Here is a 72,089-nt window from a genome sequence, read left to right on the forward strand (position 1 = left end):
GGGGGGGGGGGTTGTTGCTTGGTCCCAGAGGTGGTTTCAGAGCTCTGTGTCAGTCCGGAATCAGTGACCAATAGAGATGGCAGAGGAACGCCTTCATTTAAGCCCCTCCCACACGTGAAATGTGTTCCAAAAGTCAGAAGCAAAAAACGAAGCAAAGAGAGAAGAAGCAAAAGACCTTACTGGGAAAATCCAAAAAAACTAAAACAATGGAACCAAAAACTCTCAAAATGCAAACGAAAATAAGTTTCAAGTAACCAATTATATTTTTTAAATACACTTTTGATAATTTTTTTTCTGTTTTGCATTCACAACAGACTTTCTGCTCTTGATGCTAAGAATTTTGCCTGTAGATTGCTTCTGTGGAACTTTAGACACAAAAATTACACCATAAGCATGGAGCAACAGAAGCGGCAGAAAGGGGGTGCGGAGAAGTTACGTGCGAAGAAATTCAAGAGTCTCAATGTAGATGCTACAAAATGTGTAAAAATCACAGACATGTTCGCTGCTGTAGCCTCTGCGTCCTCTGTAGGTGAAGACAGCAGCAGCAGACAGGGAGAGCAGCAGCCAGAGATGCAGGCTTGTGAAAGAGAAACCGAGGGACAGACTGAGAGGGAAAGTGTAGTACGTAAGCAGGTAGTAACGTTAGGATAACACAGGGACTTTTATTACATGAGAATGATGAGCAATGGCAATTGATTAGTATCAATATTAATTGGTATTTGCATACTTCCCAAAATCCTGCAGCCACGCGCTCTTATTCTGATAAAATTGCAAATGGTCAAGACTGAGAAGTGTTGGATGAGCAGCAAGTGTCCATTTTAGGCTAACATAGCATTTTAGATATTTAGGTTAAAGGTGTGTTGAAAGGCTGCATAGAAGTTTGAATTTGTAGCCTCTATGCTGTGGCTCAACATGTTTTAAAAAGTGAAATTACAGATTTTAAAACTTATCAATGATAAATAACAGCTTTGCAATTTAAGCATGACTACAGTAAGTATAAAAATGTATAAAAGTAATATTAGCAAAGGATAAGCCCACACTGAATAAGAGTAAAACGGTGTCAAATGCTTTTAAGACATGTTTGCGTTGCATGAATTCATAAAGCAGATTTGTTTGTAGCCAGATACAAATACGTTATAGCTGAGCACATTTAACCTGAAGAATTAGAATTTAGCTGCTATATCAGAGATATTCAGAAAATACATATTAGAGATGATTTCAATAAAATCATAAAAGTGATTGTGATATAATAATGCTATGATTGAATCCAATGACTTTAACCAGTATTTTTATTTATTTATTTATTTTCCACGTCGTACCACATGACGTAAATTACAAGTTGGTTGTGCTCCGCTAATTATGAGGGGCCGGTCTAAACCAAAAATGCCAGGGCCGATTTTTTGTCCCAGTCCAGTCCTGCTCTTACCTACCACAAAACAACTATGTGGTGAAACCATGTATGGGCGCACCTGTCTAAGCCCTCCCCAGATCATGATATCAACCATCAATCATTGCACAAAGACACAAGTCACAGAGCCTTCATGCCAAACACTTCTCTCAATCTACAAGGTCTCTCTCTCTCCCTCAATCCCCCAAAGAGGCTCTCCTTCTGACCGTCTGCTTCCTCCTTATGGCCGCCTTTAGGCTCCACCTCCTTCCAAGCGTCCTGGCAGAATAAAAGTCACAACAAAAAGAAAGAGAAAACAAATACAGGCAGCACAACAACATGTACAACAAGAGCGTTAACAAGCTCAGGCGTGCTACGTCTCGTGGCTCGTAACACTCATGTAATAATATCTCTAGGACAGCCTTCTTCCACCTTAGGAACATTGCAAATATTATGAACATACTGCCTTCCCAGGATGCAGAAAAGCTAGTTCTGTCACAGTACAGCCCTTGACCCCTCCTCTTGAGCATATGTAGGTGTGGGCTGCATCTGTTTATGTCCAAATACGGGTGTGGTATTATGTGCGTGTGTTCACCCATCTCACCTGTCGCTTTAATGCATTTATCATTTCCAGATTGGACTTTTGTAATGCTTTACTATCTGGCTGTACTACTTGAACAACCTTCAGCTAGGTCAATGCAGTAGTCAGATGTCTTACCAGGACTAGAAAGTGTGATCACATTACTCTTATATTAGCTACATTACATTGGCTCCCAGACAAATTTCATATTTATTCTAAAATACTTCTAATCACCTGCACACAAGTATTCTAAAATACTTCTAATGACCCACTGGTTAGATCAAAAGGTACAGGCTATTTATTAGTACCCAGAATAAGGAAAAGTATCATAGGGGCAGAGCCATTTCCTATCAATCAATCAAAATGTATTTATATAACACTTTTTATAGTATCTAGGAAAGATACCTGAAGGTAAATATTGAAATTTGCTTTGAGTAATGACAAACTGTTCTACATATATTGTTAGTTAAACTATGAATGCTGAGAGTGACTAGCACTTAGTTTGGGTTGGTATGCTAGCGGTCATTTATACATGCAGGTAATAACTTAATGTTACTCGATGGCTAAACGTGTTTGGACTGTATGCTTATGGACTCGGTATGAGATCATTGTAACCCGTAGAGTCTATAGTTGCAAATGGTCAAGGAATGTGTATGTGTGTTGACAGATAGGATCAAAACACACTCATTGGACCCTTGGAGTTCCCCGGCCATCGCTGCATGTATGTCGGTTATAACATGTGGTAACAAACTTTGCAGTTGAAACAGAATGATGAAAATGACAGTAAAGTTTACTTTGCAAACTAGTTTGCAAAAATCAATGCACCAGTGTTTCCACTGGCTGTTTGCCACTACTATTCTTACATTATCTGCTGGATTCAGCATTGTTAGCTAGCTAGATTTAGCCAGTAATTATCCAGTCTAGTTGTGTTGTAGGTCCTTACAATAAACGATGTGATTGTCTTATACAGCACTTCATTAGTACTCACTTTTTTTTTTTTTTACTAAAAACAAAAAACCATAATGCATGAATTCAGCATGTATTGTATGGCGTATTTTCTCTGTCCACTAACTGTTCTCTGTCCACTGGTATTTATGCACAGATCAGACTTTATGTGGAAATGTGAACATGTGGAAATTTGAACATGTCTAATCGATATGACACGTGACACAATGTTAATAGTCCTGTGAATGAAATCATGTAGTCAAATTCACAAAGTAATTTACTCTGATGATAGCTAATATGCTTGTTAAAATGTCCTCCACAAGGTTAATTCTGTATTCTTATGTGAACACTTGTCAGAATGTTAATCATTTTAGTAATGCATCAGCAAATCATTTTAGTCATTGTCCTTATTACAAATGTGTTTTATGTACAATACACATCTCCTTTTGTAATTTACATTTTTTGTGAGGTCACACTCTTTCCATTTGTTATCCATATAGGTTTACACATATACAGATGCTTCCTTGTTGCAGAAAACTGCATGGTCGTATTTTAAAACTCACATCATTTCGCTAGCTGCAAGTAGCTGGAATAAGTTTATGATATCGATTTATAATATTTGGAACCTATGAGATGTCTCCAAGGGAGTATGTTTCTGTATTTACTGCATCTAAATAAGGCAAGCACAAGTATATGAGTGAATTTGTTGGTATATTGTTTTACATAACTGAGAAACAGTATGCTACAGTATTATATTCTGTGTATTGCTGGTTAAATAGGACTATCTTTATGTATTATTACTTAGATGGAGATCAGATCACATTTTGGGAGCCATTAAAGCAGAAATCCGGATAGCACAATTTACATTTAAATGTAAATATAATACAAAATAATTCATCATTTTTGCATGTCAAAGAAGCCCATATACATGTACAAGAAGCCTAACACCCCCAGCTGATTTTTTTTTTAAACTTAAACTGTAAGTAGTGAGTGCTTGAGTTATGGTGCATAGTTATTATTGTTATAAAAGAAAAGGACATAATATGGATTCACATGGGTTTACATAGAAATGGGTTTACAAATGGAATTCAGCCCTCAAAATGAATTACAACACATGTCTCTCTTCTTGAGATGGTTGCCACCAAGCTCGGTTTCAAGTATTAGAATGAGAATAAATAACAGTGGTGAACAGAGGGAACAGAAGTACAGGATATGGTACAGTGTGCAGGTTTTTGCAAAGTGTTGGTAGAAGTCCACAGTTTTTGACATAATGACAAACCAAATGTCCTTCTTGTTTATAAAAGTGAAGCTATTTGTGTTTCTGTAAAGAAAACTAGTTTCATTTAGAGTCAGATTAGCTTTCTAAACCATTTCTACTACAAGACACAAGCTAATCTGTTTTCTGTACATAATGTGTATATGGATATTTGGTAGTTAATTAGCACCAACCACCAAATCCTATTAAGCATTTTGCATAATTTTCTGCAATGTGATAAATTCAGTGACTATACTGGGATGATAGCAACCAAAGTTTTATTTTCTTTCCCCACCACCTGCTGAGCATCCTTAAATGTCCACTGATTTATTAAATCCAACCATTCCAGAACATTAACTCTGGTATGAGCATATATTGTATATTAACGCTGTCAGATTGTATTACTAGCTACATCTTTTTTCACAGTGGTTATAGTCTCCTATGTCCCAGACATCAAAACATCACGTTGTCACATCTGTTGTTACTGTGAATAGATCACCTCCACTCCCTTAGAGACCCTCTCTCTGTCCAATCTAATTCTCACCTGTGGAGGCTGGAGTTGTGGTTAAGGGTTCCTGCATTCGTACGACGGAGAATTCCCGCTGGCTGGCTAAAGTGACCTTGACCAGCTGTACTTCCACTGTGTCTGACTGGTCTGAAGACATTTCATCAACCTGTTTAGCGTCTGGAAATGATTTTATTTTATGCACCTCCACTTCATCTAATATGTTCTGGGAACTTGCATTTAGGGACTTTTTGTCCCAAATCACCTCTGCGTCAGTTCCAGGAACATTACCTGAACCAAAGGTCTTCTGCAAATTAACAGGGAGCTGACTGGGGATGTGAGGCTCATTGTTGTTATCAAATGCTACTTCGCTTTCTATTGGATCTGCTACATCACAGCTTTTGTTGAAGCCTAACAGAGTGATACTTTTCTGATTTGCTGTATTTGGTCCAGTGCCATTGGTTGCTTCAACATCTTTGAACATATTACGAATATTGTAACTCTCCTGAATTCTCTTATGGGTGTATGTGTGGTCAGACTGGTCTTCTGTTTCAGGTATAGTGGGATGTATTGGTTCTTGAAGACCATTCTTCTCCATGTGGGTGACACGAAACCTGTAATTTCATGGCAAAATGTTTGAGAGAATTGGGCTTTATCCAAAATTAACATTTTGGGGAAAAATATGTAGAATGTAGTTCATTAATTATGTTAACATTGTTCAGTTACAATATTGCTGACCCACCCCCAATAACTTATACAAGTTATTTGGTCCCCATGAAACACAAGGATGTTAGATTGCATGTGGCATACCTGCCTACAGAGAATACAGTCTGCTCTATGGGTCTGCCCTTGCTTCGAACTATGCGGTTTCTGTGTTGAGTTTTCTTGGAATGACTTTTCATACAGTGGTGGCACGAGTTGTGATCACTCCCTGAGTGAACTGTATGTAGATGAGGGGGAACACCACCCAAGCTCTCCTTACGTAGTATTCTATTAAAAAACAAAGAGCACACACCAACATTTGTCTTACAGCTCTTACTCAATCACCTTTTATAGCAAAACTATAATCGATAGCAAGGTGTCTTACTGTACAGAAAGGTACATCACCACAAAGTTAAAGCTTGCTAGCTAACTAAACATGTGCATTCATCCCGGATGCCCCCATTTGATTTCAAAGATTAACTTAATGTTAGCTATTCGTGATCAGGAAGTCGCAGCTAACTATATGGCTCTGTACTGTTTATGCACACTTCAAAGCTTACAGAGTATGGAGTCATATTAGTTAGCTGTGGCTTCCTGATCTCGAATAGCTAACATTATGTTAATCTTTGAAATCATTTATTAATTTATTGATTTATATACAATACTGGGCAAATAACATAAATAAATATTTTTATCACATGTGCCTAAAATTATACCTTGGACCATGCTGCTCACAAGTGTTCTGTTTTCCCAGCATTTCATTGAAAGCCTCCTTATTGGCTGAAATCAAAATAAGAAGTAGCGCTGAATTTTTTTCTTTGTAAAATAAAAACATGCTGTAGAATGGACATCAACTACAAACTGTGGCATCACTACAAAAGGCATCCTAAATAAATAACATATATGCAGTTAGTATACACAAACAGGAGGCAAAGGAACACATGCAATGAATGGATGAATAAATAAATATATTTAAAATACAAGGAAAGAAAGAGAAAAAAAGACAAGCTCGATAATACAAAGGAAAAAATTGACAAGAAAAAGAATCATACCTTCATTTTCAATAATGCATTTAAGTATTTGTTCTACTGTATCTTGATTGCTGTCGGATTCATCTGAAAATAAAAACCAAATCAGATGTGGTTAGTGGTGATTAAGCATACGAAAAAAGAACACTGAGAAGTGGAAACTTTATGCCTTTGTAGTCTCTTGTACAATTCAATTGTACAAATCTCTTGTACAATTACTAACCTGGATTTGGCCAAAGTGAAGTGTGTAAACCAAGGAGCATTACATTGTTATAACTGGGTATAATGTGATGGAATTTTGCGGTGTGCCACCCACCATCACTGTCGGGCTCAAATGTTTCTTTACACTCTTCATCCTCGGGCTCGCCTGTGCGACAGCGGTACCCCTTCTCTTTAAGTATATGGCAAATGATAAAACCCAAAAGACCAGTGATGAAGAAGAAAAAGACCAGGAGGAAGATTATATATGGTGGATGTTGTTCTTCCACAGTGGATGTCTCCTGGTCAGTCATGCTCTCTCTTTCTGCTCACGCTCCCTCACTGGACAGAAGACAAATAGAAACAAATGGCTTTATGCCAAAGAGATTGTATTTGGTGTCTGACGTTACCCAAGATGGGGCCTTTAAGCTGACGTCAAGTACTCAGCTTTTCAGCAGAACTCATGGAGAACGGAGATCTTGTCGCAGCGTAGGACTGTCTTGGCTCTGAGAGATAACCTCCTTCTCAGCTTGTGCCGCACACTTTCATGAGCACCCCGGGTTATCTTACCATGCAGATGATTACAGAGGAGAGTCCACACCCTCTTCTGTTCTTCAGTGGGATGCATTAAAACTGTTAGGGAAATATATACTCCATCAATCAGCATCTCCAGTAAGTAGGGATTATTATTATTATTATTAGTATTAGTAGTAGTAGAAGTAGTTGTAGTTCATTTTAGTTCAAATATTTACTGTAAAACCTAAGTGTATTACATAAGATAGCATAAAAAGTACTATGATTATTAAACACTTGATACGTTAATAACACAATATTAGCATAAAATAAAAGTACCATGGTTTTTAACAAATAAGCAGAATGTAGTTGCTCTGATAGGGTTACACAGGATCTTATATGTGAAAAAAGACTTTCAAAGCTACATGATTTGGGGAATGTGGTAAGTGAGTAGCTACTGAGCTGCCTTTCAACACACCGATTCTCACATTTATAGGTGCAGCTATAACAAATAGATTTTCATACAGTCAATTGTAAATTGTGATCCACCAGTGCTAGAACCACTACTCTGAACTAAGGAGTGAAGGACACAAGGAACTGTACATGAGTCTGAACACTGTGCATTGTGAGCCTCTACTAAGTGTCTGGGTCTCTTTCGTGTTCTTGAAAGGGCAGGAGTATATAATATATACTTAGAATATATTTAGACCATAAAAGTAATACTAAATAATTGGCTGTAGCAAAACCTTGTATGCACCGATATATACATACATACTTAAAACATAATGCAACAAAAATACAGATATCTGCATTATTATAATTCACTTAAACAAAATTTTTTGAGATTCATCCCATAAAATGTGGGGTGAGGCTTTGGAACTCTGGTAGGGTTATTGAATTAAAGTGAAATTCTTGGACAAGGTCAACTATATAAGTCAGTTATTTTGATATTTTTTTACTCTTTTTTTAATCAATTTCCTGTTTCAAAAACTTCTGAACAAATAATGCTTTGAAATGACAGTGTGAATGAAAATTTGTACGCAAATAAACTTGCATTGTCATACCTAGACTGAGCTTGGACTAAAGACATCTGATTTTCTTCTTTAAAGATCACAGTCTTTAAACATACAGAACATTTATAATTGTCTGGTTCCTGTGATAGCCTCTTGTTATTAACGGGGTGGAATATTAAAGAGAAACTCTATCTAAACTTAACTTTGTAGCATCGGGTAGTCTGAACGGTCATGAGGCAGTTTTTCCCCCCATTTCCTGTAGACCTACAAATTGAGCACCATCATATTTTGTATTGCGTACTAACAAAAATTCATTATATTACTATGAATTCACAAAAAAGTAAGATTGGGGCTTAACACAAATTGTTTTTCTCGTACCTTACTGCAGGCCCACATGCAGTCAAAGTACCACTGACAGCAGTAACCATGTGGGAGCATTTATATTTACATATTCAGTCATACCTACACAAAGTTCACTTTCCACCAATGGCAAACATTTTGTCTTTCCATGTAATTGTGCGAGGTTTTGTAGCACAACAACTGTAAGGATATCAGAAACATCTCATATAGTTTAGAAAAGTAGTGCATCTTCTGCACCTCATCTATCTGGGACTGGAACTGATCTGGTGTTGTGGCCAACAGTCTGGCATATGTGTGCTAATTCTAATACTGGAGATAGGAAATTCATAGAATGAGTGTGCCTCAAGACAAAATCATATAGGCCTATGCACCAAAAAAGGGGGGATGAATGCTGTTTAAAAAACAGTCAAAATGACTTCAAGAAAGATATGAAACCAGGTTTCTCTCTATTTTCCACAAACAAAAATGTTCAGTGTTTCCATGCGACACAATAGGGGTGAGGTTTTACATCAGGCCTAAATGCAGTGCAAGTGGATACATTTGCTGATGCACGACTTACAATAAAGGTTACATTTCACAAGAGTAGGAAAAAAGATGATAACTTTGCAGTGTATGAAATTCTTCAGCATGACTCAGCCTTACAGTGGCCTCTCTGAGGACTTAACGGATAACCTATGCCATGTATTATTAGCATCAGAAAGTCATGTTTACTGAGGAATAACTTGCCTTTTAAGTTATATCTGCTTATTTAATACATGATCCCTGCTTTGTCAAAGCCACTGTATGAAACGCCATCGTTTTAGCGATAGCACACCTTAGTCCTGTTTTGCATAAAAATGTTTGAAGGTATTTCTTTAACATTTCTGCTCAAAAACAAACAGCAACAACAAACCAATTGAGCTCGTGCTGCATCCATGCGGATGTGAACTTATATTTGTGCAGTCTACGGAATAGTTATAACTCTTACCTCGAATGATTTTACGCCAATGTCACGCTCGTTGTGCAACGCCAAAGTCACGACTCAAATCCCTTGTCTGTCATTGCAGGATAATTAGCTGAGCACTAACTGCTCTCATATACAAGATGTAATTACGCGTATAATATTTAGAAGATCTAGCGTGGTCAATTTGTTATTGGAGTATCGGACGCCGGTTTACAACACCCTGCATGGTTGGGCTGCGCGGCAGGTGCAGCGTGGGCTATGACGGGTGAGATCTTCTCATCTTCTCGTGATCACCGCTGACGACAGCTACGGTGCCCGAATCTTGGAACATCTACGGAAAAACGAACTTCATCCTAATACGATAAAACGAAAACGGAATGCGACAATGAAGCGCAAATTAACACGTAAGCATCCGTTTTGCGACACAGAATGCGGAAAGTCAGTTAGGAAACTGTTATTCAACTTTACAATGTCGATGTGCGTCCATCTAGCAGCAAGCGCAGGTTCGTGAGGCACGTAGGCACAGAAGCCCGGTGAGGTCCCACTGCAGCGCTGTAAACACATGGGCCTAGACCTCACGACTCACTTAGAAAGACTAGTTCATACGAGTGCGTTCTGCACGCTTATCTTCTACTGAAGCTAATTTAAACCGAAATTGTTCATCTTTCAGTAAAGCACATGATGTCCAGAATGGTACTGCTGAGGTCAGCTTATACCATCTTTGCGCAGTGTATTCTGCGCGCTGTTGGACGAGTGTATAGACATACATTTATATATTACCCTACAACATGCAGGGTGATTATTACCCCGCACCCTTTGCAGTGCTATCTGAGCCTTCCATCTTAATTCAGATGTTATAATTTGTAGTGTTTCATGTTTTCTCTACTCTCATATATAACACATCAAGTTCATCCGATAATTCGCTAGTTTCTTCATAATATTAATTACCGTGTGTTAGGGAAGGGAAAATGTGAAACTTAGCAGAAAAGTCTTTGATCCTTTCCATTTTTTCTCTACACGAGAATGCCTATTAATATGATCATTTACAACGCCTCACTCTTGTTAGCATGCAAGGTGCAGCAACAACAAAATGTGTGTTGTTAATCTCCAACGCAGTGGTTAATTCGCTGTGAAAATGCTGTCATTATGTTTTAGACATACATTCCCTGGCCCCTGGGACTATGGCAGGTTCTGAAGGTTCCTCTTCTTGCTTTTATTTGTTTCAGGTGAAATATTAAACAATGTTAGATTTAATTTTGCTGCAAGTACTGTATTATAGATGGAAAAGCTGTAATATGGTATCAGAGCCGGAGTGGCTAATCGGGAAATTCGGGAGGATTTCCGATGGGCCGGCTCATGTCAGTCACTAGTTTGGGCCGATTGGGAGGCAAAAATAATTTTGGGCCGGATTTGGGCATGAAACTCCCGGGCTGAAAAAGTGTCCCACTCCGGCCCTGTATGGTATCATGAACAAATTAATCCTCCTGCACTGATTTAGAGCAACATTCTAAAACAGGTGGACAACCTGCTTGCTATAATATAGTGAATTATTGCTTGAGATTAGAGAAACACTTGTCTGAACCCTCAACTGAAATCATATTTCCTCCCACATTTCTCTTAATTTTCCTAAACAAGTTGATGACGTTGCCTTGGATACTGTATTGCAGTCTCATGTTAGCAATGCAAAAGCATTTGAACTGGTGTATGCACCGTTTACTTGCAGTTTCTAAAAATATCTGAAAAACAATGTAAAAAACCCCCAAACAAACCAACCAACCAAACAAACAAAAACCCAAAAGCTACACTTCATTGATTTGGTTTGCTTAATAAAAACATGCCTCCAGTCCACAAGTCACTGAAAACTGCATTACTTAAGTTGTAAACATAAGATCAAACTGTAATGGTGTAACCTTCATTGTGATTCTGGCTCTTGCTTTGGAAATAAGGGGGCATATAAAGAACTATCTATGGAGCAATAGCAATCATTACAAATGCTGGAACAAAAAAAAAAAAAAGACAGATCTATAAAACACAGTATATATCATTCTAGCCATTACGTATACATGCTAAATTAGACTAATGAGTAGCTGAATATGTGAACAAGGAAAATAAATTATTATCAAAATGTTTCACAGTTTTACACATTTATAAACTGCAAATCACAAAAGAAAGTAACTATTTAGGAAAGCTCAATCTTGAAACAAAGGAGTAAATCAGAAAAATGTTACAGGGGCGAGGTGTCCCATGTTAAAATTTACAGTACAGTAACCAAATAAAGAAATGGTATTTAAAGATGGATTTTGCCCAATTACTACAGGGTAGTCCAGCTTATAGAAAACGGAGTCCTATTTTAACATGAAATGAACAGGGTGCACATGGGACCAAGATCAGATTTCCACATCACTCTCTTTGTCATTGTCATGGTCACCATCATAGAATTCATTTGCTGCCTCAGGCCTGTTGATAAAGAGAAGAAAAAGATAAAATCATTTAGTAATCACTCTTCATAAAATTTGACAACATGTTGGTATACAGAAATACTGACTTTCTTATTACAAATCAACTAACTTTGCCAAACCCTGACAGAACTTCAAAAGTGTCCCCCGTATGCAACTGCAGTATGCATTAAACATGTTTAAATGTGCCATCATATAGCAATCTAACATTTTTATACACATTATTATTTCTTAACCATAGTCTGATTAGCACATGTTTAATTGTTTTTTAGCATAGTTTATTTGTTTGCTGTTTTCATAATGCTAATCCTGGGCCAAGACCAATTGTATCCTCTCCTGTAGATCCAATTCAGTTAAATACAAAGTGTGTGGTGTTACTGTATTAGTGCAATTCCTCCCAGTCCACCCACACCATCTCAACCCAACAGACTGAGGAAAGTTAACTGACTCAGAGGGACATATAGAAAGAGAAAGAGGGAGAGAGACAGCAATAGATACACGGAGGGGAAAAACAGACAAACACTGATCAACACCCACCTCATACCTACTTAAAAAAAATCTAAAGAATGGAAAGATTAATTCAAAGATAATCAATATTGTTTGAGTTCATAATGTGTGGTTTTCCATTGAATGCTACAAAGACTTTCATTTTGAATTAATGGAATATTTTTTGATGACTGAAAACTCATCTAATTACTTACAACTGATTTTGAACTGTTTGTGTTGTTTTGATATCTATAATACATTGTGAGTGGTTCCACAAAGATGGTGAATGACAGTAGTAAAAGTGCAAAGTCATGTGTGTTGTGAAGCTCTGTGATGTTATGCAATTGGTGGTGACTGTGGCGCATGGCTAGTGCAAGGGTTTTATCTGGTGAACGAAGGACTAGCCAAGGCCCAATTTTTCTAAAAGTTTCAAACAGAAAGCTTAGATTTACCATCAAATGCCTTTTCCTAATCTAGTGACTACGGATGTAATTGGGGGGGGGCAGGGGGGACATGTCCCCTGCACTTTTTCAAAAGCTGGTTTTGGTAAACCCCGCGCCCCAGTTCTCAAGCCATTTGTGTGCCCCCCCACCTATGAAATCAAAATTTCCATGCTAGTGACAATCGTCTTCTGATTATTTTTGCTTCACTATGTTTTATTGAACTGAACAATCGACATGTTATGTGATGATTGACCTTTAATTAACCTTTTGGTTTGACTGCATCATGTATGGGACAATGCTCTTTCTGATGGTTTTCTGAAGTAATATTCTGTTTCCATACCATTCAGGTTCCTTTCACTTTAGGTTTAAGATAGCTAGGTTCTTTCTATTGCTAAAATGCAAGGAGAGATCATTTATCTCTGCAGCCCACAGAAGCAGTTTTTAATACCACATGCACATTTCCTGTATTTTTTCTAGATGTATACCAATGTAGATGTATGCCCTTTCTTTAATATTTACATGTAAAGAACATTTTCTTGAGTCTGCCTTAGAGGTCTGCGCGGGACTGCTTTTTTAATCCTGCTCCCGCCCGCTCCCGCTTGTTTTAGTCCTGCTCCCGCCAAAAAATCGCTTGTTTTAATCCCGCTCCCGCCTGCTCCCGCTTGTTTTAGTCCCGCTCCCGCCAAAAAAATCGCTTGTTTTAATCCCGCTCCCACCAAAAAATCGCTTGTTTTAATCCCGCACCCGCCCGCCACATACACATTTCTGTCACCCCCGCCCGCAATCCTAATATGAATTGAATTAATTAAATTTAGTACTTGAAATTTTCTTATGTATTTATTAAAACAGCAATATAGCAATGGATCGCACTGTCCCATTTCTTACCACAGTCCAAACACATGCCGTCAGGTGACGTACACCAACACTTTGACATCTATCACAACAAGCAAATGGTAGACGAATTCTATCTCCATTAATTACAATGGAATATGACTTCCATACATCAGACTTTCCTGTAGTTGTCTTAATTGTGGTGTATTCGCCTGTTTTAATTGAATTTTCCACAGCTGAAACTGGTTGACCATCTACAGTCTCTGCCATTTCTGTATCAAAATGACGCACACTTCATGTTCATGTGATCAGTTGCTTAGCCAATATTTTGAATGAGTTTATTGCTTACTTACTGAATGATTAGTTGTTTTCGTCCTGTTCCTTATGCATGGAAATCATTGCGTTGTTATTATAATTTTCTGGACTATTTATTAATTTGCGGGATTTTTCTACATGTATATGCGGTCCCGCTCCCACATGGCCTGGACTAATTAAACTCCCGCTCCCGCCAATAACAATTAAATTCTGTCCCGTGCCGCAAGATATTCCGACAGGTCCCGCGGGACTACTGCGGGAGTGCAGACCTCTAGTCTGCCTCATTAATTAAAACCACAAGCATGCCAACTGAAAATTGCTAGACTCACAAGCAGCTTACTGTCCTGGTAAGGAACACTAACTGGGGCTCTATGCATGCATAGAATCTTGGATCTGATTAATTGTGTGCATGTAAATCTGATTTTCATCAGATTGTTGAGCATTGTTGACATTGTTGATTGAAATTAACAGTTCAATTTTAATCTATAACTGAAATGAATTCAATCAGATTGGTGAACAGCCCAGGCTGTAACTTAGATTGTCAAATTGCTACCAACATCCACAAAGGAAGCAAGCCAAAACTTTCCCAGAGGCATCAGGTACTCTCCAAGGTGCTGAAGCTGAGCTGTGATTTCCACCTGATTTCAGCATCATTGCTTGGGTTCTACCTGCTAAATCCTAAATTGGAAAATGGGGCTTTCCAATTATCCACAGCTATCAACTACTACTGGATTTCCTTACCCCTCTGAACTTCTGGCTGCAGTCCTGTATATTAAAGTAAATGAGACACACCATTTTTCCAAGACTTTCTCATGTGGTTTGGCTTTTACACTCTCTCCCCACATAAACACCAGCCAGTCATTTAGGAACCCTCTGCCTTTACCCCTATGCTCAAAGCCAAGAACACCGAACAGTTGTGCAAACATCCCAAATTACATTTGCAATCACAATTTATGCCTTGCCTATAGCTTCACAGTAACAGAAGACAAAAGCATGTCAGTAACCATACAGATATCAGAAAATCAAAACTGTCTGGGCAGCAAACGTACCAAATGGAACCATAAGATGAATGACTTCAGGAAAGACATTGAATAGTTAGCTTGTCAACTTAAGTGAATAATACAGAAATTACATTAGTCTGCACCCAGCTCAAGGGAACCAGAGGGACATGTATGATATATTATATTTCTACAATTTATTCATACATCTGTATCTGATGTTTTTATGACTAGTTCACCCTTATCAAAAGTTTGTTTTTGATATATTAAACCCAAACCCAAAATGTCACTTCTGGTTCAAAGTTCTCACACAGATTGATCCCAAGGGTATTAGAACTTCTAGTGTAAACAAACTGATTATGATAAATAGCCAGAATTTTACAATCATGGAAGAGACATACATATTACATGTTTCTGCAGAATGTGTCAGTTCACACATTGTGTTTTCCTTTCAGTAATATCCAACCTTAAAAAACTCCCATTTGTAAATCATTTTTTCTTTTGTTTCTTGACTGGATGCTACATACGCACTTTGAATTGAACACACCTGGAATAATTCTCTTCTGAATTGAACTCACCTGGACTAATTATCTTTGAATTGAACTCACCTGGAATAATTCTCTTCTGAACTGAACTCACCTGGAATAATTCTCTTTGAATTTAACTCACCTGGAATAATTCTCTTCTGAACTGAACTCACCTGGAATAATTCTCTTTGAATTGAACTCACCTGGAATAATTCTCTTTGAATTTAACTCACCTGGAATAATTCTCTTCTGAACTGAACTCACCTGGAATAATTCTCTTTGAATTTAACTCACCTGGAATAATTCTCTTCTGAACCTCTCTCATCTGGATCTGCATCATCTGTGCGCTCATAGCTCAGCAGGTCTGAGGGAACGTCATGGATCTGAACACTTGGTGCGTGGTTTAGCATCTTCAAGTTCTCAAAGACAGTCTGACGAATCTGCTCCAAGTACTGTGGAAAATCAAGAGAAAAGGCACAAACTTTTCATACAAGTTCTTGTTACAGTTTATTACAGTTTTGAATGCCTCCACAAAGAATTAATGAAAGCATTTACAACTTTATAAAACAACAGACACATGCAATATGTGCCCAAGTAACACATTTATGAACGCTATGGTGCTGTACCTGTCTAGAATTCTGGTTCTCAATCCTCGTGCTGACATCTGGATGAAGTGTGAAATCAGGAGCGAAATATTCAAAGTACTCTGTAAGGACATTGTGCAAAGAGTCAAATAATAAAAAACACATCCCCCTGTTTAGTAAATCTAAAATGAAACCTCAAAAATGAAATCAAGGGAAGATTGATAGAAGAAGAACTGAATCACAAGGAAAAGTAACAACTGGGTGTCAGGCTTAAGGAAAACAAATATTTGTTAACAAATCAAAAAAAATTTAGATCAATTATAGGTACAAAGATGAATTATTCAATTATAAGTGAAGACAAAGACACTGAACACAAAAAGATTATAACATGCGATTAGCTAATAGCTTAAAGGAAGCCCTGACTTTAAATAAAAAGCTAACATTTACTTATCAGACATTATGGTTTTGTAGTTGTTGTTATTTAAATAAAGTAGAATGGAGCCAAAGATGGTGAAATTCTACTGGCAAAACCCAAGCTTTAAGAAATATATCCCAACATACCACTATATGGTAGCTCGTCACTAATGGACTCTTCAACTAGTAAAGACGTCTCGTATGTCCTAAATCAAACATTACAGAGATGATTGAAGGATTATTAACAATTATTCATTGTAAAAAATGTTTTACTGCCAAATACATCATCTTGATTTTTTTTAGCCATTTCAAACAGTTCAACCAGGAGCTTAGGCTTAACCCACCAACATCTGGCAACGTTGCGTACGGTATACCCTCCTCCACCCAGCACAAGCAGAGGGATTTTGAAACTCTTCACAAACTCCACACACTCCCTGAAGGAAAAGACCAGAGGGTCATTAGAATCATAAGCAGGTAACTGTTAAGTGTTGCCACATTTGGTGTTTGGTTGCCACATTGGTCCTCTCCTAATTACATTCTGCAGAAAAACAAATCTGTCCTTTATTAGGTCAGGATTTAAAAATAGAATTTCAAAAGGTGACCAAATATGAACCAACCCTACTGAATGTGCTTGTGCACAGTAAAGCAACGTTTTCTCAGACTCGTGAGTTGAAATCAAAACCTGAATATTCGTTTACAAAAGCAAGTTACATGGGAGGTGTTTTAATGATCTTGACCTGAAATGCTTTTTAACCAACAGCCTAAAACTCTAATGGAGATAAATAAATATAACCTCTGAAGGATTCGCAAGTGAGTAATGGGTACAGGCTGAAAGGTGAAGAGATCTAGAATGCAGAAGGAAATTACTGTTGTAGAGTATTAGCACTGGGTGCATTCTAGTCATATCAAAGACAGATATATTACCTCAGATTTTTCTGAGGTAATATTGTTAGGACCACACATCATATGCAATTACTGGACAGCAGTCCAGGGTAAAAATTTGCTGAGGATTTTCAAGACATGACTGGACATACTCATCATTCAAACCTCTTGGCAACTGTTGGAAGATTATAATCACGCATGTGCGTGCCTACAGGCATTCTGTTTACTAGTTGCTGCAAGGTCTGTCCCAGTGATAAAATAAAACCAAGATACAGTACAATCCAAGTCATTTAGAAAACATACAGATTCATAACACTGTTTTGACTGTGCTATTAACTGTTATAACCAGCAGGTGGTAGCCATGAGCTACAACAAGCTTTAGATCTCCCTTTATTGTGCCGTTTCATTTGAGATTTTGGTGGACTGAAAGGCATTTAGAATGTTATAAGGATTCACCATCTTACTGGTAGTGGAAGCTCTTCATAAAATCTGGCAACACCATTTGTTTCATGAGAACAGGTGACCCATAATGCAATGCACCAAGAACTTACCCATGACCACGTATACTGAGATTGAAGCATCCTAGTCTGTCACAGCCCAGCGAGTCTGCTCCACACTAAAGACACCACGGATCAGATATATGAGTGCATGCAACTCAGAATATAAATAAATAGAAACTTAACATCTTCATAACTCATGTTTACTTGAAGCACAATGCAGGTTGGCTGATAGAAGTCCACCACTTGCTTGATCACTGGTTGAAACAATTGTCTGTAGCCTAAAAATATTAAGAGAAAACTTATCATTATCGATAGTCATATACGTGTCAGTCTTATACTGGTGTCAGTGCTTGTTACGTTTTTGCACTATGAATTTTCCTTTTTTGGTAATCTTCCCCACAGCTGAGTCAAGGCTCCGTGAATGTATGGGGCAATAACCAGAAATGGCTATAAATTAACACTTTTACACACTGCATATAATAAGAGAAACAGGTCTCAAGGTATTTGCTGACAAGGTTTTCTTTTGAAAGGGGTTTTTGCAAGAAAAAGCAAACAAACACAAAAACAAACAAAAAGAAAACTTCAGAACACCGAATTGAGATGTGATGGTTTTTGCTTTTAAGAGCCTTCGCAGAAAATTTAAAGTCACCAAGATCACATGTTTTTTTCTCTGAAATGAACACTGACTGAAACCAGCATTGTTATTCTGCATGATTCCCACTGCATGCCACTGCTGAGGAAATTGCAAATGGCCATTTAAGAACGCAACTGGTTAACTACATTAGGGAACTTCTATTAGCCACAAGGACAAATCTATACATTTTAATTCAATTATATTACTTGCATATGTCCATAAAACAGGAGCAACCTCTTTAGCAAACTAGACCAACTTGCATTCTCAAAACAACTACTACAATGTTGTTGTAATCATTATCTTGCCAAAGGACAGATATTAGAACCTACGACCAACAGGCGTCAAGTATAAAGAAAGTGCTTAAGTTAAGCAGTAAGTTTCATCTGTACAGCCACTCACTCTGATCATCGATCCCGTCACGCAGAGGCACGTTCAGGCAGTAGTACCGTCCGCTCTCAGCTCCAACCTCATACATGTCACCTAGAAAACACACCGTGGTGTTTAAGGACTGAAGAACTGCATTACGAGACTTGGAGGACCCTGGTCTTCCATGATGGCACGCCATGTGTCTTGTGCACAGATATACAAAGTGCAAAAGTAAACAAACGTTGACACCAATCCTCCAAATGGTGAAAAGCTGCTAATGATTCTTTCAATGCAATGTGCACTAGTTCAAATGTTAGCTGACCTTACAAAGAGAAACTACTTTTTTATGCCAAGTCAGACTATCCATTTTGATGCATCATTGTAGCTGCAAACTACTGTGAATGGAAGAGGAGGACCTCCGTTATTATCAAGTTAGGACCCATCAACTTACCCGTTCCTGGAAAGAAATAGTTTCCGTACTTATGGAAGGACACGGTCATGACCCGATCTGTGAGATAAAACGCTTCCTGCACACCATCACCATGATGAATGTCGATGTCAATGTACAGCACACGTGGGTGGTACCTGGAAGTTCGTTTACACGGTGATCAGGACAAAAATTGTCAAATAATTTAAAAAATGAATTACTTAACTATACTGATGATAATCTGATACATTTGTTTCTAATAACCTGAATAATAGTACAAATTCTAAGTCATAAAAATAATCATTTGGTATAGCTGTTTTCAAAATGTGTCTAAATTTAAGGTGAAACAACCAACATAGAACTAGAAATATATTTAAGGCTGAAACTCACAGTTGTCTATGTGTTAGGTCTGTTACTAGAGAGATGAGTGTGTGATGCATATAATGATCAGAATTTGTACTTACTTAAGCAGTTCTAGTATACTGATTACAATGTCATTCACATAACAAAATCCAGAAGCCTGCCAGAAGAGAAAAGAAGAAGTTACACAACTTGAAAAACAGTGACTTAAATTCGTCATTATTGTCAAAATCCCTTAAATAGCACATTTACTGTTGGGATTTCCAATCAGAACACAGGAGACCCCTAACCTTTCAGTGGGGTAGTACTGTTTAAAAGGGAAAGGGGGAAAAATCAGTCAGAAAACAAAATGTGTCACTTATCAGGATCCCCAGATCTTTTCATTAAAACAATATAGTGGAAAGATTCTCGATTTAAGTTTTAACGATCCTTATGTGACCTTATGTATGGCATCTTCTGGGAAGAAATATGAGGTATTGCACAAACTAAACTGGCTTCTTCCTCTAAACACGTAGAAGGTCAGATATCACAAAACAGTTCGGGTCTGTTGTCCGTCAGAAGGACATACACTGCATTGACTACATAGTCAAGAGGATTATAGCTCTTCAGTAGTTTAGCTAACATTGGTAATGTAGTTGAAAAATAGCAGCAGAACTTAAATGGGCTTTCTTTTGCAGTTGAATTGTTTTAAACAACTTGTGGGGAATGTGTTTTTTAGATCATTTTCTGATCACTGGTTTGGCCAGTTTTTTTTACTCTAATGGACAGTGGGTTTTTAAAGGATAGAAACTTACCTCAAATTTTTTTGCATGATGTAAACCTCCTGCCCAGTTGATAGCAATGTCGCATATCTAGAGATAAATTACACTATTAATGTTTATTCTTTAATTGTGACTAAATGAAGTATAAAGCCAACAAACCCCTTATAAGGGAATACTTTTTCTTTTAAGACACTGGGAATATTTAAATCATTTTTATTACATAACTAGTGTAGTTATATTCAGTATTTCATCATGTCTTATCAAAAGAACACAAATATTGTGTATAATATACACAAATATATGACACTGCTCAAAAACCAACTAAATTGTCTCCTCGGTCATAGCTGAGAATGGTCTGGGTGTGAACCTATTCCACAGAGCCAATGACTGACAGCCCACAATTTGCAAATAATTCTGGTTGGCTGGTAGCAACAAAGCCGGATTGAATGGTAGGTTTTTATGTTCTCTGTCAGGATGAAATGGAAACTAAAAACACAAACGACTAGCAAACTTTCTCTGCTAAATAAAGTCTTAGGCAGTGGAGCCTATGTTTATGACCACCTATTTTACATCTGAATGGGATAAATTCTGACAAAATGAATCGGTGGTTATAGAACTTTTTTATATTATTTATATATTGTCAAACATGTCCATGTGTTTATTTTATTTATGTCTAAATTGTTTGCAATCTATTCTCAGTCTAGCCCATGTTATGTTTCTGTTTGTTTAGTCTATGTTCCAGGTCAATCAGTTAGTATTAGCATTGTCATCTTGTTTTGTTATAGCCCTGTTAGCCCTTAGTCTTGTCTGTCTGTCTGTCTGTCTAGCTCCACGTTGCGTTTTGTGTTACACTTGGGTCCCATTTACTTTCTTATTTGGCTTACACTTTTGTCTTTCTTTTTCTGCTTATCATGCTATGTTGTTATCGTCATTCTTGTTATGTGATGAATGTTAGTAAATTGACCCTAGCCTGATGATATCGAGACTAAATTTTCCATAAATAAATCTCGCTTCTCTCAGCAAATGTGTCTGCCTTCTGTGTGCTCCAAGTCACAGCCATTACAAAGAGCAAAATGAAATGAATTAACCTAAAGACGACATATATTTACATTGCATGGGGCTTTACCAGCAGATTCATATTGTTGTGAATCTGCACATTGAGACTGAAGTGAATCTAACCTTATGGTTTAACTGAGTTGCTCCTTGTAATGAAGCACCAGTGTATCTGGAACAAAATTCAAAAAGGCCTGGAAAGACAGGACTAAGGAAGACAACAAAAGAATGTGTGTGCAGACAAATACACAGACAGACAGACAGACAGACACACACACACACACACCAGTATAAATATAAACAAAATTAGAACTCAAATCCATTAAAGTAGAATGCATTAAATATCTGTGGCATATAAACACAAGCAAACAAAAAAGCTGATCAGGACTTACCAGTCATCTCCAACATTGAAGGCGTTAAGGCTCTTTGTGAAACCCTGCATGTTATTTGGGCTCACTTTCTGCAGAAAATCTATGTAGTCTTCTGAATGGAAACGACACATGTCATGTTGGGATGCCTTGTATGGTTTGAAAACCTGTTGAGAAAGTAATAACTGAAGTCTTGCTCTGTTTGTGTGAATAGTATTTAACTGGTTGTATTAGCTGTAATAGCAATATCACAGAATAATAATTTTAAAAAATACATTACCATCATCTTCTTATATAGGCCATAATGCAACACAAGACTGTGTGTTAGGGACAACCTATGTGGTTTCATTGGGTGTCCAGCACCTATAATGATAAAGAAGGGAAGATAAGGGAAAAAAATGACATAATTTCATATCAATTAATGGACCAACAAGAGGATATAAATTCAAATAATAGATAAGCAATTAAACAGCAAACAGTGTTAAACAGATTCAATATTATCAATCAATATTATAAGCTTTAAGAATCAATAACGAATCACAACCAGAATAGTTGTTTTACATAGTTTCTCTTGTAAAAACGCGTTGTTTCGCGAACAAATCCCAACATAGAGTGTAATTCGTAGTGCAGAGAAGTCCTTAACAACCAAATCAAATAAATCTAGCTTATTTTATTTATCGCCAGTATATCTGATGCAGAAACGGGCACTCTTACTAGTTTAAATGGCTTTTCCAGAATCTTTTTTATCATTACTAAATATGTGCAAGTATCGTGTAACTAGTCTGTTGTTTATGTTTCAGCTTTGCTAGCTGCATAGCTACGTTACCTAGCCAGCTGGCTAGTGGTTTTGCCTGTACAGTCACAGAAGCTTGACCTTACCATAGTGGAAGTTTCCAACATCTGGGTCATAAAAGTATGCCGTCCGGTTAGTCATTTTACTACTAAACCGGACTGATTGTGGAACTTAAACACGAACTTTCGACAAACTGTCGGCAAATTCTTTCGGGTTGGCACAGCTTCATTTACCACATCGTCGCCATTATAAATACGTCATCAAACGTGGACCGACCGTACCAACTTAGATTGGGGGGTAAGAACATAGACATTGGCTGTGTTCGAAATAGTCTACTACAGGGGTAATCAATTAAATCTTTCCGCTAGGGGGGCAGGAAGTGACGCAATAGTAAGGTTTTCAAGCAAGAGTACCTCGCTGCGCATTTTGAATCAAGTTGAGTATCTTAAGGTTAAAGTAGTTTATTTAAATAGCATATATTTTATTGAACTCTACAGCTTGAGTGAATAAAAGCTAAATAGAAATAAAGCCTATTGAGACCTGTTTGTTAGCTAGGTAGGCTAACGTTGGCTAAAGGTTGGCGAACGTTACCGGGGCGGTGTAAAATGGACACAAATTAAGTATTATATCGCAATCGATCGATCGCCGGTGGTTTGCGCTAGAGCGAACTAGTAACTCATTGAATCATGTGGAGATCAGAGGTAAATAAACTAGATTTTTTTCCGTGGTGAGAAATCGCAAGTGTGTCGTGAGAGCGTGTGAAAACGGTCAAATGCGTGTGTCTCACGCTCGGTGCGTGAGAGTTGGCAATCCTGTGACTTGGATGGAGAATCATGTCAGTATATTCATTTTATTGGCACAACATATGTGTATTCTAATAGGTTTATTTGTGTGCATGAATAATTCTAGGTCACTAGTTATTCTAGGTCTAGGTCCTAGTTATCCCATGCTTTAAAAAATATAAATAATATGGCATTACAAATGGAAATGTTTAAGGATCTTCAGATTATATTAAGTCAGTGAATTTGACATTTATGGGAATGCATATCCATTTGGGATTTTGATGGACACAGTTGTATGATACCTCATGCACTACCCTCTGTATGCTGCAGTACTGTAGTTTTTTTGTTAGGTGTCAATATAAAATGTTTCATATATTGTATATATTGCTGACATTAGAATAATAATGTTATAACATTTCAATAAAATAAATGTCCAATTAATCTTATTAATCACTCTGTTTTAGATGCACCCTTCTATCTGTGATGCTGGTGTACAACCGGACATCGAAGAATGCAACACATGTTGCAGAAAACTGTTTCACTGTCCTCTTTGCCCAACCTTCAAACCAACAACAAAGGGGAAGATCAACAGACATGTGGATGCCCATATGAAGAATGGGATAAAATACAAAGGCACACAAAGATTATCTTTATTTTCAATCATCATCCATGTTCTTTTAAATGTGCATACAGAGCCTATAGAAAGAATTCATATCCTACTGAAATCCTTGCCTTTTGCCACATTATACCAAAATGTAAATAAATGTCTAACTTCCCATGGTTTTACACATTATAATCTGAAAAATGATATAATTAGTAAAATACCTATTTTATATAAGTAATCAGCCCCTTAGAGTAAACATAAACTTTCTCAGGTTCAACCAATCACCTTCCAAATCACACACCAGGCTAATTGACTCCACTACTAGTAGCACCAGGTTGGAAAGATGCTTTCAGGAGTTCTGTGATAGAGTTGTGGAAAGTTAGACGAAGGATACAAAAATATTGAATATGGTTATAATATGTAAGTACAGCTCGAAAAGTAAGACATCTTTTATTTTTTATTTTCAGGGTATAGTGTGTCTAAATATCTATATGGTGTGAATACTTTCTATAGACATTGTATTTAGATAATGCCATAACCGAATGGAATGTGTACTGGAAAATCTACCGTGGAGGGGATTGTATACTATTTGATAACACTTTCTGCCACTTAGCTTATGTACACTATTCAAGATTAAGACTTCATAAATAATTTGATAAATTATTTTATGTTCATGTATCACAACCCTAAAATCTCTGCTTTTTTTACATAGCAATTGTCTGAATTACATTTCACAAAACACATTTACCGTAATTATTTCAGGTTTTCAAAGATGTTTAATTTTACTCCCATCATGCTTTAAAATGTTTCTTTTTTATTTTACAGACAAACATCTGTTAAAATGCAGATTATCATGCCGGACAGAGGGTCATTTTCACTGTCCTTTCTGCCAGAACACAGTAATACGCCGGATTGATATGGACAAACACTTGTGTTTGTGTGAGGTGTCTTTGAACACACTACCTTCAGTGACCTCAGTTTCATGTATGCAAACACCTCTTCTAGCGACGCAACCAGCAGGTACCTCAGGTCTCTCCATGCATGCTGCTCTTTCAGAGGAATCGCTTCTGTCCATGCCTGCATCTCCTCCAGAAAGGGACCAGTTTCCACCTTTATCTTCTCCAGCAAGAATCTCTTCTCTGTCTTCACACCAGTCTTTGAATGTACCTTCCCCATCAAATACCAAGCTTGCATCTGTGGTGCCTCCAGTGACCCCCCCTCCCTCTGCTCCTCTTTTAGTACATGTGGAACATTCATATGCAAGTCCACCTATAGCTCCTGTAACTGTTTCACATCTATACACAGTACAATGTCCTCCCTGCAGTCTTGTTCTTCTGAAGAAGAACTTGAACACACACATATCTAGAAAACACACAGATGTAACAAAAGACATTACACAAGCTTCACATTTGAAGTGTTTTTGTGTGGATGAAAAAAATAGATTATTTGCTGTTCAGAGAACTGGTCATGGGTTTTCTGTGCCAGTACACGTGCAAAGAAAAACTTGGGGAATAGATCATCAGATCAGATGCGAGATGGAGAAATGTCGACAGTATCAATTGCTGGCTTGTGTGAACACATCCGCTCTGTGGTTTATTGGGATGCAAAACCAACTGAGGAACACCTCAGTTGGTTTATGTGGTGTGTATGTAAGTGCAGTAAGCAAGAAAAGCAAGATGGCGCCTGTGTTTGGCTTTGCCGGCTTTACTCCCATGCACATATTTTATGCACTATTATGTTTGAATTATGTAGTTTCTATTAGTCTGGACAAAAACTTAGTCATTTCGGCTACCCGTGTTTATGATCGGGATGCGCTGTTGGCGATCAAAGAGTCGTTGGTGAATTGTTGCGACAGTTGGAGCAGTTTCAGAGGGCGTTTTCCATCTCCCTTTGTTTGTTGCTCACCTGAGTGTCTCCTGCTAAGTTCCAGACGCAAAAAGCGGAAAAGGGGATCTAGAGCTGGTGTCCAGGTGCGTTTAAGACTATACCGTAAACACGCTGGGAAGTGTGGAGTGTTTCGCTATCTACGGTCTTTTTCTCAGTTACCCAGCTGGGAGACTGACACCTCATCTGGAGCCTGGCCAGCAGGGGCTACCGCCTGTCCGTTAAGTCATTCAACTTACAGAGACGGGGATTATCGTAATAATCATCAGAGATCTGCTTATCCTATACATTCATCTGAGCGTTGTTTAACCCGTGTGCCGCTGTCAGCTGATGTGAGAGCCGCAGAGTTGTCGTCGCTGCACATGGGCCTTCTCAACGTCCGCTCCATTAGAAATAAATCTTTTGCCTTGAACGAACTTATTATGAAAGAGTCCCTTGATTTTATGTTTTTAACTGAAACATGGCAGCAACGCTTGGAATATGTTCATCTGCGGGAACTCTGTCCAGGAAATTTTTCTGTGCTTGCAACCCCCCGGGAAATGCGCCGAGGGGGTGGATTAGCGGCCGTGTTTAAAGATTGTTTCTCTTGCAGGCTTGTTAAATCAGCCCCCTTCGTTTCATTTGAACTTCAAATAATCAAAGTTGGCTCTCTGAGAATATTTTATTGTATTTTAATTTACCGTCCTCCAGGTGCAGCCAGCGTGTTTTTAGCTGAGTTCACTGAGTTTCTGTCTTCTATTATTAAGCTGGAGAATGTTTTAATATTGGGTGATTTTAATCTTCACATTGACGATGTATCCTGTAAAGCAGCGGCTGATCTTATTTCTATCACAGCCTCTTTTCAATTTACTCAACATGTGTGTGTCCCTACTCATAAAAAAGGCCACACGTTGGATCTTGTTTTCTCCTTAGGCCTTATTGTGGAGGACGTTTTTGTGGAGGATGCATTTTTAAGTGATCATGATTGCATATATTTTAATGTGCTTTTTAGTCCTGATCCAACTCCTCCTTGTCATCTGATTCAAAGGCGGATCATAAATGAGCACACACCTGAAGCTTTTATTTCTCTTTTTGATACTGCCTTTTTAGATTTAAACATCACTGATGTGGACTCATATGTTTCAAGTTTTAACACCCTCTGTATTGATATTTTGGACATTATAGCACCTGTAAAACAGAGCACTGTACAGCGTACAAGTTGTCCTTGGATTAACAATGAAATCCGTAGTATGAGGAGAGTTTGCCGTAAGGCTGAGCGTCAGTGGAAAAGCTCTAAGTTGGAGGTTCACAGACTCCATCTTAAAGAACTGATCAGCTCCCTAAATGAGATGATCAAAAATGCCAGATCAATTTACTTTGCAGATCTCATCAAATCCAAAGGACGAAATCCATAAATTTTGTTTGACACAATCAAAAACATTGTTTCACCTACTACTTCTACTGTTAGTGCTTTTACACATGCTGACTGCAATCGATTTCTGAATTATTTTACAGACAAAGTTGCTAACATTAGGGCCTGCATCTCTCCATTATCATCCCCCTGTCTGGTCCCTCCTCCTTTTCTGACCTCTAACTTATGGTCTTCTTTTACCCCAGTGTCAGTTCAAGACGTTACAAAATTGCTGGGTCGAATGAAAATGTCCTCTAGCCCCCTTGATGTCCTGCCATCATCTCTTTTTAAAAATATTTTTAATTGTATTGGCCCAAATATTGTAAAATTGATAAATCTCTCTCTTGGCTCCGGTTCTGTACCTCACTGCTTCAAAACAGCTGTTGTCTGCCCTCTGTTAAAAAAGCCTAATTTGGACTCTTCTCTGCCTGAAAACTACAGACCTATCTCTAAACTTCCATTTTTATCAAAGATCCTTGAGAAGGTTGTAGCAGAACAACTCAACTGCTTTTTGGGGGAAAATAATTTTATGGACATTTTTCAGTCTGGATTTTGAAAATTGCATTCTACAGAAACCGCTTTATTAAAAGTTTCAAGTGACTTGTTGATGGCAGCTGACGCAGGAACTTTTACTGTGTTAGTATTATTGGACTTAACTTCTGCCTTCGACACTGTAGATCACTCTGTTCTTATTAACAGACTGAGAGATGTGTTTGGTATTTCTGGCTCTGTGCTAAACTGGTTCATCTCTTACTTATCTGAAAGGTCTTTTACCGTTCTCATGAATCATGTTTATTCCGATGTTGCACCACTGACCTGTGGGGTACCCCAAGGTTCAGTTTTGGGCCCAATTCTCTTTTTATTGTATCTCTACCCTTTAGGGGACATTTTAAAATGTTACAGTAACGTGTCATATCATCTGTATGCTGATGACATTCAGCTGTACTGTTCCTTTAGAGCCCCTGAATTCCACAAATTGGCTGATCTCGTTAACTGCCTGTCACAAGTTAAAGTATGGCTGAACAAAAACTACCTGCAGTTAAATGCAAACAAGACTGAAACTCTTATTGTTGCTCCTGATGATAAAATCCCTGTAATCAGGCAGCATCTTGCTTTTTAAAATCCTTCAGTAAAAAACAGTCTCAGAAATTTGGGTGTTGTTTTTGATAGTTCCTTGTCGTTTGACACCCATTGTATATCTTTAGTTCGTAACTGTTATTATCATTTAAGGAATATTTCAAAACGGAGGTCTTTTGTATCACAGAAGGAACTAGAGATGGTTGTTGTTTAGATTACTGTAACAGTCTTTTTATAAATCTTAATAAATCCTCCTTGGCTCGGCTTCAGTCCGTGCAGAATGCTGCAGCAAGGCTGTTAACAAAGTCCCATAAGACAGCCCATATTACACCTGTTCTGGCCTCTCTGCACTGGCTACCTGTGCACTTAAGGAGTCATTTTAAAATTTTGGTTTTAACCTTCCGAGCGCTTCATGGTCAGGCCCCCAAATATATATTAGATCTTTTGAAGCCTCTCTGTTCATCCAGGACTTTGAGGTCTTCAAATCAAATGCTGCTGGCTGTACCTCGAACCCGTTATAAAACTCGTGGAGACAAAGCTTTTCAGGTGGTGGCTCCAAAGCTCTGGAATGCTTTACCACTGTCCATTCGCAGCTCTGATTCCTCTGACTCTTTTAAGAAACATCTTAAGACATTTTTATTTAGGCAGGCTTTTTCTTAAGTGCTTTCTTTGTTTTAAGTGTTGTATAATCCATGACTTGTTCTTAGTATGTTTGTTAAGCACTTTGTGATGATTCTGTCTGTGAAAAGTGCTATACAAATAAAGCTTACTTACTTACTTACTTACACCTTATGCAAGATGTACTAAAGGAAATGGTGTCACACAAGTTTTTTGGGGAGGCCAAAGTTAAGACATGTATCAATAAGCAAAAAGCTGCTGAGATGGCACATGTACCACTTTCTGTGTTGGTGGATTTTGGAGGTTCTCAGTCACAAATATGTTTCTCTATTCATGAGGCTGAGCTACACAGCTTTTGCCGGCTTGGCAGAATATTTGTCACCTATAATTTGAAAAGGAACACCTGGCACTGTCCCTGTGCTAAGCCACGGGCCTCTTGTGTTCATAAATGCATCGCAAAATGGCATTTGTTTCAAACACAAAGGGATGTCTTCAGGACAGGGAAAGACGCCACACCTGACTCGCCACTGTTGACAGGATTCAATATCTACAGACACCATTGCCATTGAGCGGAGTGTGCGGTACATATTCAAAGAAAAAAAAAATTCCGTCTACACTACCAAAATACGTCATGGCACAGAGGGATAAAAGTGAATACGACTTTCATGCATAGTTGAAACAATATGGCAACTATGCCCAGGCAATCCCACGCTAGAAGAGTCTGCACTTGTAACAAGAAATGCCCGAATCAGCATGATGGGTCTGATTGAGAGTATGTCCATACACACACACCCCTACCTTACACACATGGAGCATGCTACACACACCACACATGCCATTCCACACATACACACACATTCTCCACACCACCCACACTGCTTGTTTTTGGACTCCACTGTAGCCAGAAACTATTATTAAAACATATTTGCATTTCTGCATTTAGCCAAAAGTTTTGGACAACCACACACACTCCACACCACATGCTGCACATTACACACACTGCACTCTTTATACCACACACTCAACACTCCACCGCCTAGGATGGTATAGGAGCCACCATAAACCCTTAATACATTGGATACACACTCATGCATATCACAAATACAGTTTTCTTCAAATTTTCTGTTTTACTTGAATATATGCTTTGTGGTTATGTCTTACAGATGTTTCAACATACAGTAGAAGGTGTTGTAAGTGCAACATTATCTACAGGTACCAGGAGTTTAAGGAGGGCCTTCACAATTTTGCCCCTTTTGACTACACAATTGTAAGTAACTTTTGGAACTATTAAAGAGGATCAGTTGTACAAAAAATGTTCAAATGTAGCAAATTTTACTACTACAATACTTTTGTATGTTTACAGAATGACCTGCCCTCATTGCGAAAATGGTGGTGCCTGCTTTTAATGGAAAACTTTGAACTTGACAGGTATGATTTAATTGCTTTGAAAAAAAATCCTTAATGTTAGAAGTGTAACCAATATCAGGACTTTTCTATTTTCAAGCTTTGGCAGAATTTTTGCCCATTGGACAGAGGAATCCAGTGCTGTCCTGCAAGGCCACCATGTGTTTGCCCATTGGACAGAGGAATCCAGTGCTGTCCTGCAAGGCCACCATGTGGCGCTCTCAAAACTTAGACAACACAAGCGTGCAGAAGTTGATCAGGTCAGTGCACTACAGAATCTCTAAACTGAATTACAATTCCACATAATGTAACTATGGCAACACACTCTGATTTTCACTAAGACTGTACTGATTTATTTTCCTGTTGAAGGAGCCAGCAGTTGTAAGGGACCTTTGTGAAATGGATCAGCCAGAACCGGACACAGTTACGGGGGCATGTAACAATGCAAAGATATTTGATACAGACTGAGGAAGACCGCAAAGATTCCCTCATTGAGCTTCTGAAGGGAGATGGCCCAGAGACCAAGGAACCATTCATGTTCCAATCTGAATATGGAGATGACATGGAATTGTTTTTGGAAGCTGTTGTGATTTTGGGTTTTTGCTTAGCACTAGCATTAGCAACAATATATTTTGCTTACCATTAACATAATATAGTAATTAAATATAACTACTGGATTAGATGTGTTTAAGCTGTGAACCCTAAGAAGGGCCTTGGAAAATCATGATGTGTAAGGAGTTTCAACGGGAAGATGACCTGGTCAACGGGAAGTTGAGGACCGCAGTGTTAGACTGATAAAGGAGAAGTACAACATACCGGTGTAGGACCGCATCCCTTTGAACAGATATTCTAATATGTTGAAACAAATGGAAAAGTCATGTCTGCTTGAACAGCAAAATCATGTTTGCTCGAACAACAACACCATGTAAGGTATAGAAGAAGATCTAAGCGTTTGGGGGCGGAGAAATCGTATATAAAGACGGCATGTACAAACACTTGTTGGGTCTCTCTGATGTAAATGTTAGGATGTGAGATCCCCAGAGATATCTCTGTTTTAATAAAGGCCTTTTTGGTATTGCTATAATTTTGGTATGGTTGTTCCTGCTATCTCCTTCCCATCAAACGAACGCGCTGGGCTAAAGTGGTAGGTAGAAGTTTAAAGCCCTCAACAAAGCATGTGTTGACAAACAGGGCCTCCATGTCAATGCCATGGTTTTATTAAATGTTTGATACACATTGTATTTTGTCATTTATTTAAAAAGTAAAAAAAAGAACCTTGATATTATTGATTGTGTGCCTGTTGGGGTGGTGAGGGGGTTGCTTGCCGTTTTGTAAATTTAATGGCCTGTTTAATGAAATATACTGCAAACATACTTGAGGTTATAAAGATGGGTGAGAAAAAAAAACTGTAAAGATGCACCTGCAGTTTTCCTGCTAATGTGCAAACGTAAGTCTAAAGGAAGAACAGCATATATATATATATATATATATATATATATATATATATATATATATATATATATAAAATGATTATGTGATTATGCCTCGGCGTGCCATAGGTTGCCGACCCCTGCACTAGCGTCTTTACTGGCTAAACCTGTTTACTGTAGAAAAATAGAAATATAGAGGAAAGTTGTTTTTTTTTTTTTTGCTTTTAAGCACAATACGTTCATCTGCTTTCCTAAATTAAATTAATGTCCTTGCTTTCACATGCCTCACTTTCGTGGGGTCACCAACAGGGGCGATGGCATACACGGCCCCCGTCTCGGAAGGAACCCGCACCACCACATGTACCACGGAGCTCCACTGGTCTTGGATTTTGTTGCGACCCCTCACACCACGATCGCGTACATACACCAGCTGTCCTACTGCTAAAGCCGGGCTCCGCACTCGTGCGTCGTGTTTGTCCTTACGGTACTCCGCTGCTGCGGCCAGACGTTCCCTAGCACCATCAAACGCCACTTGAAGCCGGGTCTGGTGTTCCTGTATGCAATCGCACACGGTCCCCGGCACCGACGGCCGGACCCGCCCTAGCAGAAAATCCACTGGCAACTGCGGTTCCTGCCCAAACATCAAGAAGTGTGGCGATTCTTCTGTGGACTGATGCGGGGTGGTGTTATAACAAAAGAGTACATGTGGCAGGCAAGTGACCCAGTCATGCTTACGAGAGGCCGGCAGAGTGCGCAGCAGATTGTGCAACGTACGGTTAAACCGTTCGCATTGCCCGTTCCCAGCTGGATGGTACGGGGTGGTCCGCGACTTCTGAATCCCATACATACTGCACAGTTGCTGGATCAGTATGCCCTCAAAACAACGCCCCTGGTCGGAGTGAAGCCGACTAGGGATACCGAACCTATAAAACCACTCGGTAATCAAGACCTGGGCAACGGTTGGAGCCCGCTGATCCCGGGTGGGGACTGCTATGGAGTACTTACTAAAAACATCAGTAATCACCAAGACGTTCTCCAGCCCCCCGGTCGTAGGCTCCAGAACTGTGAAATCAATAGCAACGGTTTCGTTAGGCCGAGATGCCAACAGATGGCCGCCATGTACGTGGCGGCCGACGGGGCCGTCTCTTTGGCTACCTGACATCTAGGGCACTCCTCACACCACTGGCGCACCTCTGCAGACATTCGTGGCCAATAGCACCGCTGCCGGACCAACTCAAGGGTACGGTTGGCCCCTTGGTGGCCATGCTGTTGGTGAAGTTCTTTCAAAACCTCTGCCCGCAACTCAGCTGGTAGGATCAGCTGACGACACTCCTCACGACCACTGGGGTGCCAAACACGTCGATAAAGCACACCTTTATTTTCAATCAACCGATCCCACTGGCGCAGCAGGAGAAGCGCCAAGGGTGAAAGGGTCCCCCTTTCTTCACGAGTGGGCCGCCGCCCTTCCTTCCAGAAGACCAGAACTGACTGAATGATGGGGTCACTGGCCTGTAAAGCATACAAATCTGGGGAAGAATGAGATGGCAATACAGAGACCACCAACTGAGAAGCGGTAATGCGATCTTCACTAGCGGCTACCTGTTGCAGCGCCCTAGGGACCGCAATGCCCAAGGCCAGATCACCTACACCCTCCCCCTCAGGTTGGTATTGCCGCGAAAGGGCGTCGGCATTACGGTTGGACCTCCCCGATCGGTACCTCAGTTCGAAATCGAACGATGCTAGCTGCGCAGCCCATCGATGTTCCACGGCCCCTAGCTTTGCCGAGGTGAGATGGCTCAATGGGTTATTGTCGGTGTAAACCAAACACTTCTGTCCCATTAGGTACTCCCTGAACTTCTCTGTAATTGCCCATTTCAGGGCAAGAAACTCCAGCTTCATTGAGCTATAATTGCTCATGTTTCTCTCTGTTGGTCTCAAGGTCCTACTGGCGTATGCCACAGGCCGAACCTTACCTTCCACTTCCTGAGAGAGTACTGCACCCAAGCCACTATAGCTTGCATCTACTTCCAGGATGAAGGGTCGGCTGAAGTCTGCATACGCCAGCACTGGCGCAGTGACCAGCTTGTTTTTAAGCCCTTCAAAGCTGGCTTCACACTCCTCCGACCAGGCCTCCTGAAACGGCTGCCCCACGGCCTGTCGGGATCAGCTCCCACTTAATGCTGCTACCAGACGATGCAATGGCGCTGCCCATTTTGCAAAGCCTTCGACAAACCGCCGATAATAACTGGCAAAGCCAAGGAATGAACGTAGCTCAGACACATTGGTGGGTCGCCGCCATTTGGAAACTGCTTCCACCTTGCCAGGTTCAGTAGAGACCCCCTGCTGGGAAATCACATGCCCCAAGTAACAAACCTCTGGTTTGAAGAACGCACACTTCCCTAGCTTGGCCTTCAGTCCCTCGGCCTGTAACCGGGTCAAGACCATCTCCAAACGTTGTAAATGTTGCGCTACCGTGGACGAAAAGATCACAATATCGTCAAGATACAGAAGGACAGATTGACACTGCTGGTCACCGAACATTCGTTGCATCAATCTTTGGAACGTGCTTGGCGCATTACAAAGACCAAATGGCATTCTGTTCCATTCGAACAGCCCAAACGGTGTACAAAAGGCCGTCTTGGCCCGGTCACCCTCAGACACCGGGACTTGATTGTACCCGCTGGCTAGATCCATGGTGGAAAACCAGCGGGATCCAGCCAACATGTCCAATGTCTCCTCAATCCGAGGGAGAGGGAAAGCATCCTTCTGAGTCCTCGCATTTAACAGGCGGTAATCCACACAAAGCCGTAAGCTTCCATCCTTTTTCCTTACGAGAACCAAAGGAGAAGCAAAGGGGCTACTGCTCTCTCTGATGACCCTCGCCTGGAGAAGCTGATTGATGTGAATTTTTACAGCCTCATAGTCAGAGGGGGCAATGCGGCGATATCTCTGCCGAACCGGAGTCTGATCTAGCAGCGGGATCTCATGAGAAATTAGGGTAGTACAACCCAGGTCTCCCTCATGGGCGGAGAAAACTGAAGAATACTTCACAAGCAATGCACGAACCTCTGCCTGCTCCTCGGCTGATAGAGGTGACAAATCCACGGCCCCTATTCGTTCTTCCACTGACAGGGCAGGAGAGGGAGAACTCGGGTTCGCAGTAACCGAATGAACCTCCACCACATCCCGTGGTAAACTAACAATAGACACCGTGCTCAGCAGTCCAAGCCTGGTACGGGGATAAAGCACAACATCCGTACAACCAACGTTAACTACGGGGACCTGCACTGACCCACGCATCACTTGCACAAGGGCTGGAGAAATCAACAGCCCCCCTGGCAATCCCTGGTCAGTGGGCTCAAAAAGCGTGCCATGTTCGGAATAATACTCTGGGCAAGTAGCCGAGATCAACTTCATGGTCCCCCCTGGAACCCGCCACGGCCGTCGACCCCCAACCTTCACGGCACCACTGGTCCTGAGCATAGGTTGGGCTTCAGCCTGATGGCAGTGCTGCAGTGCCCTCACCACCGGCTGTGGGGCTGCGGACACAGATGGGAGATCAAACAGCGTAGGACCATGTTGTCCAAACAGTTCCTGATAACATTTACTGATCACATTCATGCCAAGAACCCCTGGGACCTTATTGGCCATGCCCCCGGGGGGGTCACGAACAACCAGAACCCCACAATCACGCATACTTTTGCCACAGTGCTCGACATCCAGCTCCAAATAGCCCAAATATGGAATCTCTAGGCCGTTGGCAGCTCGAAGTTGTAACCAATGACATGATTGTAAATGCTCCTGCCCCTGAGGTTCAAACTGGGCCGAAAAGAAACTTTCAGTAAGGGTCGATACCATGGACCCGGTGTCAATAAGGCATGGGACCTGAACCCCACCCATCCAAACAAGCAAATGTGGACAGTTGGAAAGTAAGGCGTTGGTAACGGTGAGGGGATCGGGCACAGTACCTGAGCCAAGAAAAGCCCCCTTCGGACTGTGACTCTTCAGTCCAGCGGGCATCAGTTTTCCGACGGTGGGTTCAGGTGAGAAGGCCGGTGCTCCAGAGGCCGAGGGCCCCTAGTAGAGGGGGCTGGCCAGGGCCCAACCACTCGCTCCCCGTCGCAGTCCCCAGCATAATGGCCTGGCTGACGGCAACGTCTACAGATGATGGGCCCCTCCCGGGGAGACCGAGTACGCCTCTGTGGCTCCCCCCGAACAGCCGTCCCATAACCAAAACTCTGAAGCTGAGCTTGTTGTTGTTGCACCATTTCCATAAGCTTTGCCATGTCCGCCTGTAATTTCTCCAAGTCAGACCTTGTCGGGGGCCCACCACGAGAATCACTACTCACGGCGCAAGATGTACCGGGAACCCCAAACACTCGATCACTAGTAGGTAACGAGAAACTACGCGGCCGTGGGGGCTCAGCAGAACCCTCCCGTTCCCAACGAATGGCTTCCTTACGGACCTCGATCAGCGTGGCCAACGGTTTAGCCCGGATAAAACTTTTCAAATCACGGCGCAGAGCACCCTCACTTACCTGCTCCACAAACTGATCACGCAACAGAACCTCGGCATTAAGAATCCCCTCTGGCGCACTCCGCCGCACTTTATCCATTAAGGTCATTAAAGCAATCGAAAACTCAAGTAGTGACTCCCCCTCTTGTTGTTTTCTAGAGAAAAATGCCTCCTGCAAGGCAACATATGACTGTGGACAACCATAGAGCTCCTGCAAGATATCAAGGATCTTATCCGTATTTTCTTTTTCCTCCCTTGACCTATACCGAATCTCTTCCCGTGCCTCGCCCTCCAAGTGGTCAAAGAGAAAATAGGCTCCGTCAATATTAGAAAGGCGACGAGCCCGCATGCAGGCCTCCGCTTCCTCCTTCCACGCCTCAATACTTATGCCTGTATTTCCCCGAAACAATGGGCACTTCTTTTCCCTAGGGACAAAGACTAAGCGTTCGGTAGTAGGTACGGTCACGACACTAGAGCTGGCTATACTCGCACTTGGGGCTTGGTCAGAATGACCAGACTTTAAGCGCTCGTTTTCTGCTCTCAACTGGGCCAACTGGTCCCTAAGCTGTTGCGTTTCCTCAGACATGTTGTACAGAACACCAAACCAAGTGTTAGTGTTTGAAACTCACAACGAATGACTGGACTCAAGAGGAACTGCAATCTCCCAGCACCGGCTGCTGTTCTGCTACTAAAAAGAAATTAAACACACGCTGCTCCCTCTACAGTACCTGTTCATTTACACATTCATCCACATACACTCCTACGTCAACCATATAACCAATTTATATTACAAAATTGAAACAGATCTAAACAAAACCAATGTCTCTGCTTTCATGCATATCCTGCCGACTATAGGCCAAATGTAGTGGTATGGCCAGGACCAAGAAGTAACTCTGACTACGCCACCCCCGGAGGTATAAGCCCCCGAGGGAAAGTGAATTTGTTAACACCAATTTCCTTAAATTGATCCCAATTACCAGGGTTTCCACACCATTCAGGTTGTTGCAATTAGACAGAGACAGGGTCAGAATAGAAATGTTTATTTTCAATAATCAATTTTATGAACTATTTAAAAATCACAGTTCACAACCACACACCTCCTCACTCACACATCGGGTATGGTCATAGTAGACCAACAGAACATAACCACAAAGACTATAGACTAAAACTAACTCAACCAGGCAGGGAGGGGCTTACCGAAAGGATGACCGTCGCCACTAAAGTGGATCAGCCGAACCGCAGGAAGAATACGCTGGCTTCGCACCCCAGTGACCCTACCCTACCCAAAGGGTGAACTCGCGAGCGCAACACCCACCACCGACAGCGGCTTCCCTACGGTTTGTCCCTGCTCCTGCCAAAAAAAAACAAAAGAAATAATCATTGGCCTTGTCCACCACCCTCCCCAAGGAATGGCCGGGCGCCCCAGGCCAGTAGCACGACAATCCCCAAAGCACAGTGATCACACACCCAATAAGTTGCACACTTGACTCACTCCTACATCCCAGAGGGCACTGCACACTTCACACCCCCCACAAGGGCACCACAACGCCCCAACCACCCCCCCAGGGGGAACCCAAGGCCCCAAAGAACATAAAGCAAACAAAAACAAAGTAATTAACCACTGCACACAACCAGGAAATAACAAACCCAAAAACCGAACTAATAGAAATCAACAAAAAAAAAGAATTAATACCCGCTTACACACCCACGCACGCACACACACACACACACACACACACACACACACACACACACACACACACACACGCACGCACACGCTAGTCCTAATTAATGCCCCCGCTCTATCATCCGCAAGGACGACACTCGGCCCCTGCTCGCGGCAATACCGCTGATTAACAGGGCCAGCACCACGTGCGCGTGTACTATTATAAAACCTAAAACCCAATAACGAAGTAGCAAAACACAATTACAGAACAGCGTAAAACTAGCAGAACAGCAGCCGGAGCGAAGCCCAGCACGGCGAAGCTTGTTGTAGGTCCGGTAGAGAGAGAGAGAGGGAAGATGGGAACACCCGGTAACCTATAAACAAATAGATATAATCAGATTTGCCATCTCTTCAATGGTTACTGCTCACAGTAGCGACGATATTAAAACACTACTTACCCACAGTCTAGTAGTACTAGACGCCAGGCCCGAGTACTAATCTCGGAAGAAACAGTCACGAGATAGAGCCTACATGGAAGGAGGAACCGTTAGCCACGACACTAAGAATGTAACGTTAGCGAGTGCGTGACTGAGTAATCACCTGCCAAACCACAGGGAGACCGCAGCTAGATAACCCACTGTAGTGGATTACAAGCACGTAAGCGCCAAACGCAATAACGTTGAGAAGCCACTGTAGAAAGCTAGCCGCCGAGTGAATCCACCTGGACACAATATCACGGCTAACATTAGCCATCGATGACTAACTTACACTCCAATGCCAGAGAAAACAAGTTACTTACCTCCAGAAAAGTGTAATTTAAACGAGCCCAACACAGCCTCAGCGGAAGTTGCCCACAGATAACAAACAGCAAACTAATGCCGATGACCGGACAGAACGGCGTAGGTCAGCCAGAACATGCATCTGGCAATGTCGGCGCCCTGAATTTAAAGCCCAGCCCTACGTAGGATGCCCGAGCAGCGTGATGACGCAACCCATGACGCGGCGTGGCTGCAGCACCCGTAGTGGTGCTGAGGCACCACTACAATCGCCCAGTGGATAGTTAGCTGTTTTAATCTGTATTTTTAGCCTTGAGTTCCATTCATCTAGGCTCTGCTAATATCATAGTTATTTTATAAAATATATATAAAAAATAAACCGATAATTAGATCAACATAAGCGCGAAGCACAATATTCTGAATAATCTGAATCGTAAAGCCATACATGGACACCTGTTTCCAGCACCTTACTATTGCGTCACTTCCTGCCCCAACGTGGAGCTGCGTCACTTCCTGCCCCAGCGTGGAGCTGCCTCCTACTGGAGGTCTGCAGCCAGGTACTCTTGTCACGGACTGACACCGCCTATTGGCGCCGACGTAACAGGCGGCCGCCATATTGGATGGGTCTCCCTTGCGCTCCAACTACATTTATTTGTACTGAGAAAGGAGTATAATATAACTATAATAATCATAACTCTGGGAATCTTTATCCGATTTTCACAAGTTGGTTTGTTACAAACAGCAGAGATGGAGTTATGACACAGGACGCTGTTACACATTACATACACATTAAATACGCGCTTTCATGCTGAAAGTTTATCTGAAATATTATCCTCTTTAACACACAGACATATGATATGCCATAGTAATAATCAGGGATGCCAACTCTAGTTCGCTCGGGTCCCACCGGCTGGCGATCGATCGATCGCGATATAATACTTAATTTGTGTCCATTTTATACACCCCCCCCAAACAACTTACGTTCAATTTATTTTATATTTTAATGAATAAATTTGTATTGTTCATTTGAAACACACACACACGTATTATATACACACATCCGTCTTCATGTTCCTTGCAAGACAAACCAACATCATTTTGTCCGGTGTAAAGGACGATCTAAACGAGGTGGCAATGTTGCCTGCCGTGTTGAATACACGCTCCGATGGAGTGCTCGTTGTGCAAACGGTCATATATTTTCTGGCAACGTTTGACAGAAGAGGGAATCCATTTTGATTTTTCCGCCACCGTTGCAAGTGGATCCGAATGCGAATTGAGGGCTTTCTCCTGCAAATACGTCGCAAGTTCAGTGTCCGCACCGGGCTAAAAGCCACATACATCTACTAAACTGAATACATTTAACTGAACTGATCAGTTTCTGAACGGTGCCTGTAGAATTTCATGTGCGACAGTGTTGTGTCGAAGTCCGACTTGCCACGTTATTCCGCGCATAAATACGATATAGATAATATTGTCGATTTATATTTCTATGCATAAATAAGGCTGTGTTTTCTGTAGCCTGATTTTCTAGTTTGTATGCGTTTACCCCGTGTTTGGTTTAAAGTGTTCGTTCGGTGTCTTAGTTTAATTCTTAGTATCGTCATGCCTGTTTATTTGTCAAACCTGGATGGCTCGCCCGTTATGACCCCTGCCTGTTTGAACGACTTTGATCATGGAATTCCTCTTAATAAATCTCGCTCTCCTCACTGTGCGTTCACAACGAGAGCGACACGGCGACCGGAAGTCATTCATTTTCAATGAGAGTGAGCGACACCCAGCGGCACGACGCGAAGTGAGCGATAAGCCTTTTTCACGCAAGGAGGAGGGGTCAAGTTCCGGGCGAGGTGATGTGTAAACCTATTTCCGGTTAGCAGCACCGCTACGAGAATGGATGCGTTTTATTACTCTGCATTTTTGGCTGACCTTCCGCGCTTTAGGCAGGACGATGTTGCCAGAACCGTCGAGGAGCTATCGAGGACCAAACGAGCGAAACTCGATAAAGGATACAAATTTTTTTTCGAGCAGTTTATTTTTGATTATGAAGGTAAATGGATCCAGTTCTGTAGTTTAGTTTAGCCAAGTTAACTAGCTAGCATGCCTAGCTAGCATCTTAAGCCTGCTTTATACCTCCGGACACGGACGAATTTCGTCCGTCCGTACCAAACGTAGCCTCCGTAGGGGGCCACTATACCTCTTTCCGTTTCTAACGTTGTTATGATTTTTTTTAATACATCCTCTAGAGGGCAGTATAGTCAAATTTCCGGCACCGGCGCACCAGCAATCTCCTCCCAGCTGTTTTTGCATCGCTGTTTATCGCGATGACCTGGCACCGTAGCAGAATGTAGCCTCTAACCAACTCGCAAAGTTTCGCTTCTAACTCGAGCGTCATTTTTTAAAGTCCAGTACTCTTCTTCATTGATTTTCCCAAATTGGTGTACGTCCGATGCTTCTGACTCTCTACTGCCCCCTGATTTCCGGTTTATATTGCTCCGTTGCTACGGATTCGTAAGCGCTCTGGCAACGGACCCACTGACGGATGAAACGACCTCCGGAACCGGACGAAAGGGTCCGTATCCGTAATTACCGTAGGGTGTGAATGGGCCTTTAGCTCTGTGCTCACTCAACATTCTATCATTTATGCCTTCATCAAACTGTTTATCTTATTTTTAAATAAAGCATGTGTTTTATTGTACTATTATAAGTGCCTGCATTATTGTCTTATGATTTTGTGTGTTCAGTGTCCAATGTTGTAGTTAAGGAGATCCATGTAATGGCTCGGTGCTACCGGTCCTTAAAAAAAAGTGAGACACCACACAAGCTAGAGGTCAAAGCTCACGGTTTTTTATTTGTTTCAAGCATTTTCAAGCACTTTAATCTAAATTCCAGCACTTTTCAAACCTGAAACAAAGCAACATTAAAATTAGTCAGGTAATTGTTTCTTCCCCTGTTGTTGAGGGGTGTTTCTTTATACTACCACATATCGTTTCGGACAAGCAGACGCGCGCTATGGTCACTCGCGAAAGTATAAACCTAGCTTAACACAACGAATCTGACCTGAAGGCACGCATATTTGTACAAAACATTCCAAGAGGTTGGTGATTATTCCCATTTCTAGTATTATAGCATACAAAATTGTGTCCGATTATGGTATCCTAGCATTGTGTGTGTGTGTGTGTGTGTGCTCTAGACCCAAAGCCCAGACAGACTTGTACATAGGATGTGCACGGAAAGCCTTGTTGCGCTTAACCTTATCTAAACATAGGAACTGCACATTCCATAGTTCAACCTACAGCTGTCTCTACTCTGGAAGCGAGGTCTTACTACCTGGCCTTACCACATAAGGTCACAGTGAGCCTCCTCTTACACATCCCATTTTTAGCCTACTGCAAACGCATGGAGTATTGGAAGTGTCACACAAGCGCTTACACCGTCATTCTTACTAACAAACAACTTGATCAATAATATAATGTAAGCAAAACATATAGTGATTAATATTAGAGATTTGATTAATACTTTATGACTTGTCAAAATATATAAATTATGATAAGCTGTTGATTCTATACTGTAATGTAAACAAACTATGAAGGGATTAAGATGAAAATCACAACAATTCCCTCTTTTTGATCTCAAAATAGATCAAACTTTAAGTTAATCCAAAACTACCTTTTCATCTTCTGACTCCAACTATGACATCATACCCAAACATCTTTGTGGTTCCTGCTTCTCAATCTTACTGCTGATTAAGCTTCTCACTAAGCTTCTTCTACCTTGGAATACAACATTCACCTGTAATCATAAGTCAAAAACATACCCACAGAAGTTAACACAGACATAATAAGACAGTTAATTCAATTATCTGCTGTCGTGTCCATTTAGTATATTCTGATCCACGAATGCCTTATATCTTAATTTCTGACGTATTGTCCAGTGATGGTCCCAGTGTTGGGGCAGGTCTAAACCATACTATGTTTATCCTAATTAGGCCTAAAGGGTCTTAACACAATTGGCCCACTCCTATTACTAGATATACAGTACACGACCTGTACTAGAGATGTGCCAGTACTCCAGATGAAAACATCCCAATTCTATTGATAGAATAACTAGGTCCTTGGTACGATGTGCGTCTCTCTGAAAAATAATGCTTACCTTTGAACTTTATTATTGCTAAATGGCCGTCCCAGCCGGCCAGTAGTATGATTATCAACTCCTAAAGCTTTATGTGAAACTCTTCAAGGGATCTCAGTTATGCAGCTACTATTACAACAATATTGGCCTTGACCCACCATGGATCCATATGCACAGGGGGCAGTCCCCTGTAAGGTCCTTTAACAGGTTGTTAAATACCAACAATCACATTGCTACTACTTTCAATGATAATACAAAAACATATAGACAAATAAACAATGTTACACAAGGCCTGTAAAACAACATTAGACAATATTACTAAACATCCAAAAACATCACAAAACTTTTACTGCAGCATCATCTATTCTTCTGCCCTGTTGGAGGCAAGATTATCTTCTTATCCCACGTAGGAGGTCAGGTAGACTACCTGGATGTACCTCCGCTCTCAGGTGTTATATTGACCTGTCGTTTGAGAGCTCCGTATCTCGGCGCGCTGGTTCTGATGCTCAGCACCGGCTGAGGTGGTACCACGTTTCTCCTTTGCCCTTCAATCGGACAGCGTGTGATGTTCTCTTTAGTGGCCTTGCATGAACTGGTCCACCTGGGCTCTGACCACTTTCTTTTGATGACCTTAAGCAGGACCCATTTGGTGACAGGTCCGTTGGTTCTGACTCCTCTCCTTGTACCTGGACAGAATAAGCTTCACAAATTACTTTTTTAGTTCATTGTAACCTTCTTTGTACGACCCCGAGTGTACCTGTCAGGTTTCGCAAGCGCATTGGGGGACCCCCGAAAACTTCTCACTTTCATGAGCTCAAACGAAGCGAATCCTGCAACAAAATTCACTGAAGATCTTCTGTCCAACCATATAAATACCTTTGTGCACATACCTTTTCCTTTACCTTTACCATTATACTTACCATTTATAATCTCCATTTTAGCCTGAGATTGAGAATGATAAACCAACCCACATTTGTGTCTTAAACCCAAATTTTGTTCCACAAATTTTAGCTCCTAGCTAGTAAAGTTCATCCCATTATCTGAACATACTTAATTTAGTAAACAATGGTGCAGTATCCAGTAATTTTTATCAACATTCTGCAGACTGACCTCGAGTCATCTGCCCTGGTGGAAATGCTTCTACCCAACCTGAGAATTTATCCTCAGTCACTAACAAATACCTTAATCCCCGTATTGGTATTTCTATACCCATGTAGTCAATCTGAACTTCATCTCCTATATTCATTGCATTTGTACATAGTCTTACATATGTGTATTTCCTTACACAATTCTCTGCTGCTGTAACAATGCAAATTTCCCCACTGAGTGATTAACAAAGAATTATCATATCCTATCTTAGCTCCTTCGGTCCAGGGAGCCTACTCAGACCTTTCCTTAAAGCATGACAGCTGTTATGCATATTTCAAATATCACATTACTCTGTCCAGTCTGCTATTACGTCAGTATAGGTGCCATCAGTTAACCAAAATTTTTCTTAATTTTTTTCTACCCACATGCTACCCTGTATGCCTCAGTTAACACTGGTTTGATCAATAGATTCTGTAAAATTAGTTTCCCATTTGGTCCTTTCCAGACTTCCTTATTTCTTACCATATTTACTCAGCAATGCTATTTTATTTTAATAATAAAAATTTTATTTAAGTACTCTATTTCTTAAATTTTTTCTCTGGGGTCAATTTTCCTGTACTTTACATAGCTCTAGGTCCTGTGGTCTGCCTTGCAAACCATCTAATGTGCTCCTATTTGCCTCTGTCTTTAAGCTTACCCCCTTTTGTTATCTTGTCACTCTGTACGTACAACCTCTGATTTATGCTGTGTGCATGGTGTTGTCTAACAGGTGTATCTCCCCCTTTACTGAAATATCATTCAGGAATGTATTTCAGAAACTTCTAAAAAGAGTAATAAGTTTTAATCAGTAACTGCTAAGTCCACTGCCTGTGCCAAGTTCTGTTTTAGTTTAATAAATCAAATCAAACTTTAATAAATTAAATTTAAAATAAGTCTTTCTTTGTGATGAAAAATACTAGTCAAATGAAGTTATTTTAATACACTAGTTATTACAAGATTTAAATTAGCTCACACTCAGAAAGTTAGTTGTTACCCGATGCCTTGTTGTACTGGTTTTCCTTGTCATGTTTACCTACTCCTTACCATGTGACCAGGGTGTGAAGGTAATAAGATGTGTGGAGTGGCTGAATCTCCCATTATCTACCAGCACTGTTGCGCATGTCTCAGCTTTGCAGGGTTGCCGCCCCTCAGGCCCCAGTAATCTAGTTTACTTGATCCTGTAGCTGTTCTTCAAATTCTTCCCATGAATTGGATCCCCTCCTATGTCATAAGACAAAATAACAAACTGGGTCGGGTGGCGGGACAAAGGTTCAATCAAAGTGATCTGGCTTCCAGGAAATGAACTGGGAGTGGACGCCCCTCGCGGCTCATGAGTGAGACTTCAGGAAACCTCTGTAGATAGCAACCGTGGAGGCCAGTTTGTGGACATCAGGTGCATCAGGTGTCTGCTGTCTGTAAACAGTGCATTTGTAATGTCTCTTCCACAGGTTAACAGGTGCAGTCTTTGATCTCAGGAACCTGTGTTTAGTGGCCTGCTGACCACATTGTACAGTCATTTGAACAGTTCTGTGCAGACTTTGATATTCTCCAGCCAGAAATGATAGTCTTTGAGTACCGCCAGTGAGGGACAACATAGGGTTTGCCGTAGCTTTGCTGTCCGAGTTCTCATCAGGGCCCCGCCATTGCCCTGGTGCTGCTGAAGGGTTTGGTGCTGGACCTCTGACCTCTGGCCCTCCTTCATCCTACGGTTCTGTGGGGACTCTCTTTCGCCCAATGACTCTCCTGAACAGAAAGAGAACATCCACCCCTCCTGCCACAACGAAGTTGCCAGGATCACTGTGACCTTCCTTGCCCCTTCCCAAAACCCCTTCTTCTAAAATGTAGGTTAAACCCATACTGTTAATACTACTGCATAAAATAATACACTTAGGGGACATATTGAGGTCTCTGGGGCGGATCCCCTGTGCTCTGAGATCTTTTAGAGTGCAACAGCTTGCTCAGAGACATTTTATCTCTGCACAGCTTCAAGAAGAGTTTCAACATCTTCCTGTTTAGATCTGCTTTTTTTAAAATTAAGAAACTCCAACTCTGTTCTAATTGCCATCTTACTTTCTTTATTGCAATATTATCTTCTAATTTGTTACTCTATTACATTCTTTTATTATGTTTGATTTCTTTTATCTTTAATTTCTTTTAACATTTTTCTTTTTTGTCTATTCTATAAAACACTTTGAGTTGCATGAATGTTTGAAAGGTGCTATACCAATACAAAGTATTATTATTATTTAACATTTCCTAGTCACTTTACCTGGCATCAGGTTTCTCATATTAAACTGACAACATACAGACCTATTTCAAAATTAGAAAAACATAGAAACATTGATTATTATTCAAAAAGCTACTTTCCTAGATTATCTTTTTAAGGCCCTCAGTGTAAACGATTTCAAGTATTTATTTTTATTATTATTATTATAATTACCACCACTCCTCTAAGTATCCCAGAGCCAAGCTCTCTAGCTGCTGTCAGCTTGTCCAGTTTTAACTATCCAAATACCTCACCGATTCACTGACATGTCTACCTCACTCAAGTCACTTCGCTGTGTGTGTGCTATTTATAATCACTCCATCCAAGTCTCTTTTAAAACGCAGTTTACACTTCACCCCACGGCATGCGTTCCCTTTTTTAGCCTTAAATACTAATATCCAGTGTCAAGGGTAACTCGCGCGTTTTAAACTCCACGTCGTCGATTTTTATCTATTCGTACGATTCCTGTTTACATTAATTCCTGGATAACTTAGTTAGTGGGCATTGCCGAGTTTAACTCATACAGTGGCTGTGGTGTATCTTCCTGAATATCTGCTGTGCAGGCCCCGCTCATTCTAGTTGGTTATGAACAACTCCCAGCAAACAGTATTTGTACATGTGTCACAGAGCTAAATCTTCTCCGCGTTTGATAATTTTGCGAGTTAAACGTGTGCACTTTAGCCAGTTGGTCTATTTTGCGGCGATGTAACAATTCTTGGTTAAGAGGCGGAGGCAAATACACGAATGAAATTTTACTTTTTGCTTGCTCGTCTGCTTGTCTAGGCACACTGTCCCTACGCAACAGGTGCACGCGCTGAGGCATTTCTAAAGACGTTCAACTAAGATTGATTACTTAGTTACTAAATACAGAGGAGGGACAAAACCCATACTGTCTACAAACAATCCTGATTTCAATACTAAATAACATAACCTAGCGTTAAGATATAAGAAATTATGAGGAAATTAAATACACCCACTTACAATCAAAACTAGAACACCTCAGACAAAGCACATACTACGCTATTTGTTAAACAACGAAGGAAGAAATTGAATCGATAGCTTAGGCTATAGCCGATATATATATGGGATACAGAGAAACAACTGACATTAACAGAACAAACCCAGCGACCATTTAAAGTATAAAAAGACCGTCAGCATAGCGAACCCAACTTATTCAACACAATAAGCGACACACTAACTTATAACAACCGAACTTGGTTTATGATCCCTAAAGTATAGTTTTAGACTATGGGTTGGCCTGAAACATATTCAACACTTAAACAATGACAATATATGAACCTACAAAGTATAGTCTGAGACTAGGGGAGGGTGCAAAATTGAGAAATTTAACTCGGAAGTAAAACACAAGTAATCTCAGGACGAGAAAATATCCACGCACGATCACTAAGCTTTACCGACCAGAAACAAGGAGAACTTATATACAATATGCAAACAATGCATGGAACAGAAACAGGTGCAATAGACTTAATTATACAAAATGACCCACAGCACGCCTTACTTACTATGCAAATGAATACTCAACGTAATCGCCAAAGACACAAGGTACAGCTGATACTAAATATATGCAGGACCAAACCAAAGGGGAAACCTGAATAAATTAAATATGAATGAGGGAGGAGTCACATATTACATACGAGACTCTAATGTTTTAAAATTAATTGCATCTGAGGACACACGATTCTGTGTTGGTCACCCATACTGTCACATAACAGCCGGCCCTTCAAATATCACACTGCTTATGATATTCTTCAATAGTATAATCACTTTACTAGTCACACTCATCTGTTCCACTAAGGTATTCCATACCCTTAAAACCAACATTAAATTCTACTTAAAACCATTTATAAAACTTGCATTTTCCTCACCAGTTACATACGTTGATAAAAACAGATACTCACCCGGAAGTTCTAAATATAGAACAAGAGTTCCGTTCTGACACCGTGTGGTTTTACCATCCTCAATCAATTCAGGTGCATTATCCGGCTTTTTGCTTTATCGAAATAATATTAATTTATGGACTCCTCAAGATCCAAAGGTTAATATCAATACCTAGCTAGCAAGACTCGAACTTGCGTAGGTCTCGTTCCTCTCGTCAAAAGAACGGATCGGCCGCCACACCACGGAATAAACCTTAAATAAAAACTTGTTAGTTTTCATTATTACACAAAAACTTGTTAGCTTTTATTTTGCCGGTAGGGACTTAAAACCCTTTTCCAATGGGACTCTTACCCATTTCCATAGTTACATATACTTTTACCTTTTTAGACAAGACTGGATTTAATTTAGAATCATCCAAGTACTGTCAGTTCACCACAATTTAGTTGCAATTCAAATTTTGCAGATTTGTTTTAACAGGTTCTGCTTTACCACTATTGTTGTGCCGGCACGGTCAAACTGTCAGTCATTAGATGAAAAGAAAAAAGTTTCAAATTATTTTGCAATCACGTCGGGGTCACCAAAATGTTGCGCTTAACCTTATCTTACCTTAGCGCAGCGTGTTCGTTGATTGCAAAAGAAAACATTACCAGTCTTGTCTTTAGCCTTTTATTAAAAAATACACATAGGCCTATTAATTAATTTAATACAGAGATCTCTGGAGAGCTCACATTACCTAATCATGTCACCCCATGTGCAGCTCTGAAGCTGTCTGCTCTCTTCACCATTATATATGCTTTCCTTCCTAAACATAGGAACTGCACATTCCATAGTTCAACCTACAGCTGTCTCTACTCTGGAAGCGAGGTCTTACTACCTGGCCTTACCACATAAGGTCACAGTGAGCCTCCTCTTACACATCCCATTTTTAGCCTACTGCAAACGCATGGAGTATTGGAAGGCACACAAGCGCTTACACCGACATTCTTACTAACAAACAACTTGATCAATAATATAATGTAAGCAAAACATATAGTGATTAATATTAGAGATTTGATTAATACTTTATGACTTGTCAAAATATATAAATTATGATAAGCTGTTGATTCTATACTGTAATGTAAACAAACTATGAAGGGATTAAGATGAAAATCACAACAGCCTCTAGGCGGGATTTCACTCTGCTGTACACAGACTGCCTCGCTGGCCGAGTCCAGCTGAAACAACGCGGTATAGCACCTTTCTTCAGCCACGTTTTGCCCTTTGCCGTAACGTAGATGTCTTGCGGCTCAAAATGTGCGCTACACACGTGCGTGCTGTTCCTAATAACCTGGAAATTCGGCCCCTCACTCCTTCTAATGGCCATCAACCACTTCTTTCTGAGTTCCTCGTCAGCTGGGAACGAGTGGAAACTCAAATAAGGCTGTTTTTGTTTGGAATTAGAGCACAGCGGTACGCTGCAAAAACACTTGCTAGTCAGTTGCGCCATGGCAGAAGTACGAACGCTCCAAACGGAAATGATTTTACACAGAACTGTCTAGACCGGAAATGTCGACCCCGGAAGCGAGAGAAAGGCCTATTCGAGCGACGCGAACAAGTTGAGCTTGGCTCAACTTTATGCAAATGAGCAGTGACGCGCGGCGGCGACTACCAATCAGAAAGTATGTTTGCACCCTCCTCCGAAACCGCACCTCTGACTTTGGTTCCTACTGATTATTTGTTCCGATTGCAAAATGGAGGAGAGATTAATAGTGGCTGTCTCTGGATGTCCCGCACTTTACGATGTTTATTTTTGGAGGGAATACTGTTCATTTGTTAAAAAACATCTGCAATAAATTAGCGTATACCCTATTATTGGTTATGATTTTTTTAATTCCTGTTTGATCTTCGGGTCTGGGGTAAAAAGTAAAAAAAATACATAAACATTTTAGGTTTATATACTATATGTGTTTTATACACACACTATGTTTTATACACGCACTCCTTTATAATCGTGTGTCCTGTAATCAATAGATTAAAATAAGGCAGATGCTATTTGCACCCGGGTATATGCAGCAGTATGTGTTATTTGCAGTGTTGCGAATAACGCCGTTGGTAACGTCGTCATTTTGTCAGTAACGGGATAATATAATTAGTTACTTTTCCTGTCGTTACAACGCCGTTTACGTTACTGGTCATTAAAAGCAGTGCGTTACTATATATTGATATACTAATGCGAGCGGACCTCTGCCCAGGCTAGTGAGGAGTAACAGATCTCGATAGGTCACAGTTCTCGGTGTAACACCTGTTTAAGGCAGCGTTATGATAGCCAATCAGAGCCAGTGTTTTTACACACGCGCCGAAGCACGCAAGTGACACGACACAAACGGAGAAGAGGCCGAAATGGCGTCAGGTGCAAGCCGAAGAAAACTAGAACTTTCAAGGTGATATCAGTGGCGCAAAAAGGGGGTATGCAGCTTATGCGACGCAAAGGGGCGCTGCACTCGAGGGGGCGCCAAATCGATGCCTGAAAATTATTTCTAGTTGGCATTTTCTGTAAGAGTTGTTTGTTCATATATGATAATACACATCAAAAACAGAAGCACAGCACTAGGCGCCCATTCTCTCCTTCCCCTCTATCCTCCTGTCACTTCCTCCTAAACACACGCGCACAGGCATGTTTTTTTTACTCCTTTCAAAGGTACGTTTCAAAGTACGAAAGTTTGTCTCATTTCGCGCATGCGCAGGATTTGTGCCGTACTCCAGTTCAGTTTTTTCCCGTCGTGCCGCACCTGCAGGGTGTTCAAGATGGAGGGACAGAAAAAAAAGCTCCGGGGCACAAAACAGAAAACGGAAGAGGGAGAGAGAAAAAGATGTTGTAGGGATGAAACAAAGCTTCTCAAAGTGGTTGAAAGACAGCAGGTAGGTCAGGCTTGTAAACATTAAGGTTAGCTTTAGCTAAAAGGAAAGGTGCTATATTACAAAATATAACGGATCATAACAAGTAAGTAGATGATGTAAGGGAATTTTTGATTTACTGTCCGTTACTCTCAGTCAGAACACTCTGACATATAGTTCACTCTCTGTGGCATGTCAACAGCTGATACAACTGTTACTAATAATAGTTACTATTTGGGTTAGTATTTTTTCTCTAAATCGGCTTTCAAATCCACTTTTCGTGCTTGTGCTGGAAAAAAAAAACTTGGTGCCGAAATTAAAAATCAACCAATCAGAATATTTCACACCGTCGTTTCTAGGTAAAACAGAGAAAGGAAATCATTTTATTGATTGTATGATCTCTAATTTGCCAAACATGTATTTTTGTCTGTTTTATTGAATGTTTGGGTTAACAAATAAATCAGATGTTACTCAGTAGGCTACTTGAGTAATTTTTTTACCAAACACTTTTTTACTCTTACTTAAGTAACTATTTGGATGACTACTTTTTACTTTTACTTAAGTTATATTATTCTAAAGTAACAGTACTTTTACTTGAGTATGATTTTTGACTACTCTACCCACCTCTGGCCTGAGGAAATTGGGCTTTAGGGCCCCCTTCTGTAAGGTTCAGATGATCATTTTTCACTGTGTCCTTTTTTGGGAAAACTAGTGCAGGGAAACATGGCAAGCCAGTCACCATAGAGGAGAATGTGGAACAGAGAGGTGCAGATGATGATGAGGAGGTGGAACGGAGAGGTGCAGATGAGGGAGAGGAGCAGAGACATCCAGATGATGATAAGGTGGTACGGAGAGGTGCAGATGAGGGAGAGGAGCAGAGAAGTCCAGATGATGATGAGGAGGAGGAGGAGGTGGAATAGAGATGTGCAGATGAGGGAGAGGAGCAGAGAGCTGCAGAGGAGAGGGCTGGGACAAGGCCTTACTCAGAAGATCCATCTGAATGGCCTTCACCACATGAAATGAGTGACTCATTTAGGCAGTACATGGTTGAGAATGGCCCACAGAAATGTTCTGATGGACCATATCCAAGATCAGATAAGAGTAAAAGGCGTTTTTCCAAAGCATACTGTTTTCGTTTACTGTCTAATGGAGAGAAAGTGGAACGGGATTGGTTACTGTATTCCAAAAGTACTAACAGAGTCTATTGTTTTGCATGTAAGCTTTTTGGTGAAGCTAAAGTTACTGATACATGCCTTGTGGTGGGGTATAATAACTGGCGGTGTCTTTCAAAAACACTGAAGCACCATGAAACCAGTGGTTCTCACATAAATGCTTATCTGATGTGGAAAGAACTGGCATCTCGCTTACACCTAGGTAAAACTATTGATAGCGAATTACAGAGAGCCATAGCTGCTGAAAAGGCACACTGGAGAAGTGTGCTGCCACTGAGGGGAAAAAATGCACAGTTAGGAAATCCTAAAAATGGAAATTTTCTGGGAATCCTTGAGCTCATTGCACGATATGATGTCACACTGGCAGAGCATCTTAGAAAAGCTGCCTCCAAAATAACCACTGGATATCTCTCATGGTGCACTCAAAATGAATTTTTAGATTCTATATCAGAATGCGTTTTGGGTAAAATTTCTGCACAGATCAAAGCCTCCAAGTATTTTGCAGTGGAACTGGACTGCACACCTGATATTTCAAAGCAAGAGCAGGCCTCAGTTATCATTCGATATATTCATACAGATGAGAAGAAGGAGGTTACTATTGCTGAGTCTTTTGTGGGGTTCACTGCTGTGAAGGACACAACTGGGAAAGGCCTCACAGACACACTGACAGGTGTGCTGGATAGACTGGGGTTGGAGATGGCTAATTGTAGGGGGCAAAGTTATGACAATGGCTCTAATATGAGGGGAATAAAGAAGGGTGTCCAAGCTTTAATACAACAGAGATGTCCAGAGGCTCTGTTTATTCCCTGCTGTAGCCACAGCCTGAACCTGTTGTTATGTGATGCAGCCTCATCCAACAGAGAGTGTCTAACCTTCTTTGGCACTCTTCAAAGATTGTACACTATCTTTTCATCTTCTGTGAAGAGGTGGGATATTCTGACTGAGTTTGTTGACATCACACTGAAGCCTCTGAGTGACACCCGTTGGGAAGCAAAGCTAGACTCTGTCAAAGCTGTACGTTTCCAGTTGGGGGGTATTCTAGATGCTCTACAAAAGCTTGAAGAAGTGGCAGGAGACAGCAAAATTGTCTCAGAGGCAAAGTCACTATCTCATGAGCTTGTTAGTACGGTGTTCCTTGTGTGCCTCATAGTTTGGCATGACTTATTATCAGAAATAAACTTTGCAAGCAAGGCACTACAAACAGCAGATGTGTCAATGGACACAGCCATTAAGTTAATTGAGTCTCTGAAAGAACTTTTGCTCAAGTATAGAGAAGAGGGCTTTCAGAAGTCCCTTGACATTGCATGCAGAATAGCCAGTGAAATGGATGCTACTCCAGAATTCAAAAAGAGATATTTTAGGAAGCAAAAGAGGTTCCCAGATGACAATTCATGCACTGGTCATCATGAAAAGGAACCCAAAAGGTACTTTAAGTGCATGGTTCTCAATATCATTGTTGACACAATCCTGCAAGAGCTGTCTGAGAGGTTTTCCAATTTTCATCTTGTGTCTGAGAAATTTAAATTCATTACTAAAATGGAGCACATGACAAAAGCTGAGCTGGAGGAATCAGTGACCACATATGCCCTGACTACCTGTGATGTTTCAAGAGATATCATTCAAGAAATATACCCAGCAAGCCGTCTACTGAAGGGTTACAATGCTCTAGAGAAGTTAAATTTCCTCATAAAGGAGAATCTTGATTTGGTGTTTCCAAATTTGACAGTAGCCCTTAGAGTATTCCTGACCATGCCTCTGACCGTTGCATCTGCCGAGAGATCCTTTAGCAAGCTGAAGCTTATCAAAACATACCTTCGTTCAAGTATGAGCAATGATCGCTTGACCCAGTTAGCAGTGATCTCAATTGAAAACAATGTGGCGCGGTCTATTTCATTTGAAAGTATTCTTGACAAATGGGCAAGTGCAAAAGCACGAAATGTAACAATTTAGTAAAAACTCTTGTTAAAAATCTTACACAGATTCGAGGATATTGTTGAGATTTGCTGTTACATATTATTTAGACTGTTTTTTGTTTGTGATGTTTGAGATGCTCACCTGCTGTGAGTAAGAGAATAAAAGTGTACAATATATGTCTTGTGTTTTATAAGTGCATGAATAAGTGAGATCTGGACACATGGCGGGGGGGGGGGGGGCATAGTATGTTTGCATACACCTCAGAAAGTGTGTAGTTGCACCCCTGGGCGATATAAACATTATTTAAGAAAATACTTGAAGTTCCTGAATGTCTACCAGACTGGGTATTTGATTTATTTAATTAAGTATAGAGGTTTTATTGTTAAGTTTACTTCTGTTGTAAACAAACCAGTTGTCTCAGGTTGAGAGAATTTAATTTAATTTCATAGATGTAAATGCACTTTATATAGTGTAACTGTTTACTTTTGCTTTTTTTTTTCCAAAGATTTTGGGATTTTAAAGGATTTTATCCTGCACTGGTCTGTGGATGTGCAATAAATATCAAAAGTTAAACCATTTTCTGATCTACTCATTTCAACTGACTGTGAAAACTGCTTTAAAAAACTTAATTAATTGGCATATAACCTTTTTTCAACTGTAATGCAAATAGTTACTTTCCCTGGTAACGAGTTACTTTTATTATAGAGTAATTCAGTTACTAACTCAGTTACTTTTTTGAACAAGTAATGAGTAACTATAACTAATTACTATTTGCACCCGGGTATATGCAGCAGTGTGTGCTATTTGCACCCGGCTATACGTAGCAGTGTGTACTATTTGCACCCAACATTTTGATTTATCAAAGATTAGTACTATTCTTTTGTGTTTTGTGACAAAACACATTTTACTTACAAATTATTTTACAAGAAGTGAAGATACTTTTATTTGGGGTTATGGGGTGGACCTCAGTTTGAATTTTGTTTTTCACTTGTGAGTGTTTTTCTTTACCGTGCTTAGAATTTAAATAGCAATTTAATTATCCTAACTCGCTTACCGCTAATGGCAGTAATCACATGCTAAATACTACATATAATATACACTGCCAGTGATAAATAATATTAAAACAAAATGTAACAAGTTAATATCTGTCTGTAGCACCCTGATATGTACACCACATTGTATGTGTCACGTTACGGTCCCCGACCCCTCCCTTTGGGCGTGTGTTTACGTCGTCTGCATCAGTGGATCTCCGTGGGTGTAGTTGCGTCCTGTGATAATTCGTCTCACCTGTGGCTCGTCTCGTCATCACGTGGGGTTTATGTAGTTTGTCTATTTAATGTGTGTTCGCGCAGTGTCTTGTGCTCGTCGTTGTTTGAGTCTACGTGTCTCTATATGTCTGAGTGTTAAACGTGCGCTGTCTGCGCTATATGTGTAAAGACGAATAAAGTAACGTCTGTAGCGAACAGGATTCTGTGTCTCGTCCTTCACCCAGTCGCCAGCGTTACAGTATGATGTATACAAATATTCTTCCTGCCAGTACATTATCAGCCTCTTTAATTTTATTTAATTTCACAGAATGCAGAAGACAGATTTGACTTTTTAATTCACTTTTTTCTGGATGGTTTGTACATTTTTTAAAGAAATAAATTGGGGTTTTTCTTATTTACATCATGTTTAAATACATTTTAATTTTGTGCATTGGATGGTAGCCCTCTTCACTCCATAATCTCAGTGCTCTCTGGAATTCCTCACAACTGTCGAAGGAGTCTCCTTCACAAATGTTCTTTAGCTTTTCTTCCTTCTTGGGAGAAAACACAAATATTACCTTATATAAAATAGTCATTACATTATAAGTCTGGCATATTGACTCTGTCATGCAAAAACCTTAATTCAAAAGGACAACTGTACATCTTTTGTTATACACGTTCATGTCCTTTGTGTGTACTGAAACAACACAAAAATAGAGAACAAAAAGACAAAATTATATAATTTTACACAAAACTCAAAAAATAGACTGGACAAAATTGTTTTTGTAATATAGCAATGCGACTGTCACGTAGGGCTACGCCCCCCTCTCTAGCTGTCACTTCGGGTTGCTGCTCCTCCTGTCTGTGTTGTTCCCTGCGTGTCTGTCTCCATGGTTTCCCCTCGTCTGACACGCCCGTGTCATCAGTGTCTTCACCTGTGTGTCTAGTTTAGTTCTGTGTATGTATAGTCCCAGTGTTTCACTTATCGGTTATCGGTCGTTTTGTTCTATTTGGTTAGTTTGTGCTCTTGTTATTCATGCTCTTTGTTCAGTGTTCTACGCTTCCTGGTCTGTGAGTTCTACTCGTTTCGTTGGTCAGTCGTCTGTGTTTTCTGTAGCCTGATTTTCTAGTTTGTATGCGTTTACCCCGTGTTTGGTTTAAAGTGTTCGTTCGGTGTCTTAGTTTAATTCTTAGTATCGTCATGCCTGTTTATTTGTCAAACCTGGATGGCTCGCCCGTTATGACCCCTGCCCGTTTGAACGACTTTGATCATGGAATTCCTCTTAATAAATCTCGCTCTCCTCAACGTTTGTGTCCGCCTCCAAGCTCTGTAGCGCCAGCTACGTTTAGTGTTGCCACCTGTCCCGGTTTTCACGTCGCTGTCCCGGTTTGTCCCGGTTTTCCTTCTTTTTAATATTCGGCAAAAAATAAAAATCATTTAACTTCCCGGTTTTCACTAGGTTAGTTCAAACGACTATTTAGACTGTTTCTGCACACTTGAAATCTGTCTTTTTTCTCGCTGTGTCCATTTTACACCCCCCACCCGGTAACACTTTACGTTCGTCATGCTCCTATTAGCTCAAAAATATATCAGTGTTCAGTCAACAGTGTTCGTTGGATAATAATTCTCACACTATTTCTTAAATATATATCTTAAAATGTAAAGTTAAATTGAGTGATGGACCTTTATACATAACTATTAACCAAATTCTGCTTACCATTTCCTACTGTCTCTGTTTCCCAGCGGTTCCTTTGAAATTTTATGGAAGTAACAAACCATTTGATTAGATGAAGTAATGGATGCCAAAATATATGGTTTCCTTTGTTTGTAAATTGACATTAAAGTTGAAAGTGGGCTTAAAGGGTGCATGGGCTTAATGGGTACACTTACCCTACAGGCTGTGGACATCTGAACTGGTTTGGGAGAAAATTAGCCCTGATTTACACATTCTATTTAGCAACAACCTGAATTGTAATTAGCCCTGTACTATATATTTAAAATGTAACTGAGGAGCTAGGAATTCTCAAAGGAACTTGAACTTACGCTCACCAGTAGTCCGTCTGCGGTCCAATTGATTATTGCTTGAAACATATTGAATCAATCATCAAAAACGTCAACTGTCGTTTAAAACAGCAGCCGCTCCTTTTATAGTCACTTTAATTGTGACGTCACCAGTGTTGTTATTAACGTCTCTGGTTACTAAGTAACGCGTTACTAACAATAACAATGTGTGAGTGTGTGTGTGTGGATGTGTGTGTGCGTGCGTGCGTGAGTGAGTGAGTTTGCGTGCGTGTGTGTGTGCTGCTGTCTGCTGCTGCGGTATCAGTCTGCTGCAGGCCCGTGTACTGTGAGTGTCATGAGCTCTTGAGCTCTGCTAGTGTTGTCACCTCCCTGTTTCACAGATCTCCACTGACTGCCAGCTTCAGCACCACGGCGCTGTCCACTCGGCACACTGTCCTCCATTTTGTCCTCCAAATTTGCATGAGCATTACAGTTTTTTTCATCTGTTTACACACTAAATCTTTTCTTCTCACATATTTTTCTAAACATGCCTTTCAAACACCATAACCCCACACCAAATCTGCAAAACCATACACTAACTCTCAGTGTCTGACTCAGTTTTCAATTTCCAAACACACATTTTGCAAAACTCTACACACAAGTTTCTACCTAACACACAAAGATCAAACAGGAAGTTACTCGATTTCATCTTTCAAACACAACCTATCAAAATGCCACGCTAAATCACCAGTGCTTCAATCCCACTCCTCATATGTGTAAGCACTCATTTCTTTATTGAACACCAACGAATCATTGGCTACGTATAGGCCTATAAATAGGTCAAATGTCAAGATGTCTGCTTTAAACCATGAATCCACGCGATCCAGCACCACATAGTCAACGATGCAACTGTTTTCCATAACATGGACACAGTAAGCTTGTCCACTGTCCATCGTGTCCTGCAGAATAATCACTTACATATGAAGCAGCTATACAGGGTCCCATTTGAAAGGAACAGCATCAGAGTGAAGAACCTGCCTCATGACTTTGTGGATGTATGTATGCACTCTTTTTTCACACGCTCACATACGTGCACGCTCACACATGCACTTTTTTCACACACGCTCACATACGTGCACGCTCACACCCATTTTTTTTCACACATGCTCACATACGTCCTTTTATTTTTCTTTTGAATAATGAAGCACCTGAGTGCACACACGCACTCTTTTTTCGCACTTTTTTCACATACGTGCACGCTCACACACGCACTTTTTTTTCGCACACGCTCACACGTGCACGCTCTCACACACTTTTTTCACACACTCACATACGTGGACGCTCACACACGCACTCTTTTTTCACATGCTCACATACGTGCACGCTCACACACACTTTTTTTTCACATGCTCACATATGTGCACGCTCACATGCACTCTTTTTTCCCACACGCACTCTTTTTTTTCCACACATGCTCACATACGTGCACACTCACACACGCACTCTTTTTTCATACACTCACATACGTGCACGCTCACACACGCACTCTTTTTTCACATGCTCACATACGTGCACGCTCACACACACTTTTTTCACATGCTCACATACGTGCACGTTCACACACACTTTTTTTTCACATGCTCACATACGTGCACGCTCACATGCACTCTTTTTTCCCACACACACTCTATTTTTCACACACTCATACGTGCACGGTCACACACGCACTCTTTTTTCACATGCTCACATACGTGCACGCTCACACACTTTTTTTCACATGCTCACATACGTCCTTTTACTTTTCTTTTGAATAATGAAGCACCTGAGTTTTTGGTCACGAGGGGAGATGTTATATGACAGATAGTTTGGGGAAAGGTAAGAGGGGAGCTTGGTAAAACACTTTTTGACCACGCTTTATGTTTCTCAATTTCATTATATGCAGTTGTTAAGAATTATGGATCATGGACTAATTCAACTAAACATTTCACTTGTACAATAAGTTTTTTTATGGCCCACCTCCACCCCCCATCTTTGGAGGACAACTTTGTTTTTATGTACAGTTCAAATTACATTTATAAAAATTATAACAATATGCAAAGTGATAATTATTGGGGTTAGGTGGACCAAGAAAAGAGGGGGAGAGAAAGAATAAAAAGGGAAAAGACAGAAGGGCAGGGAATATATATATATATATATATATATATATATAATAAAAAACACAACCAGCTCGAATGACCACAGCAAAGTAAAGCAGAGTGTGCATTGATCATGTCAGGATTCTCAGTGTTTCTCAGAAAGTGTGCACACACGCGTGTGTGAAAAAAAGTGCGTGTGTGAGCGTGCACACACGCACTTTTTTTTGCACACGTTCACATACGTGCACGCTCACACACGCACCCTTTTTTCGCACATGATCACATACGTGCACGCTCTCACACACTTTTTTCACACGCTCACATACGTGCACGCTCACACAATTTTTTTCACATGCTCACATACGTGCACGCTCACACTTTTTTTTCACATGCTCACATAGGTGCACGCTCACATGCACTCTTTTTTCCCACACGCACTCTTTTTTCACACACTCTCATACGTGCACGCTCACACACTCACACTTTTTTCACACGCTCACATACGTGCACGCTCACACACGCACTCTTTTTTTCACACACTCTCATACGTGCACGGTCACACACGCACTCTTTTTTCACATGCTCACATACGTGCACGCTCACACACACTTTTTTTTCACATGCTCACATACGTCCTTTTACTTTTCTTTTGAATAATGAAGCACCAGTTTTTGGTCATGAGGGGAGATGTTATATGACAGATAGTTTGGGGAAAGGAAAGAGGGGAGCTTGGTAAAACACTTTTTGACCACGCTTTATGTTTCTCAATGTCATTATATGCAGTTGTTAAGAATTATGGATCATGGACTAATTCAACTAAACATTTCACTTGTACAATAAGTTTTTTTATGGCCCACCTCCACCCCCCCATCTTTGGAGGACAACTTTGTTTTTATGTACAGTTCAAATTACATTTATAAAAATTATAACAATATGCAGTGATAATTATTGGGGTTAGGTGGACCAAGAAAAGAGGGGGAGAGAAAGAATAAAAAGGGAAAAGACAGAAGGGCAGGGAATATATATATATATATATATATATATATATATATATATATATATATATATATATATATATATATATATATATATAATAAAAGCAAAAAATAAAAAACACAACCAGCTCGAATGACCACAGCAAAGTAAAGCAGAGTGTGCATTGATCATGTCAGGATTCTCAGTGTTTCTCAGAAAGTGTGCACACACGCGTGTGTGAAAAAAAGTGCGTGTGTGAGCGTGCACACACGCACTTTTTTTTGCACACGTTCACATACGTGCACGCTCACACACGCATCCTTTTTTCGCACATGCTCACATACGTGCACGCTCTCACACACTTTTTTCACACGCTCACATACGTGCACGCTCACACTTTTTTTTCACATGCTCACATATGTGCACGCTCACATGCACTCTTTTTTCCCACACGCACTCTTTTTTCACACACTCTCATACGTGCACGCTCACACACTCACACTTTTTTCACACGCTCACATACGTGCACGCTCACACACGCACTCTTTTTTTCACACACTCTCATACGTGCACGGTCACACACGCACTCTTTTTTCACATGCTCACATACGTGCACGCTCACACACACTTTTTTTTCACATGCTCACATACGTCCTTTTACTTTTCTTTTGAATAATGAAGCACCAGTTTTTGGTCATGAGGGGAGATGTTATATGACAGATAGTTTGGGGAAAGGTAAGAGGGGAGCTTGGTAAAACACTTTTTGACCACGCTTTATGTTTCTCAATGTCATTATATGCAGTTGTTAAGAATTATGGATCATGGACTAATTCAACTAAACATTTCACTTGTACAATAAGTTTTTTTATGGCCCACCTCCACCCCCCCATCTTTGGAGGACAACTTTGTTTTTATGTACAGTTCAAATTACATTTATAAAAATTATAACAATATGCAAAGTGATAATTATTGGGGTTAGGTGGACCAAGAAAAGAGGGGGAGAGAAAGAATAAAAAGGGAAAAGACAGAAGGGCAGGGAATATATACACATATATATATATATATATATATATATATAATAAAAGCAAAAAATAAAAAACACAACCAGCTCGAATGACCACAGCAAAGTAAAGCAGAGTGTGCATTGATCATGCCAGGATTCTCAGTGTTTCTCAGAAAGTGTGCACACACGCGTGTGTGAAAAAAAGAGTGCGTGTGTGAGCGTGCACACATGCACTTTTTTTGCACACGTTCACATACGTGCACGCTCACACACGCACCCTTTTTTTGCACATGCTCACATACGTGCACGCTCTCACACACTTTTTTCACACGCTCACATACGTGCACTCTCACACACGCACTTTTTTCACATGCTTACATACGTGCACTCTCACACTTTTTTTTCACATGCTCACATATGTGCATGCTCACACGCACTCTTTTTTCACACACTCTCATACGTGCACGCTCACACACTCACACTTTTTTCACACGCTCACATACGTGCACGCTCACACACGCACTCTTTTTTCACACACTCACATACGTGCACGCTCACACACGCACTCTTTTTTCACATGCTCACATTCGTGCACGCTCACACACTTTTTTCACATGCTCACATACGTGCACGCTCACATGCACTCTTTTTTCCCACACGCACTCTTTTTTCACACACTCTCATACGTGCACGCTCACACACACTTTTTTCACACGCTCACATACGTGCACGCTCACACACTCACTCTTTTTTCACACACTCTCATACGTGCACGGTCACACACGCACTCTTTTTTCACATGCTCACATACGTGCACGCTCACACACACTTTTTTCACATGCTCACATACGTGCACGCACACATGCACTCTTTTCCCACACGCACTCTTTTTTCACACACTCTCATACGTGCACGCTCACACACTCACACTTTTTTCACACACTCACATACGTGCACGCTCACACACGCACTCTTTTTTCACACACTCACATACGTGCACGCTCACACATGCACTCTTTTTTCACATGCTCACATACGTGCATGCTCACACACACTTTTTTCACATGCTCACATACGTGCACGCTCACATGCACTCTTTTTTCCCACACGCACTCTTTTTTCACACACTCTCATACGTGCACGGTCACACACGCACTCTTTTTTCACATGCTCACATACGTGCACGCTCACACACACACTTTTTTCACACGCTCACATACGTGCACGCTCACACACGCACTCTTTTTTCACACACTCTCATACGTGCACGGTCACACACGCACTCTTTTTTCACATGCTCACATACGTGCACGCTCACACACACTTTTTTCACATGCTCACATACGTGCACGCACACATGCACTCTTTTTTCCCACACGCACTCTTTTTTCACACTCTCATACGTGCACGCTCACACACTCACACTTTTTTCACATGCTCACATACGTGCACGCTCACACACGCACTCTTTTTTCACACACTCACATACGTGCACGCTCACACACGCACTCTTTTTTCACATGCTCACATACGTGCACGCTCACACACTTTTTTCACATGCTCACATACGTGCACGCTCACATGCACTCTTTTTTCCCACACGCACTCTTTTTTCACACACTCTCATACGTGCACGCTCACACACACTTTTTTCACACGCTCACATACGTGCACGCTCACACACGCACTCTTTTTTCACACACTCTCATACGTGCACGGTCACACACGCACTCTTTTTTCACATGCTCACATACGTGCACGCTCACACACACTTTTTTCACATGCTCACATACGTGCACGCACACATGCACTCTTTTTTCCCACATGCACTCTTTTTTCACACACTCTCATACGTGCACGTTCACACACTCACACTTTTTTCACACGCTCACATACGTGCACGCTCACACACGCACTTTTTTTGCACATGTTCACATACGTGCACGCTCACACACGCACCCTTTTTTCGCACATGCTCACATACGTGCACGCTCACACACACTTTTTTTTCACATGCTCACATATGTGCACGCTCACATGCACTCTTTTTTCCCACACGCACTCTTTTTTTTCCACACATGCTCACATACGTGCACACTCACACACGCACTCTTTTTTCATACACTCACATACGTGCACGCTCACACACGCACTCTTTTTTCACATGCTCACATACGTGCACGCTCACACACACTTTTTTCACATGCTCACATACGTGCACGTTCACACACACTTTTTTTTCACATGCTCACATACGTGCACGCTCACATGCACTCTTTTTTCCCACACACACTCTTTTTTTCACACACTCATACGTGCACGGTCACACACGCACTCTTTTTTCACATGCTCACATACGTGCACGCTCACACACTTTTTTTCACATGCTCACATACGTCCTTTTACTTTTCTTTTGAATAATGAAGCACCTGAGTTTTTGGTCACGAGGGGAGATGTTATATGACAGATAGTTTGGGGAAAGGTAAGAGGGGAGCTTGGTAAAACACTTTTTGACCACGCTTTATGTTTCTCAATTTCATTATATGCAGTTGTTAAGAATTATGGATCATGGATTAATTCAACTAAACATTTCACTTGTACAATAAGTTTTTTTTATGGCCCACCTCCACCCCCCCATCTTTGGAGGACAACTTTGTTTTTACGTACAGTTCAAATTACATTTATAAAAATTATAACAATATGCAAAGTGATAATTATTGGGGTTAGGTGGACCAAGAAAAGAGGGGGAGAGAAAGAATAAAAAGGGAAAAGAGAAAAGACAGAAGGGCAGGGAATATATACATATATATATATATATATATATATATATATATATATATATATATATATATATATATATATATATATATATATATATATATATAATAAAAGCAAAAAATAAAAAACACAACCAGCTCGAATGACCACAGCAAAGTAAAGCAGTGTGCATTGATCATGCCAGGATTCTCAGTGTTTCTCAGAAAGTGTGCACACACGCGTGTGAAAAAAAGTGCGTGTGTGAGCGTGCACACACGCACTTTTTTTGCACACGTTCACATACGTGCACGCTCACACACGCACCCTTTTTTCGCACATGCTCACATACGTGCACGCTCTCACACACTTTTTTCACACACTCACATACGTGCACGCTCACACACGCACTCTTTTTTCACATGCTCACATACGTGCACGCTCACACACTCACACTTTTCACACGCTCACATACGTGCACGCTCACACACGCACTCTTTTTTCACACACTCTCATACGTGCACGGTCACACACGCACTCTTTTTTCACATGCTCACATACGTGCACGCTCACACACACTTTTTTCACATGCTCACATACGTGCACGCACACATGCACTCTTTTCCCACACGCACTCTTTTTTCACACACTCTCATACGTGCACGCTCACACACTCACACTTTTTTCACACGCTCACATACGTGCACGCTCACACACGCACTCTTTTTTCACACACTCACATACGTGCACGCTCACACATGCACTCTTTTTTCACATGCTCACATACGTGCACGCTCACACACACTTTTTTCACATGCTCACATACGTGCACGCTCACATGCACTCTTTTTTCCCACACGCACTCTTTTTTCACACACTCTCATACGTGCACGCTCACACACTCACACTTTTTTCACACGCTCACATACGTGCACGCTCACACACGCACTCTTTTTTCACATGCTCACAAACGTGCACGTTCACACACACTTTTTTCACATGCTCACATACGTGCACGCACACATGCACTATTTTTTCCCACACGCACTCTTTTTTCACACACTCTCATACGTGCACGCTCACACACTCACTTTTTTCACATGCTCACATACGTGCACGCTCACACACACTTTTTTTCACATGCTCACATACGTCCTTTTACTTTTCTTTTGAATAATGAAGCACCTGAGTTTTTGGTCACGAGGGGAGATGTTATATGACAGTTTGGGGAAAGGTAAGAGGGGAGCTTGGTAAAACACTTTTTGACCACGCTTTATGTTTCTCAATTTCATTATATGCAGTTGTTAAGAATTATGGATCATGGACTAATTCAACTAAACATTTCACTTGTACAATAAGTTTTTTTATGGCCCACCTCCACCCCCCCATCTTTGGAGGACAACTTTGTTTTTATGTACAGTTCAAATTACATTTATAAAAATTATAACAATATGCAAAGTGATAATTATTGGGGTTAGGTGGACCAAGAAAAGAGGGGGAGAGAAAGAATAAAAAGGGAAAAGACAGAAGGGCAGGGAATATATACATATATATATATATATATATAATAAAAGCAAAAAATAAAAAAACACAACCAGCTCGAATGACCACAGCAAAGTAAAGCAGTGTGCATTGATCATGCCAGGATTCTCAGTGTTTCTCAGAAAGTGTGCACACACGCGTGTGAAAAAAAGAGTGCGTGTGTGAGCGTGCACACACGCACTTTTTTTGCACACGTTCACATACGTGCACGCTCACACACGCACCCTTTTTTCGCACATGCTCACATACGTGCACGCTCTCACACACTTTTTTCACACGCTCACATACGTGCACGCTCACACACGCACTTTTTTCACATGCTCACATACGTGCACGCTCACACACTTTTTTTCACATGCTCACATATGTGCACGCTCACATGCACTCTTTTTTCCCACACACACTCTTTTTTCACACACACTCATACGTGCACGCTCACACACTCACACTTTTTTCACACCCTCACATACGTGCACGCTCACACACGCACTCTTTTTTTCACACACTCTCATACGTGCACGGTCACACACGCACTCTTTTTTCACATGCTCACATACGTGCACGCTCACACACACTTTTTTCACATGCTCACATACGTGCACGCACACATGCACTCTTTTTTCCCACACGCACTCTTTTTTCACACACTCTCATACGTGCACGCTCACACACTCACCCTTTTTTCGCACATGCTCACATACGTGCACGCTCTCACACACTTTTTTCACACGCTCACATACGTGCACGCTCACACACGCACTCTTTTTTCCCCACACGCTCACATACGTGCACGCTCACACACGCACTCTTTTTTTCACACACTCTCATACGTGCACGGTCACACACGCACTCTTTTTTCACATGCTCACATACGTGCACGCTCACACACTTTTTTCACATGCTCACATACGTGCACGCACACATGCACTCTTTTTTTCCACACGCACTCTTTTTTCACACACTCTCATACGTGCATGCTCACACACACTTTTTTCACATGCTCACATACGTGCACGCTCACACACTCACACTTTTTTCACATGCTCACATACGTGCACGCTCACACACTCACACTTTTTTCACACCCTCACATACGTGCACGCTCACACACGCACTCTTTTTTTCACACACTCTCATACGTGCACGGTCACACACGCACTCTTTTTTCACATGCTCACATACGTGCACGCTCACACACACTTTTTTCACATGCTCACATACGTGCACGCACACATGCACTCTTTTTTCCCACACGCACTCTTTTTTCACACACTCTCATACGTGCACGCTCACACACTCACCCTTTTTTCGCACATGCTCACATACGTGCACGCTCTCACACACTTTTTTCACACGCTCACATACGTGCACGCTCACACACGCACTCTTTTTTCCCCACACGCTCACATACGTGCACGCTCACACACGCACTCTTTTTTTCACACACTCTCATACGTGCACGGTCACACACGCACTCTTTTTTCACATGCTCACATACGTGCACGCTCACACACTTTTTTCACATGCTCACATACGTGCACGCACACATGCACTCTTTTTTTCCACACGCACTCTTTTTTCACACACTCTCATACGTGCATGCTCACACACACTTTTTTCACATGCTCACATACGTGCACGCTCACACACTCACACTTTTTTCACATGCTCACATACGTGCACGCTCACACACTTTTTTTTCACATGCTCACATACGTCCTTTTACTTTTCTTTTGAATAATGAAGCACCTGAGTTTTTGGTCACGAGGGGAGATGTTATATGACAGATAGTTTGGGGAAAGGTAAGAGGGGAGCTTGGTAAAACACTTTTTGACCACGCTTTATGTTTCTCAATTTCATTATATGCAGTTAAGAATTATGGATCATGGACTAATTCAACTAAACATTTCACTTGTACAATAAGTTTTTTTATGGCCCACCTCCACCCCCACATCTTTGGAGGACAACTTTGTTTTTATGTACAGTTCAAATTACATTTATAAAAATTATAATATGCAAAGTGATAATTATTGGGGTTAGGTGGACCAAGAAAAGGGGGAGAGAAAGAATAAAAAGGGAAAAGACAGAAGGGCAGGGAATATATACATACACTGTAAAAAAAAACCAGTTTTTTTACAGGTTTTTCCCAATAAATTTTACAGTTTTTTTCCTGTATTTTAAAATGACAGGGAAAGTGTATTACAATTACCAGAACAAACTGTTTATTTCAAAATGTCATGTGATTTAACAAGAAAAATCTGTATAAATTTAATACATTATAAATCTGTTTTTTAACAATTTTTAGATAATAATTTTAACTAAACAAACTGTAAAAAGAAAGTAATCTTGTTGTAATCTTATTGAGACAAAGTAATCGAATCTTCTGGAATTTTACAAAAAATATATGTTGTTATGGTGATATATCACTGTCAAATACATAAAAATACTGTTAATAAAATGCATAATTTCAAGGAAATATTACAAGTTTTGACATGTTAAATATGTGATTTTCCTGTTGTAAAAATTGTAAAACCATTGAGTAAAAAGTCAAATGTCCTTGACTGATTTATTTTTATATTTATAACATACATAAAGAGTTAAGGCATTCCAGATCCATCTCATTTTCAATCCACTATGAAATATGCACTGTATCTGTATCACTGTATCTATCACTGTTATCTACAGGCACTTTCAAGCCCAAGTAACAACCTGCAAACAGCTTTCGAAATGGAAAATACTGAAAGCAAATTCACCATCCAAAACAGAACATTCTGTGGTTTTACATGCTTCAGTCTCCTGGCTTATGTGTATATCACCAGGCATTTCATAACCTGAATATGGGCTTACCTACTTTTCACAAGGCACAAAATATTGAATGGGATATTCATGATCAAAATGTAAAATTCATATTATATATATATATTAAACTCTTAAGATATATTAATAACTATATATATATATATATATATATATATATATATATATATATATATATATATATATATATATATATATATATGAATTTGATTGGAAATAAATGACGAACGAATTCTGCCGACAGAATACTGAACACTTCAGTTTTTAGCAAATTATTTTCTGGGCAATTGATTTGCAGCCAATCAGAGTCTAAAGCTCGTTGCACCGCGCGGGAAGCAAATCAGAATGGAGAGAGCAGCTGCACTGTTCACGCACGTTCCAGGAGAGAGAGCATAGCATTTGTGAAGTAAACTAAGAACTTAAGTACTCGGATAAAATATTGCAAACGTCTGAATCCTAGTTAGGGGTGTACATTTTTATTGACTATCAAAAACAGAGCACATTATATTGGTTAACGTTACATTATTTAGCTAGCATCTAGCCGGAGGACCTAGCTAAAGAACCTAGCACCTAGCCAAAGGGCCTAGCACCTTGCTAGGGGACCAAGTTAGCTCATTAGGTAAGTTGTACCTGCTATTTGAAACATAAGCTAAACTTGTTGGGAAGCCGTATTGCGAAGGTTATGTACGTTATTTTTGTGGGAATGTGTTGGCTTGTATTTGTGGCTGTCCTTGGACAGGTAAAGTTAGACCATAGATCAGGGCTATTCAACTGGCGGATGAACTTGATCCGGCCCGCGGTCGATCTCCCCACGGAGAAAAATTACGTTGGTGTTAGTTTAAAACTCCGTACAGGACGCCGCTCTAAGTGCTCTGAAACGCCGTTTTTCACGGCGCTTTTGTGTCCATCCAAACGCGTTAAAACGCCGTTCTGTAGTATGATAATGAGCTCCTCCTGACATTTTTGACAACCAATAGAGTTCAACTTTTTTCGACCAATCGCTCACGAACATGGTCAGACCAGAACCGTTCATTACAGATCTTATCTTTTGATAAACCAGTGATCACGTTTCTGTTCATGTTTTTATTCAAACGTGACGAGTAATCACACAAGCAGCGACGTTTTAATAGCTAGCTAGTCAGTTACTACTGGAAGATGGCGAGGAGAAATTTCATCCTGCGCCTTAAATGTGTAAATGTGTTCGTATTGGAAAGTGCAATTTATAATGCGGCATTTGTTTTGTTTAGACCGACTCCACATTTCATTCCACTTTAAATATAATTTTATCAACCCATGTGCAGGTAATTGATTATATTTGTATTTTAAGATGTTTGCTTATTGTATGTTTTATGTGCACCTCGTGGTTCCGCTAGCATGTGCAATCCAGAGCTCAAATTGAGCGTCCTCATCATTTGCAACACCACAACGCAGACCAGTAATATTGTCTTAGTCAGGTATTTGCACAGGTAATTCTTTAAACTTTGAGACAAGGGGTCCTGAATACCCAGGTGTTATGTTTCTCACTTACATAACTCTTAAAGGGAATAAAAGGATAGAACTCTGATAAGGTTCTCTTTCAATGTCCTTTACTGTGCAACAGGGTATATCACAAAGACAGGTATCCATTCACGGTACATGTGCATGTAAACATCCGTAACATACAATAGTGCTATTTAAGTAAGATTAAATAAAGTCAATTCATAACACCAGGGCTAGAATAAGAACTCAAAAATACTAAATAGTGTTAGTATGTTGGTTGTCTGGCATTCTGTTGTGATGACCCCATCCTCTTCCAGGCTTAACCATCACAGTAGTATGAAGTGGGCAGTCGCTATGACAACACTACCTACCTACACTTCACGTTAATAAGTTAATGTTTTAGCAAACTCAGCTATTAAACCCCCCCCCCCCCCCCCCCCCAACAAATTTCGTCCGCCACCCCCCCCCCCCCCCCCGCTCAACAAATTTCTGGCCCACAGGTCACAGCTCTCTGCCAAATATGGCCCGCTGAAAAATATAGTTGAATAGCCCTGGTGTATAGTGTGGAGTATAGCCCTGCCATAGATGATGCTGTGTTAGCCGCTGTTAACCGTTGTTATGATTTGTATTTACTAGACTCAAGCATTTGCAAACTCACTTTTTTGTCACTTTTTTCCACAGCTATTGGCTGCAGTACCAGTAATTGGGACGTTTGCTAGCTAACTGCAGCTCCTGGAATAAACATTACAACTGCTAGAAGTCTCCACGCTCCAGCATTACACTCAAGTAAGCTTGGATTGCAGCATGACGAGTCACGTTGAAGCTTTCACATGTCCTACATGTGGCGTTTCTATGAAAACAGTGAAAGGATATGTAAATCATCAAAAATTGCATAAGCACGAAGCACATGGTACATATGCCTGCTGTATATTTGGCTGCAAATTAAGGTTTACCAAATATAACTCCTTTAAAAGTCACATTTATCGCCACCATAAACAGCCAGAGTATGAACCATTACAGGGCTTACTGAAATGTGAAAAAATTAATTGCCAGAAACAATGCGTTGATCTGAAAGATCTTTTAGACCATTTGAAGTCTCATGTTTCAAAGAAAGAAGTTGTGCAGTGCCCATTCAAAGGTTGCAGCAAATCATTTTCATCAAGCTCATCTTTTAGTGTGCACATTTGTAGAAAACATAAAAATGCTACACCTATGCAAGCCTTAGATGTTCATTTTGTTCATTCTGTGGCTAGCCAGTCTTCTCAGGTTTATCAGTGTCAGTCAGATGAAAGTATAGTACATGATGAGCCTGAGGATACCCTGGACCCAGTTAATATGAAAGGATTATATATGAGAAATTTGTGCATGTTTTACATGATGTTGCAGGCCAAGTACCTTGTACCTTCCTCCACTATACAGATGATTGTGGAGGAAGTAAACAGTCTCAATGATGTGTGTCACAAGTACACAATAAATCAAATTAAAGGTGCTATACAAGCTAATACAAACTTGACAGAGTCAGAAATCAAAGATGTCTTGACAAGTGTAAATGACACAAGTTTGCATGCATCCTGTAGCCCTGCAATTTCTACTGAGTATTTGAGAAGGGAGTATTTTCAGACAAAGTTTTCTTATGTGCATCCTCAAGCTATTAGTTTAGGGACTGATGAAAACCGTAAGGAACAGTTTGCACAGTATATCCCAATCAAAGAGACTTTGAAAGCTCTACTTAAAGACCCTCTTGTGTGGCAAGAATGCACCAAGTCTGTGAATGATACTTCTACACATGTTCTAAATGATGTGAGAGATGGCTCTGTATACAAATGCAATGCACTCTTTATGGAGCCAGGTGTAAGTCTAAAGCTTATACTGTATCAAGATGCCTTTGAAATTGTTAATCCTCTTGGGTCAGCAAAAAAAAAGCACAAGATACTTGGGGTTTACTTTACACTGGCCAACTTTGACCCATTTTATCGTTCCAGT

General features: G+C 40.5%; 3 protein-coding genes across 10 annotated transcripts; 1 reads left to right on the plus strand and 2 right to left on the minus strand.

Moving 5' to 3' along the window:
• Window positions 1-2,906: 2,906 nt before the first annotated feature.
• On the minus strand, window positions 2,907-9,593 carry rell2 (RELT like 2). The gene is made up of 7 exons (XM_077022540.1): window positions 9,454-9,593; window positions 7,171-7,233; window positions 6,719-6,942; window positions 6,427-6,489; window positions 6,091-6,154; window positions 5,483-5,662; window positions 2,907-5,286 (listed from the first exon to the last, which is right to left on the minus strand). Exons 3-7 carry the CDS (start codon window positions 6,912-6,914, stop codon window positions 4,701-4,703), a joined length of 1,089 nt encoding a protein of 362 aa, XP_076878655.1. The 5' UTR covers window positions 6,915-6,942; window positions 7,171-7,233; window positions 9,454-9,593; the 3' UTR covers window positions 2,907-4,700.
• On the plus strand, window positions 7,146-31,622 carry LOC143527371 (uncharacterized). Of its 8 annotated transcripts, none has more exons than XR_013134094.1 (7): window positions 7,146-7,272; window positions 23,874-24,042; window positions 24,839-29,754; window positions 30,146-30,249; window positions 30,346-30,410; window positions 30,487-30,646; window positions 30,756-31,622. XR_013134094.1 is itself a non-coding variant. In XM_077022542.1 (7 exons), exons 3-7 carry the CDS (start codon window positions 29,736-29,738, stop codon window positions 30,852-30,854), a joined length of 447 nt encoding a protein of 148 aa, XP_076878657.1. In that variant the 5' UTR covers window positions 9,685-9,833; window positions 23,874-24,042; window positions 24,839-29,735; the 3' UTR covers window positions 30,855-31,622. The 8 variants fall into 8 exon arrangements, 3 of the variants coding, with proteins under 3 accessions (XP_076878657.1, XP_076878658.1, XP_076878656.1); XR_013134092.1 differs by having other exon boundaries at window positions 7,229-7,555; XM_077022542.1 differs by lacking the exon at window positions 7,146-7,272 and adding an exon at window positions 9,685-9,833.
• Window positions 11,023-22,928, minus strand: hdac3 (histone deacetylase 3). The gene is made up of 15 exons (XM_077022539.1): window positions 22,714-22,928; window positions 22,115-22,197; window positions 21,859-22,001; window positions 21,593-21,674; window positions 20,447-20,503; window positions 19,757-19,812; window positions 19,317-19,450; window positions 18,899-18,979; window positions 18,070-18,143; window positions 17,917-17,981; window positions 16,828-16,917; window positions 16,631-16,689; window positions 16,112-16,191; window positions 15,780-15,937; window positions 11,023-11,886 (listed from the first exon to the last, which is right to left on the minus strand). Exons 1-15 carry the CDS (start codon window positions 22,766-22,768, stop codon window positions 11,817-11,819), a joined length of 1,287 nt encoding a protein of 428 aa, XP_076878654.1. The 5' UTR covers window positions 22,769-22,928; the 3' UTR covers window positions 11,023-11,816.
• Window positions 31,623-72,089: the final 40,467 nt, after the last annotated feature.

Source organism: Brachyhypopomus gauderio, chromosome 11 (genome assembly GCF_052324685.1).
Source record: "Brachyhypopomus gauderio isolate BG-103 chromosome 11, BGAUD_0.2, whole genome shotgun sequence".
NCBI classification, from domain to species: Eukaryota; Metazoa; Chordata; class Actinopteri; order Gymnotiformes; family Hypopomidae; genus Brachyhypopomus; species Brachyhypopomus gauderio.

What these genes read in the sequence shown, in the direction of transcription:
- LOC143527371 (XM_077022541.1), top strand. Translation starts at nt 23,400, where the DNA reads ATGCGTGTGTCTCACGCTCGGTGCGTGAGAGTTGGCAATCCTGTGACT. An exon ending in TGACTTGGATGGAGAATCAT is followed by an intron (nt 23,463 to 23,873) that starts GTCAGTATATTC and finishes ACTCTGTTTTAG; the next exon opens with ATGCACCCTTCTATCTGTGA. An exon ending in AGCGTGCAGAAGTTGATCAG is followed by an intron (nt 30,647 to 30,755) that starts GTCAGTGCACTA and finishes TTCCTGTTGAAG; the next exon opens with GAGCCAGCAGTTGTAAGGGA.
- hdac3 (XM_077022539.1), bottom strand. Translation starts at nt 22,768, where the DNA reads ATGACTAACCGGACGGCATACTTTTATGACCCAGATGTTGGAAACTTC. An exon ending in ATCATGCAAAAAAATTTGAG is followed by an intron (nt 19,813 to 20,446) that starts GTAAGTTTCTAT and finishes CTCTTCTGGCAG; the next exon opens with GCTTCTGGATTTTGTTATGT. An exon ending in AGTATACTAGAACTGCTTAA is followed by an intron (nt 19,451 to 19,756) that starts GTAAGTACAAAT and finishes ACGAACTTCCAG; the next exon opens with GTACCACCCACGTGTGCTGT.
- rell2 (XM_077022540.1), bottom strand. Translation starts at nt 6,914, where the DNA reads ATGACTGACCAGGAGACATCCACTGTGGAAGAACAACATCCACCATAT. An exon ending in ATTTGAGCCCGACAGTGATG is followed by an intron (nt 6,490 to 6,718) that starts GTGGGTGGCACA and finishes TTTTATTTTCAG; the next exon opens with ATGAATCCGACAGCAATCAA. An exon ending in ACTGTATTCTCTGTAGGCAG is followed by an intron (nt 5,287 to 5,482) that starts GTATGCCACATG and finishes ATGAAATTACAG; the next exon opens with GTTTCGTGTCACCCACATGG.